This window comes from Python bivittatus, unplaced genomic scaffold (genome assembly GCF_059951505.1).
Source record: "Python bivittatus isolate LINGU-HERP-01145 unplaced genomic scaffold, Pbiv_v1 ctg000480_np1212, whole genome shotgun sequence".
Lineage (NCBI taxonomy): Eukaryota > Metazoa > Chordata > Lepidosauria > Squamata > Pythonidae > Python > Python bivittatus.
In genome coordinates, this window is record NW_028277075.1 from 11,545,830 (window position 1) to 11,603,185 (window position 57,356).

The 57,356-nt window shown below is 40.2% G+C and overlaps 1 protein-coding gene across 5 annotated transcripts; it reads left to right on the forward strand.

The window, feature by feature from the left end:
- Window positions 1–4,478: 4,478 nt before the first annotated feature.
- SYNDIG1L (synapse differentiation inducing 1 like) lies at window positions 4,479–55,474 on the forward strand. 5 transcript variants are annotated; one of them, XM_088145334.1, is made up of 8 exons: window positions 4,479–5,285; window positions 34,872–34,981; window positions 38,421–38,675; window positions 40,307–40,449; window positions 40,804–40,909; window positions 40,988–41,265; window positions 44,601–44,738; window positions 52,871–55,474. In XM_088145334.1, the coding sequence occupies exons 5-8, from the start codon at window positions 40,849–40,851 to the stop codon at window positions 53,027–53,029; spliced, it is 636 nt and encodes a 211-aa protein (XP_088001460.1). In that variant the 5' UTR covers window positions 4,479–5,285; window positions 34,872–34,981; window positions 38,421–38,675; window positions 40,307–40,449; window positions 40,804–40,848; the 3' UTR covers window positions 53,030–55,474. The 5 variants fall into 5 exon arrangements, with proteins under 5 accessions (XP_088001460.1, XP_025026588.1, XP_088001459.1 ...); XM_025170820.2 differs by having other exon boundaries at window positions 40,804–41,265; XM_088145333.1 differs by lacking the exon at window positions 38,421–38,675 and having other exon boundaries at window positions 40,804–41,265.
- The last annotated feature ends 1,882 nt before the right edge of the window (window positions 55,475–57,356 follow it).

The following is a 57,356-nucleotide window of genomic DNA, read 5'->3' on the forward strand; positions in this document are numbered from 1 at the left end:
AAACCATACTGCTGCCAAAAAAAACCTACGTGGATCTATCCATGAACTTACCAGAAGTCACTTGAGTCAACAGTGTATTTACCTTCTGTAAAATTATTTTAGCAGGATTTTTTTTGAAAGACATGGGTTAATGCCTATCTATAATAATAAAGCCATAAGCTTCTGTTCTGTAATGCTTGTGTGAAATGTTTCTCCTGCAAAAGTCTTGCACTTTTTATTGTGATTGTTAATTAGAGCTATTATATTTTAATGCCCTTGTATTGGATATTGAGAAATGTGGCATTAGGGATATGATTGTTGTGTGTAGTATCAATGGTAAAAGAGTTTGGTCTGCTGCAGTCTAAAGCAGAAATGGGCAATGTTGTACAACTACAGCTTCCACCATGCTTGATCATTGGCCATGCTGGGTAGGGGAAGCTGGAGTTTAACAAGGCAAGTAGTCCTTGTTTTGCAAGGTGGTAATGTTACAACCAATCCTCACATTTATGACCTTCGCAGGTCTGTAAAGCAAAGGAAAGCTGAAGTAAGATCATAAGCACAGTTGCAGTTTTACTTAGCAACCGCTTTGCTTAACAACCAAGTTGCCACTCCCAATTGTGGTCCCTAAATGAGGACTACCTGTAGCCAGAGGGCCATTTTTTGCCCACTTCTGCTCTAAAGACAAAGCAAAAAAACTCAGAATGCTCACTGAAGAGAAACCATATCCAAGTGATACCGTACATGTTTGCATGAACCAGAACAGTCCAGGTTCAGACTCTGCAGCTTAATAAAATTAATCAGGACTGACTGAAGAAATGTTCTGCTTTAACCCTTGAGAGCCACAGTCAGCTGCAGTAAAGTGGGCCAGTGGTCTGACTCAGTATAACAAAAAGGGAAATGAAGCCTAGCCATAGACCTAGAACAGCCTTCCCCACCTTGATGCTTTTGCTTTGCTTTGGACTAACTCCCCATGGAATTATGGCTGAACCTGGAAGGTGATCTGGAAGACAGTTGTGCCATACTAGTAAGTGATGTTTTCTAATGTTGTATATTACATCTTCCCATACTAGATTCATAATTACTGAAATTAGGTTTTTATTCTGGGTGAATTCTGTGCATTATAATGAATTTTAGAGCCCATGCTACTAAACAGTCACCTGTCTAGTTGTGCACCTCTGAACTGACTCATCAGTGATCATGTTCTTGGAAGTTGGGAGGCCCTGGAGGACCTCCCATGGTCAGAATAGAGAGTTATTTCTTGGTTCTCTTAGGCAAGATACTTCTGCTAGACCTGTGTATGAGTTATTACTTATCAAAGTCTCAGAGATCAGTGACTCTGTTCAATCTCTGAGTTGGATTTACAAGATTCTGTTATAGACTAAGACTTAGGCCCAATCCTGAAAGAACTGATAAACTTGAGGTGGGCTAATATGTGATACAATACCTTAATTTAGGGTGCTTGGGGCATCCTTGGGTCTTCTATACACACCACCCATTTGAAAATAGTTTTCCAGATAAGTGTTGGGATAGTACAACAGTAAGTAGAACTGTCTCTTCAATCATTTCACCCATTACCTGTCAGGAAAGCTTGATATTAACCCACAAAAAAATCTGGCTTCCCAATGTGCTAAACTGTGCAGTGCAAATGTTTGTACACCACTAACACTTCACACTTTTAGATATACATCTAAAATCTTTGAGGCCAAGTACACAATACATTCAGTGGATTATCTCTGGGCAGCTTTTCAGCTGATTGATTGGATTGGTTTGGGCTTTTTAAACAATGAGGAAAAGGGCACATTGATCTTCTCCACTTGTCATATTTCTAGTTTAAATTACCCCCCTCCCCAATGGTTCCCCCCAGCCAAAATTTAAATTTAAGGAAAAAGTATATACTTTGACCCAATAAGGAAAACAATGTAAGGAATTATATAAAATATAGAAATAACAAATAAAGCTTTAATCAGCCTTCTGTCTCATTTTCTTTCTCTCTCTCTCTCTCTCTTCTCCCCTAACAGACATACTGTATTTCACTACTCATTGCAAAATTTGCAAAGCTTATTTTCCTTATAAAGACTTGTATGGGATGTGTAGTTAGCCACTTAGGCAGACATCTTAAAAGTGTGATGTATAAAATAGGTATAAGACATGAGGTGCCCCAAAATTACTTGGGAATGTTGGAGAATAGGACAGGTAAGAAGCAATACTAGATCCCAGGGATAAAAAATGAGAACACTAGATTGAAAAGATAAAGTCAGTGAATGCTTTAAGGCTGCCTTCCTCAATTTGGCACTCTCCAGATTGGACTTTCAACTCCCAGAATAGCTAAGAAGGATGGAAGGGATGGGAAAGTTAGGGAAGAGTGATATATGATGTAAAAGAAGCAGATTAAATACCATCTGATGACAGCTTAAAACATTACTGCAATAAGCATTTGGGGAGGAGTAATTTGTGAGTGCATGGGAGTTATCTCATTAATGTAGGTGTACATGACTGATTTTATTGATTTCAGAGGAACTGTCATAAATAAAGTGGGCCAAGAACCTGCTGATATTTTTCTAGAAGAGCATCTGCATTAGACCAACATGGTTGTAACAGTAATAACAACAATAATAATTCAACGAATCCCTTGTCACATTATGCATTGATACCTTTGCTGTAGACCTAGACAAGCACAATGGACAAAGGCTTTCATGTATCAAGTATCTTCATAATCAAGGGGGTGCAGGAGGGTTTCAGTCTTATAAGGACTATTGGCATATCTATCTTTCCCAGAAAAACCCTACATTTCTGTTCTGGAGTGCTCTTGTGCCCAACATAGCCGAAATGCAAAGTCTCTTATATCCTTAGTGAAGTGGTTGTCCTTATTAAACATGGTACCAAAATTTGCAAGAGCCCATTACACAACAGGTTAGATAATTGTATTGTAAACTAAATCAGATTTTCATCTAAGATTACTATCCAAAATAGTTTATAAGTAAAATCCACATGAAGATGTTATTTATATAGGAAATATATTGCTGTGGAAGGGATAAATTATTTTCTTGACCCTGGCAGTTGCTGATGCAGTCCAATTCCATATTCTTCCTCCACAGGGAAAGAGCAGAAAGAACTGTTAATGGATTTTGAGGCTTGGTGGTAAAGTTAAGGAATACAGGATGGAATGGCATTTATGATTTCCTTCAAAAATACTCCCTCTGTTAAGATCTATCCAAGTGGTAAATCACCTTGCTGTATCTGAGGTCCTCTTGTTCATTCCGATGAGTGGTGCCTTTGATTGATTGATTGATCTATTTAGCTACTTTATCCTAGCATAGTCTAAGGGCAGAAGTCTTCCTCATTACTTGTTGCCTTTTAACTGTAGGTGTCAAAGACTGAACCTTGGACCTTGTCCATATAAGATATATCTGATCTTTCCCCAAACTGAATTTCCATATTCAATAGAAACATCTGATATCAGATGCTGAAGCTGAACTAATACAAAGAGCCATCACAATTATACCTTGCTTTTATCATCAGCCTCTGCTGATCAGGGATATATTGCCTCTATACATAGAGTACAAATGTCATAGCCTATGGCCATTGATGCATCTGTTCTCCATTGAAATAACTCAAGTCTTTCTGCAACTCAGTAACATCATAACTCTTGGTAGTTTCACTAAGATCTATCTAGCTGTTGGCAAAAGAATGCTAGATGATTCTTGGTTTGATCGAACAAGAGGGCCCTCATTTTCTGACAATGCAATAAATCAGCTGCAATATACATGCACATACAATTGTTCAATAACAGGAAGAATAAAAATCTACTGGGACTAAAACAGTCCAGAAGGATATAAGGATCTATAAGCCTATTTGAATTTATTTTCACTTGCACAGAATTTAGAGAGATGAGTGAGTTATCCATCCCCACCCATCCACCCCCCTGAGTTGTTGGTCTGCTCAGCATTATCACAAAGGAGATGCTCAGATGAATGTTTGGCAGGCACACCACAGTCATAAACCCACACTCTTCTCATCATCCTCTTCCCTTGACTGACCAAACAGAGGGGTTGAGGGAAGGTGGGTCCTTACAAGCAGTCTGTCACTGAATCATTAATCAAGTCTGCAGACAGACTGAATTAATTAGCCATAATATATTTTTTTTAAATCTTACTTTTTATACATTTCTTTACTATTCAGACTGCCATTGATTAAAGATTATCCTGCATCCAATCTCTACCTGTTGAATTAAGTGAAATTTACTCTCTGGTAAGTGCAATTAGGATCGCACTCAGTATAATAATGAGTTTTAGTTTATATGTTATATTTTAAGATACTGCGAGAGATCTGAGTTAACATAATTCAATTTAAAAAAAAAAATCAGTCTTGGTTACACTAGTTCAGATTGCTTCATCCACTTCCCTGAAAATATCCTCTGGCACTGAGTGGAACAGGTGAGAACATCACCTGGAGGTTACAACTTTGGTGAGACTGGACTGGTGTATCTTGCTCTGCTGCAATGTAAAACGAGATACTGAATTATTGATATAAATATACTGATATTCCTGGTAATCACTGATGTAAATTGTTTCAGGGATAAGAGACGGCTGCCTGGTTTAAAATTTGATTCGTTTATGCAGTAAATTAAGACAACGTGCCGAATGAGATGTGCCGTTAGAAGGAAGCTTCATTAGCGACAGTGAGTCTGACTTTGAAACTGGGCTGTTTAAAGAGCTTTCAGTGATATGGGGGAGTGGAAAAAAGGAGGGGGTAAAATATGGAGCAACATCTCTGGAACAGGTCTTACTCTTTCTGAACCACGGGATTCCTGTTGACTACCACAGAGCCGGAGCAGTGGGGGCCCTGAAGAAAAGGGAGGCGACGCAGGACGGAAAGCCAAAGGACTGCCTCAAGTTGGGAGAGAGGAAGCGCGCCGGGGAGCAGAAGCCCGGCTTTGGCAGCGCCCCATCGAGGCGGAGGGCGCGCCGAGTGGCGGGCTCTCTCGTCCGGAGGAGAAGCCAGGCTTTGCGGCAGCTGGAGGGGCCGTGCGGAGCAGCGCATCTCCGCCCGTGCTCTCTCAGGCGCATCCCCAGCCCAGCTCTGACTCCGCCTGTGCCGCCGCTCTGCCTCTTGGGCTCCGCGCTGCTTCCAGCCGCGGACGCTTTGCCGGCCGCTCGCCCGCTACCTGAAACTCTCCCGCCGCCGCCGCGCCGCCGCCGCCGCCCGAGAGCCAGCCGAGCGTGCCCACCTCGGGATCATGCCTGCGCCCGGCTGTCTCCGCCCCGCCTGCCTCCAGCTCGGCGGGTGAGGCAGCCTCCTCCGCTCAGGTAAGGCTCCAGGAAGCTCCTTCCCTTTCCCCTCCCTTCCGCGAGCGGGCGGCTGTTTTCTGGGACTGCGCTCGATTGCCACCGAGGCGAGCAACCCCGCAAAGTTTCCAGCTTCGTCCGTTCCCTCAAGTCTTCGCTGAGAGCCGCGCGGCTGTGGTTGGAGGGAGGACCGCGGGGGAGGCAGCCCGGGCCAAATGCGGGGGAGGGCGGGCAGAGACTTTCTTGCCCAGTCCTGGAAGGAAGTTCGGGGGGCGGCTGGGCGCTTCCCGCCTCGCCTCGCTCCCAGGAGCCTGAACCGAGCGGGAAAGGTGCCTTCAGCTCCTGACACGCCGAGGAGCGCAAGGGCGAGCCCGGGCTACCGTTGGCTAGGCCAGGCTAGTGGGCTTCTCGCTCCGACGCCGGGTTTGGGCAGGAGGGAAGCCGCGGCTCCTGCCGGGGAGCTCCCCGCCGGGGTGGCTTGCCCTAAAATGCTGTTCCTGGGCGGTTGCGCTGCATCCGGGGGAGGAGAGCCCCCTGCCGTTTCCTCGCCCGTCGCGGCTGGCGCCTTCCCTCGCACCTGGTGAAAGGGGTGGAAAGGCCGCTCTGAAACGCCGCCGCCTTCAGGGAGGCTGGTGCGCGACTTAGTACGCGCTGGGTTGTAACTGGGGGCAAGCAGACGCGTGTCTATTCGGAAGTAAGGCCGATGTGTGTCCGTCTCAGCACGCGTGCCTCGAATCGGAGCCTTAGCCTAAAAGCTGAGCCAGCCACTAGTCCCAGCTCTGGCAGTTACCTTTGCTGAGAAAAAACTCCATAAATCCAAACTCCAAGGAAAAAGCAAGACCCCTTGGATTCGGGAGACCCTGTGGAGTTCAAAGGGGTATCCAGTTTATCTACAAGTTCCCTGTGAAGTAATCAGGGAGAGGATTACCCATGACCATCCATTGTGCTCTGTGGAACAGGGTGGGATTTGAACCCAGGACTGGAAAGTTTGGGTCAAAGCATTGCCTCGGTTTAAACAATGCTCACTCTGTAGACACACCTGATATTTGGCAGAATGTCAGCTTTCCTCAAATCTGGACACTCTCCAGAAATGTCAGTTCTGCTCCCAATATTCCCAGCTGTGGCTGTGCATTCTGGGCATTGCAGTCCTGATACCTCTGGAGAGCACCAGATTGTGGAAGGCTTGTCTGCATCTAATGTAACTTAATTTATGCTATTACAGCCTAGCATTTTCTGAATGTGTTGGGACTGCAATGCCTAGAATTCTCTGCCAGTCCCAACATATCTGCAGGGCACCAGGTTACAAAAAGCTGGTTGTCAATTAAATGATTAATAAGTATCTTCAAGATATCAAAATAGTTGGTGATAGGGAAAGCCTGGCATGAAAGCACCTTGGATGAAGAAGTCACCTGAGAACAAATCCAAGTATGGTACGAAGTCCTGAGGAGCGCAGCCTGCCAAACAGGAACAGGGGCTTCTTGGATGTGAGGGCAGGCAGAGCCCCCTTCTCCCTCTCCTCTTTGGGCTCCATTAACTCTTGGAACACAGTGGCAGCATTTCAGAAGTGATGCTTAAAGCATGTACGTATGCGTGTCGTAGCCTGCATCTGTCATTGCTTTTTGCTCAAATTGGCTGGTAATTGAATACAAAATTAACATTGGCAAAAGCAAATATTCATTTAAAAAATGGATCTCTTCTGCTTTCTGCCTGGCATGAAGAACATCCACCCCTACACAAATATGAGGGGAGACAAGTTCAGGGGCACTTCTGTTGCCTGACATAATAAGCCCTGTGCTGCAGGGGTCTCTTGCCCCACAGTTCCCCTTCTCCTTCAGCCCATCCTGTGAAGCCTATGCCAGGCAAACTCTGCCCATATCCTGCTCTGCAGAAGCCTATTTGGCTTCTGGGTATGAGACTGGTTTGTAGCCCTGCCACATTTCTAGCTGTTTCCTCCACAGGTTAGTTTTATCCCGGAGGTAGTTTCTGCCTCTTTCCATAGAGGCAGCAGCTCTTTCTGGACAGCAGCTCTCCTCTTACTTCATTCTCTCTCATGACAGCAGGGGCTAGAGATGTGGCTACCGTCAGATAAACTAGCATGGAGTCCTTTGGAGTATGGGAGGGGGGATGCAGCAAGCCAGGTGTAAAACCCTGGAAGGCTTTCATTCTCTGTCCCTGGCAAAATTGGCCTTATAACAGGCGCTTCTTGCAATGGCCCTCCTGCCTCCCAGCCTGCTTTGTGCAGCTGGGGTAGAATCCTTCCTTCCTTGCAGGAAAAGTCTTTCCCAGCTATGCTTTCATCTTTCTGCCTGGGAGTGACTTCCCATGTTGGTTTACCGGATTGTTGCATGCTGATTCATTAATTAATTGCAGCTTTAAAATGTGAAGTTCAAATAGCGTTTTGTTCAAATTGCTGTTCTGAAAAAAGGGAGTTGCTTTTCATCATCTATGCGAGTCTCGTTATCTACATAATATTTCCAAATGTCTGTTTGTTTGTCTTTTAAGTAAGACATGGCTTAGTGGAAACCTTTTTTCTTTTTTCTTCCCTGCATAAAGTATACTTTAAAATGGCACCCAGTTTCCTTAACACTTAACTGGTTTGAGGAAAGGCAATTCATTAATTAAACACACACTCTTCTACACCTTGAATAAATTGGTTGCTCTAACTTTGCTGAGAGAATCCAAAATGCAGCCATTCGGAGCTTCATATTGTCAAGATGGAGGGAAATTCTAGAATTCTATTGGACAAAGACAGTTTTGCAATACCCCCATGACCAATCGCAGTTCAGAGTTGTAGGACACAAAGCTGGCTAGATGAGCTATCTTTGGATGAGTGTTGAAAGAAGGGTCGGGGTACGTAGCATCAGTGCTAGAGAAATTAGGCAGATAATTGGCAAGAATGTATGTAGGAAAGAAACTGTGGGTTGGGTAATAGAAGATGCCTAGGGATAACCCATCCTCAGGTTCCTAGGTGGTAAGTGTGGGATTATTGTTTAAATTCAAAAAACAATGGGATTATATAAAAAGGTATGGTAAGTGACATGCTATTCTTTCTACATAGAGATAGATCATGTATAGGGAAAATGGTATATTGGTCTACATAGATTTGCATAATGCCAAAATACTGATTTTTGTCATTAGTATACAATTCAGGGATCTGCAGCATGCATTAAATGCCTTGTTTGTCTTATTTGAAAAGTGACAATGCTTGTGTCATTTTCTTTTAAAACAGTATACATCAACTGTCTCCAGTCTGGCAGCCTCCAGATTGTAACACTCAGAATATGCCTGAAGTGTCAGGTTGGAGAAGGTTGGTGTATGCATGTAAAATGAATGTAGAATGAGAAACTACATGGGATATAATTCACGTTCTGTGAAAAAGCTTGTTATAAACTCTTAGTGGCCACAAGATGTGTTTTGCTTCTGGTGATAGGCAGGGTGTAGAATGTAGAACTGGACAGGGACTGCTTAACCCCTTCTCCATCTTCCTTCACCCTCTCTCCATATTATCTCCAGCTGCTCTTCCTAGAAAAGCTCCAAATGCAAGTTTGAGAGGGCAAATGTATGGAATTCTGCTAGAGAGGAAGAAGATGGGGACAGATGCTTATCTGTAACTGTTAGCTTAGCCCTAAAAAAAATAATTGCCTCTTTCTTTCTCCCTTTCTTTGCCATTTTCTAAAATTACATTACTTTGAAAAACTCTCATCTCATTTTCTCTTCCAGTCTTTTTCAAGCATATGCTTCTAATGTCCCTTCTTCCTGCAGTATGTCTTTTGAGCATCTGGGAAATTATTTCCCCGGAGAGATGTGTTATGAGCACTTTTATAAGAGAAATATATGATTGTCAGGTTTTGCTTTATTCCCTCAACTTTTTCTTTTTTTAGCTAAAGGAGGATGTCTCTGAAGATTACAGATCTGAGAGACACAGAAATTTTGTTCAGTTAATGACAAGGGCAGAGTTATCCATCTGGACTAAGCACCATGAGTCAATCCAATCTTTGTATTCCAAAGCAACAGTGTTTCAGTGTTTCAGAATAACCTGCATGCTTACAATGATATTTTTGGCGTTTCCCCATCTCAGGATTCACCATTTTCACTACCTGAATGCAGAAGAGAAGGGGGAAAAGCCAGGACAGAGTATCCATGGTACAGCAGGATCCCAAAACAAGACATTTGATATGCGCCCTTGTGCACCTGTTTCCCCTCAAACTCCATGGGCACATAGCCCTAATCATTAAAACACCGAATATACAAGGCCTTGGGAAGAAGGAAGGGAATCAAAGTTCAAACATGGAGAGGGTATGTTTGGTATTCAAAGTGATCAGATTGATCAGTACATTTCATTAAAGGCAGTAGAATTAATAAGGTAAAGTATGAGTGCCAGTGTTATTTCAGCATTTGAGTTTCCCCACACAATCCTCTTCTTGAACAATTGACCAATGGGCAGAAAATAATGACCAAAAAAAAATTGCACCGACTGACATATGATACAGTGAGGAGAAAGAGGGGAAGCAAGATTTCAAATGAACACTCACTCCTAGCTTCTCAGAGGCTCAAAAAGGCTCTGGGCACATTCTGCGCCAGAATACTGAGGGCAATAAGGGTGCTTCAAGATTATGCTTTTATTCAGGAACTAATCACACAGCTTCATTCAGGAAATTCTATAAGAGCTTCCGACAGTATTGCCTTCTCATCAGTTAACAGTTCTCACAGTAGCTTGCCTTGCTTTCCCATCTCACTTCCATGTTTCTGATTATGAAAAATCTGTTCAGCAGGGAAAGGCAGAATGACTTTTGACTGGTAGATAGCTCTAAAGGGCATCTGTTAGGAGATACCTCTGTCTCAGGAACATATTTTCCACATACCTTTCAGTTAATGTTTACTATAGTTCTAGAACAGCAGCTGCATCCACACAGCTGGCTTGTCGTGGGATCATGGGATGCGATCATGCTACCCTAAATCTTGCTGCCCCCACAGTGCACCCTTACCATGCACCTGGTATGGGTCTGCTGTGCAACTGCCCATGTAGCTTTAATGTGCGACTTCTAAAGGCTATGACTGACATGTTGCTCAGCTAAATTTCATCCGGCATATGAAAAACCTCCTCCAATTGGCATGCATAATGCTCTGGTTGCTCCAGGAGCTACAATTTCCTCTCCCCCACCCCTTTGGTCAACCAGTGACTGCTAAGTAGAGCGAAGAGTTGGGGCTTTTTGTATTTCTTGGCTGCCATCTAGTGTTCATCCACATTTGTGCAGGTGAGATGCAGCTAGTGGGTAAGTGCTACTGAGCAGCTGGGCTCTGAGAAATAGGTTTACTTGTGAGGATTGAAATGGGAGCTGTAAACTACCCTAACAGCATCCTGTGAGAAGGGGAAGCCAAGAGTCAGGTCTTCCCTGGGAGCAGCAGCCCCTGGGAAGGGAATTCCCAACCATACAGATTACAGAAACACAAGAGCTGGGTCCTTTCAATTACAATTTCAGCTGTACACATTAATCCAGGGATGGGCTAGGCAATTTCAGGGCTTCACACTCTGTAGGTCAGAGATCAACTAATCAACCAACCCATTTAAAAAAAAGAAAAAGTAGCTGTGGAAGGCTGAGTTCCAGTCTCCCTTGCAGCCACAAGAGGACTGAGGGTTAGGTAAAAAGGTCAGGAATCAGACTGAGGGGTGGTCCCACAAGAAATTGGCATGCCAATTGGAGCCACAACCTTGTCATCACGAGGCATGTCATTTCAGGCTGCCTCCACAATGCTCATTAACACACCCAACATTGCCTGTACATTGCATCTTGAAGTGGGGTAAGAGGGAAAATACCACTTCCACAGGGCAGTGCTTTAAGTGATTTTTGAGCTGTGTCAGCTGCACTGAGATATATAGAGAGATATGCAACTGTGCATGGAAAACGGGGCCAGAGCAAGGAGGTTGTGTAATTCTCAACATGTGAACTGTCCTCAGAGAACCCCTTCTCAAGCAAACAGACCAAAGTTGACTCAGTTCTTCAACCCTGCCTCCCTGCATATACCAGCTATCAGCTGGAGAGATCCCACAACATAAGTACTAACAATAGTGGCCAATGTACTGCGCAGTAAAACTGTGATCAGTCCAAAAAGCCATCCAAATAGAAAAGTGCAAATAGGTAATATGATGATGAATGTCTAAAAATGGCTAGAGATCCACTGGCCACTAGCCCCATAAGCACTCAGAGATTTCTATGAAGAACATTTTTGCCCAGAAAGTTAGTACTAAGAGTTATTAATATTGCTTCAAATGGTAAATAAATATTTTGCTTTCAATTTAATGTTCTGGTACAAAATTTAGTTTAAAAGGGCCTTTATAATTGAAAAGATGGAAAGGCATAAAGAAATGCCACCATAACCATGTAGTTCAGCAAAAAAATGTGAATGCCTGTATCCTTAAAGACAAAAATGTAGGGAGAGGTGTATTTGTTTAATTGGGTGAGCTTGCACTTTTGAAATGTTCATTCAGTAATCCATGACTGGAGAAAGATTGAGAAATCCTCTCGAGAATACTGTTAGATGTTCAGTACCTACATCTCAGTCTTTTAACTGGGGCCCAGAGTAAGTAAAAAAGCAAATAGTTTGTGAAGCAATTCTGTCTGTGGAATTTTGCACTTACCTGTTACATCTTCCAAACCTAATGGTAAAGCGTATGTTTTGCATGCAAAAAGACTTACAGGCAATTGTTGACATTTCCTGTTACAAAGCAAGTTACAGATAAAGGAAAGAAGATCTCTTCCTAAGTAGACATTACTGGCCAATATGAGGAAAGAGTCCAGCCTCTTCTATATTTCAAGAAATTGTGCTACTTTAGACAAAGATCAATGTACACGTTTGCATACTCTTAATTTTATGACAGCAGCACTCAGTTGTGGCTTAAATAGATGCTACAAATAATGTTTTCACGTGCTCTCAGATACATTGATACTAATGAAATTGTTTCACACATTCAGCTGTAAATGATATAAAATTAGTAATATACATTCCAGTGAGAACTAGCCCTTACTCTGTACAAATGTTTCCTGTGTCCTTATAATTCAAGGTAAGAGAAGCCAGAAGTTTGATAGTTTGGGTGGGTTGAAATCCCACTGTTTCATATTCTGCTAGGCATTAAATTCTACTATGGCATTTTATGGAGAGTTCCTCTTCTTGAAAGGGTGACCTCCGTCTAATACAATAGCAAAATCATAGAGTTTGGGAGACATCTACAAGGATGCCTAGCCCAACTTGAGATGATAACAAGGGTCACCAGTTACAGCATTCCTGATGTTCAGCCATTCAGTTCCTGCTTTAGAATCTCTCTTGGAGGCCTTATTTCCTAGAAAATGTCTATACTGTCATATAACCCATACCGTTACAAAGAAAGTGCCTATGATAAATATCTCCCTCTTCCATGTGTATGGAAGGGATGCATTTTTTCCTCCTTTTTCTTTAACTAGGGGAAATATGAGATCAATTAGCCCTTTGGATATGACTAATCAGTAAAGTTTTATTGTATTATTATTTTAATTATTGTTTGAAAATACAATGCTATTATGAAGTCCCATATACAGACAACAAAACAATGTAGAGGAAGCCTATCATGTTATTTAATGTTCAATAATGAGAATAAACCATTCATAAAAATAAAGGGTTCTCATTTTCCTTGAATGCTTCCATTTTCTTATATAAACTGATTAATTCTATTATCTCAACCATCCAATTGGAATATTTCTAGTTTTCTATATAATAATTAAAACAAACATTCCTGAAACTAGTGCACTTGTGTTGTAATATACAAAAAAGATGTGTGTGTAGGTTTGTTAACTGGAAGAATGAATTATTTGATGAACTAGACATGTGTATACTACAAGGTTTAATTCCTTTGTACATCAATGAGGTCCTTGAGTGTGCTTTCTTTCTTTCATCCATATTTCAGTTGGAAGTGAACTTTGTATCATTCTCAGTGTCACTTTCTTTAGTCTTAGTAGTTTACATGCATGTAAATTTATGGAAGCATGTGAATTTCTCTACTCTCACTGAAGTTTGAAAGTTATTCTGATTTAGTGTCATTTTTCAATCTCATTAGTTTCCAGTTCCAGTCTTCAGATTTCTAATGGAATTGCTACATCAAACCAATCTAGATACCTCCCACACCTCCGTTCATACAGTTTATCTGCATATCCCTTTCTTTTATTTACAGTCCCTGTCAGATTTTCAGTTTTTATCTTTGTGCCAACTGTGCCTAAATAAATGTGTTTTTCAAGTAAGATTGCAGGCAGCACAGTTTCAGATCCCTGAGCGTTTTTAACAATTATTATTTACTGATTTTCTTATACCTAAAGACCTGCTGGGTGCCTCCTAGAAATAAGCAAAATAAGCAAAAACTCTCACTCTGATAGTTTCCATCTTTCACCACAGAAGCAACAAAGCAGAGAAGAAAATAAAGAGAAAAATGCTGAGGAGGGGAAGAGGAAAGAAAATGACAAAGTTGCCTGTTTTATTACCATTGTGACCTGCTCACAGCATGGTGCTTCCAAAAAAAAAAATCCCCTCTCACCCCTATGGATGGTATGTGTCTTCCTCAATCTCAGGTCCTCTACCAGAGGCCTGTGCAGTATCTTAGCTGTTCCTAGCACTGCACTCTTCTGGACAGAGAGCTCTGATGTTGTTCCTGGGATCTGTTGAAGCCACTCCCCCAGCTTAGGAGTCACAGCCCTGAGTGCTCCTACCATCACTTGGACCACTTGGACCTTTACTTTCCATATCCTCTTTAGTTCCTCCTTCAGGCCCTGGTACTTCTCTAGCTTCTCATACTCCTTCTTCCTGATGTAGCTGTGCCAAGTGACAGCAACATCTATCACCAAGGTCTTCTGGGCCTTCTCTACTACCTCCATGTCTGGTTGATTGGCCAGTACTTGCCTGTCCATCTGGATCTTAGTCCTGTTATTCTCCATGACCTTCTGTGGAATCTCCCATCTGGACTTGGGAGGGTCTAGGCCATACACTCTACAGAGACAATGCCAGCTACTTGGTTGTGCCATTCAGTGTATGCTGTTCCTGCCTGCATCTTACACTCTGCCACTATATGTTGGATTGTCTCTGAGGCCTCTCTATACCTTGGGTCCTGTATATATACATACACATAAACACACACACACACACCCCTACTAACATTTTCAGCCATCTTTTCCCTGATACATTTTTATTTGGTAAAACTTCATTTGCCTCCTTGTAACCATGCCTTCCCCATATGTCTCATGCACTTGCCAGTATATGTTGGCATATCTTTACCCTCCCCCCTTTATTGAGAGAGAGAGAGAGAGAGAGAGAGAGGAACTATTTGCTAGCAGCTGCCTTTCCTAGAACTGGAGATGAATAAGGAAGAAAGGAGACTTTTGAGAGTGGGGAGCTCTGCCTTGTTTATCATCAACTACCACTGTTTTTACTACCACTTGAAACATGGTTTATGTTGGGGTGCTCCTAACTTCTACACAGGCTTTAGTGACAAATGTTGCTGCATCAAGCAGCAACAGTTAGCATTCAGTTGACCAGGAAAAAGCCTTGTTTGGTAAAAGTCACTGGAATTCAATGGATTACACTACATAAAAGGCTTCCCCATGGCTGTAGGTCATGGCATACCTGTATAGAAAATCTCTTTGGCTGATGTCAGTCTTTCCTGCTATCTCCAGTCTGAGAAGCCCATTTGATCATACTTGAACATCAAATCAGAAACCATGGCTTCCTCAAATTCAGTATGTGCTGCCTTTCTCGAATTAAGAATGTTTCTAAATCTCATAGATTTATATTCTGCAACATTAACAGATGAAATACTGTACATATCCCTGCAACTCCATTTCTGGCACTATTTTAAAAATCAAACAGATAGGGTTTCTTTTTTTCTTATGTGAACATTTGCTGGAGGGGGGGCGGGAAACCTTACAACAGTACAAAATTAGCTCAACCTAATATAAAATGGCAGGCTGTAAACTATATATCATCACTGTTCATGAATGTGAGTTTATAAACAAGATGCATTATTTAAAAGTTAAATTCAGAGATTCAAGTTCTAAAGACCCTGGGGAGTGATATAAGATAATGTTAAGATGAAAAATAAAGATAACAAATTAGCAGGACAGATATCAGAAAATAAGGATGTTCCCTAGTAAACAAGGACAACTGGACATCTGTAGATATAAATGGAAAGCTGAAAATATTGTGGCATTTGCTGACTGAAGGTTTGAAGAAAAGCAATAGGAGACTGTCACAGTTCCTTCTTGCGTCATCTGTGCTTCAAAAAATTCCTCTTAGGTCTTTCTGAGCAATTGTGTTTTGATTGACTAGACTGAACTGTGTTCTCACCAACACATCCTGAGAAGAAAAAAAAATGTTGAACATCTATTGTATTTTTAAAGTTAATGCCATTCATACATGTCTTAATTATTGTGATCACAGAAATACCCTTGTAAATCAGTTCACAGTCTAAAATCCTAACAATGGAAAATTAAGTCTTCGTCTTTTAAGAGTGATATTATGGTACACTAGGCTGAATTTTAGTAGGCGCTTCTTATTTGAAAGTGAGTGTTTGTAAAGTGTGAATGGAAGTTTAGGGTCATGTGAGAATGACACTAAATCATCAAAAATGGAAGCAGACCTTCCTGCAAGTCAGAAGTGTCATAGGTTCAGGCATGGTGACAAATCCAGGCAGGATACCTTCCAACTGCCATTGGAGAAAGTCCACTACAAAAATAAACTTTATTTTCAGTGAGCAGCAGTGTGCTCTCTCAGTTGGTGTAAATTTCCTATTTCTTATACCTTATTTTGTATTCCTGATAATATCTAACCTAATTTATCTAGTCTTAAGTTCATTTCTGTATCTTCTATTACTGTATAAGTTCTACACTTTGCTATAGCCTTCCAACATCAAGTTTTTTTTTAGTTCCTTGTCTTTAGTGTCCCTCTAATGCCTTAACTTTAATTTGCCCCCTATACCTAGCCAGTGTAGTATTAAAAAGTGGCTCAGCCCCATTCAAACTACTCTATTTCTTTTTAACTATATTACTGGAATTCCTAAATCTTGATACTTTCCTATTATATTGTTCCTTCTGTTCTTCCTTTTTATTCTGTAGCTAATTCTATTCCACAGGGATGACTCTTGTTCTCTGTCTTATATTCATTTTATCCATAACACACACACCCAGCTGGCCATACCCACTTTATTTCTACTTTAATTCTATACCTCTGTATTTAGTTCTCTGATGTTTTCTCTTCACTTTCTATCTCTATCTGGGCAGATGCGTCTGGCCCAGTCTGCCTCCTCCTACACCTAGGGTGGGTGATACTTCCTGGATTCCCCTATGGCTGCTGCATCTGGCCCATTTGGACTTTTCCAATGCCTTGTGTGTGTCTGGCCAGTTTTGGCTCTTCCAACACCTGTGGTGTCTTGTCCCCTCAATATGGGAGTGAGAATAACCACCCTTCCTCTCCCAGCCTCCCCTCTTGGGATTTGCCAACACTTGGGGTGGATCACTTTGCTGCTGTTACCCAGCTAGCTTACCAGTACCTGCCTTGCTTTCTGCTGCACTCCACTTTCCCATGTGGTACTCTATTCTTCCCTTCTGCCTTCAGGACTTTACTTGCCAGTGTCCGGGGCTAGTCTGGAATTTGCTTTCCTTGTGACACTGCCTTTGCTTATCAAAGGGGGGCAATCCTTTGGTGGCTGAGGACCACCATTTAGTTATTAGCAGGGTGAGGATGCAAATATCAAAGTTTTAGTTTTTGTTTTTCAGAGTGGTAGTATGATGTGTTTTTTTTCTTTTCTTTTCTTTTGTTTATGGATGAGAAAGATGCATATAAGGAAATGATTGCTGCAAAAAATAAGAATGAGAGAAATGTAGTATAACGTGTGGAAAGAAACTATGGTTGCAAAAATGTAGTCAAAGACAGCAAGAAATAGTTTAGATTAAAGGGGTTACAAAAATAAAGAGTAATTTTGATGGAAGTGATAAAAAGGGCTAAACGAGGAGCTTTCAGCAGGGTGAATGGAAGTAAAATGATTTGATATTAAATTGAAGAGAGGGAACCCTGTAATTCTAGAGATTTGAATGGGAACGACAATGATAATTTGAACTATAGAACTGAAATAAATGATAGAAAGGTTGGTGTCCAAGAAAAAAGTGGTGAAAAGGGAGGCATATATGTTGTGAGAATGTTAAAAATGCTAAGGCTGCAGGTGTAGAGGGTGTAACTGAAGAAATGTTAAAATATGGATGTGGTTGGTTATGAAGTGGCTGTCCAACTTATTTAATGGGCATCTGAAGACTACATTCTATGCAGAGAGAAAAGTAGCAAGAATGAATTTGAAATTGAAATTATATATGGAGTAGTTTGTTAAGTATGCCTGGGAAGCCTTTTGCAGAATTCTGATCAAAAGAGGACAAACAAAATTTGTGAAATGCACTGTGGCTTTATGTGAAGCAGGGGATGTGCAGCCCAGATTTTTGCTCTTCAGCATATTACTGTATACGTGTGAGGAAAAAAGGATTAGTGTATATTTGTTGATTTGTATAAAGCAAATAGGCTTCAGTTATGGAATGTTCTGCACAAATACGGAGTTGAAGGTTAGGTGCTGAATATGATGAAAGTGATACATAATGGAAGTAAAATATGTGTGATAGTAAATAAATTACATAGCAAATGGATCAACATTGTTCAAGGAATAAAACAAAGCTATGTGTTTGGTGTAAGATTTGCCCCGTTCGACAGAGAAACTCTCGTGACACGTGTGGTTCACAAAGAAGGTTTACTCATGCGTAACGTAGTAGTCACAAGCAAAGCCAGGACTGGCTTGGTACAATTGCATCACTTGTTATATTCCCCCCTTCCCGCGCTTTTTCCCGCCTCGTGATCGCGTTGCAGCTGTGGACTATTAGGCCCCCAATGTCCCCCTTGATCGTTCATGATGGCAGGGTCGGTCAGAGTCCATTGTCCTTGATTGCCAGTCCCCCTCCGGCTGGGTTGGTCCCTCCCTGCTACGTGCAGACCCGCGGGTTCTGTGCTGCGTTGCGATCTTGTTTCGCTGCCCTGCGGCCCCGTTCCTTGCATGCTCGCGCCGTTATCAGTTCATAGTTAAAAGCTTCCGCTGCGGTTTTCCTGTTTAGCTGGCCGCAGGTGGCTCGTTAATTAGCGGCGCTTTCGGTTCCTCTTTTCCCCGCTAGCTACCGCCGGTGGATTCCGCGTGGTCTGGCTGCGAGCTTCCCTGCAGCCCCGTGCTTCCCTGAAACCTCGTGCTGACCGAACCTGACATTTGGTTGCTTAATGTATTTACAGATCAATGTTATAAGGAGTGCTTATGGTGACATTAGAAGTGCATTGATTGAGAACATGAATACGCATGTACTTTTATATCAGAAAGTACTGTGCTGTTTGCTGAGAACATGAATGATTGACAGCAAGTGTTAGATGCAACAAGAAGTATAGATATAAAAATTACCATTTCAAAGACAAAGGTTTGTGGGGAAATGGAATGAACAATTGCAAGTTATATATTAATGCTGAAAAACCAGAAAAAGTAGATATATGCGTGTATTTTGGTAGAATATTTAGTACTAAAGATGAGTTAATGGTTAGAGGAATTTGAGACATTCCAAGGCTGATAGAAATTAAATGGGTAATAAATGATCTGCTGTGCGGAATGAACGTTTGTTGAAAGAAGCAAAAAATGGTTTTGAATGCAAGCGTACTTCTATCCACTTTGATATGTGGAAGTGAACATTGAGAAGCTTAAGGAGAAAATTACATAGAACTAAATTAAATTTAACAGGAATTGAGTACTTAAGAGGTGTGTTTGGTAAAACAAGAAGCAACAGAGTTAAGAATGAATGGGTTTTGAATGAATAAGGATTGATTTCAAAAGTGAGTGGCCAGTAGTATGAAGGAAGAACGTTGACATAGTTTGATCAGTTACAGAGAATGAATTAGGACTGAATCGAAAAACAAATGTATGAAGGATGAGTGGATGGGTTGAGAGAAAGGAAAGACTATGGAACTTATGGAATTAGTGATTACTTTATGGACTAGTGATTACTTTAGAGAACAAAGGGCAATGCGTGAATTCATGTATGGATGTAGTGGAAGCAAAGATGGTTTCAAGGACAACATAGTATGGACAAGAATAGTGAATGGAGTTGGTATGAATTAGATTTATCTATATTTTCTTTTCTTTTTCTTATATCCTGTCTTTAATTCATTTAGCTTACTATTTCTTACTCCTTTTCTGCATTTTGTATAGTTTTCTTTTTCTTTTTTGTGCCTTTGAGTCAATGTTGACTCCGGGCAACTGCCTGCAGTTTTCCTGGCAAGATTTTCAGAAATGGTTTGCCATTTCCTGCTTCCTAGGGTTGAGAGAGAGTGACTGGCCCAAGTTCACCCAGCTGGTTTTGTACCTAAGGCAAGACTAGAACTCAGTCTCCCAGTTTCTAGCCTACACCAAACTGGCTCACTTGTATAATACTACTCACCCCAAAGGGAATAGTGTGATGGGTATGTATGTATCTCAGTGCTATTTGAAGCCTATTTTATGACCTACACTACAATTTAAATGTGTTTCTGACTCAAAATGGCAACCAACTTTCAGCAATGACAGTTAAAAGGAACTGCAGGTCTGCAAAAGAAAGGTGGCATAGAGACCTACATGCAACCCTGTGGCCACAGATTGCTCACCCCTGGCATATATATTAGCATACATAAATGTTATGCAGATCTGCAGCCTCTTTTGTCCTCGTTCCTCTCCATAATGATGCATACGCAGTCATCCTAATTCCAATGGGTTCAGTAGGTCCTATTTCTAGGATCACAAGTACATTATTCCCCAGAACTTCTAGCAAACAAGAGAATTTCTTCCTCCTTTACTCTGAAAAAAAATATTTTATTCTCCAGCCTTTGGATTTGTGGAACATGTTTCAGAGATTCCAAGAGATACATGAAAATATGTCGATTCCAAAATAAGATGTATGTTTTTCGACTTGACAGCAGAATAAATCTAAAAATAAGTTGTAGCTGGTATGTTCCTTAAATATACAGCATTATTACTGTTACTCAGGAGCAATGCATTCTGGATATGCATAGACAATTATAGCAATAGTCCCTGTCATCTGAGGGAAGAAATAGACAGAACAATGGGTATCAAAAAAAATAGAGAATAAATTAAAAGGTAGCCGAAAAAGGAGCCTAGTTATACAAAAGGGGAAAAAAAGCTTTCCGCTTGAGTGGAATGTATATATTTCTAAAAATAAATATATGCCACCAATTTCTGACTATTCATTTGCTCATTTTTTTTTTTAAAAAAAGGTTGATGCTAAGATGCATAAAAGATTAGGCAAGTAACAAGTAAGTCAGATCAATTAATAATAATTGCTAACAATAAAAGCCTTATGCGTAAAACAATAATAGGAATAGCAAAAGCAACAAAATTACCTGCTATAAGCATTCAATCTGGTCAGAGATGGTGAAAAATATAATTTGACAGCATTGGTATCTGGAAGAAGTCATGATTATGATATAATTGTTCAAATGATGTGCTAGTCAACATGATACAAAATGACACAAGTACATCATTCACGTCTTTTGTGCAATAATATGATACACGCAACATCATTTCCCCACCTCTCCCCTGCAGATAGTGATGTTTGGCTGTTATTTCAGATTTATTAGAAGAAAAAATATATCTCCATAATCCCTTCCCAAATCACTTTTATTTGTCTTTTAATGAAGAAGGTTAGGACAGTGGTACTGGTTGTACCAGAATCTTAAGAAGTAACAGAAGTAACAAACAAGAACCCAATATTTGTGCAGATTCTTATCCTTTTTCTTTTAGATTGTACCTCTTGTATTATCACATTAATCCCTAGTTCTGTTTTAAATGACACGAATTGGACCACAGCACATAAAGTATGAGCATTTCAAGAGCACTGAAACAATTCATTATATACCAGTCAAATCATGTCCAGGGTTGGGTTCTCAAAGAGTGAAATCAGCTGGACATAACTGTCTATTAATTGCAATGGAACCTATGTGTACTATCTAATTTCCATTATACTTTGCTCAATATCTGCATAGCTTTATCATCAACAACTTCACTCATGTGTTGAAATACACAAGAATTTACTCAGATTCCTGTTAATTAAGACTGTTCAGCAGACATATATTGGATATATATGTGCTATAATAATATTAGAACAAATTGGCTCTGTGTGTCCAATGTCTTAGATTACAAAATTTGAACTTGTGAAAGATGATTTCCAGGGTCTTCCCATGAAGATACGGGAAGAGCGGTCCTAGGGAGAGAGATGTTCCATAATTCACATTTCTTTCAAGTCCAGCTGCTGTAGTATTTGGTGGCTCAGCTTAAGTTAAACCTTTGCCTGACTCACCTGGCTAGCTGTACATGCATGATTTCATCCTTACTTTTGCCAACAAAAAACAATACCAGCTAGGCACCAGCAGCTGTAGTCTCTTAGGGCAACTGCCCTTGGTTGAAACAATACATGCTTGGACAAATGGATCAGAGGCAACAGACAAAGTTTTTGATCCCTGGGACAAGTGGAATAGCAATGTGACTTGTGGGTTTTTACTGACTGCGATGATAGTATAAAATAAGTATGAAGAAACTTGGCTATGGAGACCTTTGAACCACTCAGTTTAAAGGTGCTCCAATGAATGTAGTGGAGGAGTTCTGTAGGACAAAGAAACCAGGATAATCTGCAAGCAGGCATGATGCTCTCCAAGGGATCAAACGTATGTCATGGACTTCAGAGATAAGTGGTGGCAGGAATATCTGGGGAGGTTTGCACACAATAACGAATAATGCATGCAATCAGCATACAGTTCACAAACACAAGCTGTTCCACATTTGCTAGGAGCAGCTGGCCAATCTTATTCCAACCTCAGCAACTAGCTTTTTATGAGGACAGTGCTCTTGGCAAAGTAATGCAGTGCAGTTTCAACTTAAGTTAAAGATACTTTACCAGCATGACAAATATGTGTAAATGAAGTTAACATATCCTTGTGTACCACTTCAGGAGAGTCAGGGTGTTAGGCTTAGGATGCCAAACCAGCAATATGAAGCAGGACTGAGGTGGACTTCTGGATTATACCACTTTGGTAAGGTGTGGTGGTGAAGATTGCAGAGCAAGAATGCTTGTTTAGGAAGGTCTAGAATGTTTACTTTGAGAAATAAAGGGCCTCCTATGGGAATGTTCTTTCAAGAACTGAAAATCACAGGATTCTTAGTTTCTGGAAAAGTTTTTATCCATAGGCAGGAAAAACATATGGACTTAATAGGCCACAGCAGGAAGGGTAAGCACAAATCAGGAACATGGAAATCACAGAGCAATAGACTGAGTTCACTAAGCCACAAGAAAGTCAGCATGATGTAGTGAGTAAGGTGTTAGATGAGGACCAGGAAGTGCAAATTCAAAAGCAGCAGCAGCAGCAGCCAAAACTTGATAACCCAAGTTATGATTTAGCACAAGGCTTGCATGTGCTTTCTGCCAGTGCTTGAACCATGTGACTGATGAGCATACACAATGTAAAGGAAAGCCATATTGATTTTAAAAGGAAGATATGTGCAGTTGACATCAGTTAAGACCTGTGGTGCATCTAAATTTTTGCGACTGGAAGGAGGAAAAAGCAGGAAATGGTTGCAGCTATTAAGAGTGGATCTCATAATAAAAAAATGGTAGCTTCCTCTGTTGTGGCTGTTCAGTCAGTCCAAGGCACTTTGGTAGGTACATTCATTTAATAAGTAAAAGCATACTGTATAAACAAGGCATTAGGGTCAGGATTTAGTTTGCTTTCTCTTAGCAACAATTTGTTACTGAACTAAATTGATTTCAGTTTCACACTTCAAAGATTACGCACCTGTACAGTTATTTTGTTGGCTTTATCTTGTTTGTTTTGCTAATTAGGCTCACAAACCATACAGACTAATGTTATAAATTGTGTTCCAATTTGCATCTGTAGTAAATTCCTCTTGCCTTAGTCTGGCTGCTTTTATCGAGGTAATAACATCAGATTATCAAACTGTTCTTTTATGTTAACTAGCATAAGAAACCACACTGGATCTCTTTTGAAAGCCACCCAGCAGATGTTCCTGTGCATGTAAAAGATACTATGGGTGGCTGTATGCTTCGAGTCCCTACAGGCATCTAGAATAGGAGACTCATTAAGTCCTTTGTATGCCATCATACATGGTTGGTGGGCTGCCTTCCTGCCAGCTAGCTGAGTTGCTATCAGACTGGAATTCTGGCTTTCAAACCGGTTGTATGATCTCCAGCTTGAAATTCTGAAGTGAATGGGTCTACAGTATGTTGAATAACTCTATTCTGGTTTAATATGGGCTTACTTATTACCAGTTTTTATTCAGTAAATTTGCAGCTGTTACTCTTTTGTCTGTATCATCCAGAAATCATTTGCTGAGCCTATGCTGTTGTTGTGGGAATGTGGTATTTTCTAAGTGTTCAACATACAGCATTTTGCAGTTCCAGAAGTTGTATTCTTTGTGCTAAGCAACTGCCTGGATTGCACTAGTGAGTGCTGTGTGGCATGTGATTGCACAAGTACTGTATAATAGGCACCTGTGAGTTACTATGTGTGGCACCATTAGAAACAATACATGCAACTTTCATTAAAACTGAACAGTTTTGTAACTTCTATTTTTTAAAGAAAAATTACAAGAATTTCTGTGTTCCCTTGCTGTACACCAGTTTTATTTCATGCACAGTAGAACTGTTCCTACCACTTCAGTTCAGGGACTTTCATCTTTGAATTTTTTTTTTAAACCCTAGAACTAAACCCTTTGCTGTTGTGAATTTTCCAAATGCATAAACCTGGTCCTGGAGCTCTTAATTTAATCCCATTTCATTAAAACAGCACAACAATAAGGCTTGTGAAGGGCAGCATAACTATCAGGATCCCACAGGCTGGTCCAGACGTTTTAATGTGTGAGCAGCAGCAACAGATGCCTCCCAAGTCAAGGTGCAGAGTACCAAAAGCCAGCCAAATTATATGGTGCTCCTGCCCCCACCTTGCTCTTGACCATAAAACTATAAGAATGACAAATTAACTAACTTCGGTTAATTAACTAAGAATTTGCTGTCCTTTGAAGATACTCAGAATCTGTTGCTTGAGACAACTGTCTCATTCTACCCCCTGGGTATCTCTCAACAGCAAGTCTGTTGCCTTTGTCCTAAAGGTAGAAGCCAGATATTACGGTACTAGTGCTAGATCAGGGTGGGCAAGCTAGAGTTTGTAGGCCACAGACAGCCCTGAATCTCTTTTTGGAAACTCTGATACGTCCCTCAAGACTGAATCCCTCACCCACCAATGCTCAACAAACTGGGTCTCCCATCTATTTCTATTTCTTTTTCTTTTTAAATACTGCTAAACATAACCCTGTCCCAAATGAGGAAGATGGGCCCCAAAGTCTACCCTGCTACCATGGGTGACATCAGTGCCATGTTGTCAAGTCTTCAGTCCTTAGCTATTCAAAACCTTAATTTAAAAAAATTACATTCTCTTCAGAGCTAAAAAAAAAAAACTGCCTATGTCTATAACCATTCTTGGCATGGGTTACATGTTAGGTTTTCATGGGCCAGAGACAAAATAGTTTCTTTCTCTAGCATCCATATTTATATTTGAGGAGGAAGAATTCTCGAGCCTTACCACAGACCAGTAAAATCTGGTATCCCAGAAAACCGGAAACAGAGAGAAATTTGCTGAGATTAATTTAAATCCAGATAAATGTTGAACTTGGTTTTCTTCTAAACAAACAGCTCAAAAAAATGGTAAAAAATTAAATGGAAGAGTCCACTGCACCACTTTTGACTACAGGCAGACAATGCATAAAAGGCTCTGGCACATTCCCAATGCATCAGATTGCGATTTGGAGGAACATCCAGCCAGACTCTATAAATTTCTTTTTCAAATACTGTCAAAAGCTTTAGGACTATTGACCATTAAAAGCCCCTCATAATTATACCTTGATTATGCTGTATAACACGGTATAACGCTGAGAAACTGCATTGTTAATAAGGAAGCCAGTTATTGAGAGGGTACTTACAAAGAGTTTTCCACAGACTAATGTCAATATTTGGTTGAGTCAGGCAGATCTGAATTCCAGATCTCCAAAACAAAACTATCCTTACTCAGAACTTCTTTGGAAATCAAACTAGAGGATAATATAGAGCAACAGAGACCTCTAGTGAACAAATAGAAATTGAATTGATTATCTCTCCTATAATTCAGTGTGTTGTTTGCATTCCAATTAAAGATTTGCTGTCCATGAAAATGGTTTCACTATTTTTACAGACTGAGTTCCAATAATCAATGCCATCAACCTGTTCCATGATGAACTTAATGTTACTATTATAATGCCTTTATACCAGTTGAAGTCCAGTCCACACCTAAATTACTATATATGGTTCTGAGTTCCACATCTCAAGAAAGATGCAGAAAAAGAACACCAAAATGGTCAAGTAACTCTATTATGGGAGAAAGAATACTCTTTAGAACGAAAATGAATAATGGAGGACATGATAGATGTATATCAAATTATGCAAGGAGTGGAGGAAGTAAATAGGAAGCATTTTCCTTTCTGTCTCTCAAAATATTGCAATGCAGTGAATGAAAAGGCTCAGCAATTCAGAATAATACAGAATTGCCCTTCTCTACACAACAGGGATCTGCAGCACATCAAATTCAACTTCAGAAGGTGGTTCCAAAATGCAAATAGAGTACCTGTCTACAACTCTTTAAAGCAGCTGCTTCTTTTCCTAGGATTCTGGAGCAGCTCATTGTTAACCTGTAGAATTCATTTTCAGAAGCTGCAGGTTATCAATCAACTTGGATGGTTTTAAGTTGAAATTATACAAATTCATGGAAGATAAGGCTATCAATGGTTACTAGTAATTATGGCTATTCGTTGTCTCCTAGAAAGGAGGCAAAGATCTTTCAGGTCCGACCTGATCCACCTTTATAAAGTCTTCACTGTGAGACTTTCACAATCTACTATAGTGAGATAGTAGATTTGTTTTAAAATGGAAATAGACAATAGGTTGGCTGCAGAGTTGAGGTAGAGTGAGATGAACACTTTATAACTAAGCAGATGCAGCAGCTCCAGGGAAACCCTGCAGCTACTGCTGCTATTGCCGCTTCATTGAAAGACTTCAGAAAACAGACTAGAATGAAGATTCACCTCCAATTTTTCCACATGGTTGGGTTCACACAAGACATTAAGCTATGATTTTTTTAACAATGGTTTGTTAAGATATCAGAAATGGGTTCACATATTGACTGCTTGATTATGTGCCATCAAGTCAGTGCTGACTCTTAGCAACCACATAGATTTTCTCCATTACAGTCTGTACCCAAACTGTTTCTTCAGATCTTCCAATGGTGTACCCATCTCCTTTGTAATTGAATCCACCCACCTTACCATTGGTCGTCTTCTCTTTCCTCCCACCTTTCCCAGCATTATAGACTTCTCCAGAGAGATACGTCTTTGTATAATGTGTCCAAACTGTGAGAATTTGAGACTGGTCATTTTTGCCTCAAGTGAGAACCCTAGGTTGATTTGTTCAATGATGTATTTGTTTGTTTTCTTGGCTGTGGTGAATACCATAGTCTATGGTATTCTCAGGAGTCTTCTCTAACACCAGATTTCAAAAGCATCAATACTCTTTCTATCCTGCTTCTTCAAAGTCCAATTTTTGCTCCCATAAAAGGGTCACAGGGAAAGCTGTACTTCTCTGATCTTTGTGCATATAGACACATCTTGGCATCTGAATACTTTTTCCAAGGCCTGGGTTCACATATACTAAGCCATAAATTACTGTTTACAAACCACAATGACTGGACTCACACAACCCATTAATTCAGAATTAATGAACTTCATTATGACTTTGCCCAGTCTCTTACCCATTTGTACTAATCCAGTTCCCCAAAGCATCTTCCAATAATGGACACATAATGCAACCCCTTGATGAATCCAAATTCAGACTACCATTTAGATTACAACCAGAAAATGACATCAAACCAATGGTGTAGCCATTACTAATATTGGAATAGGGGTGGAGAGATCTGGATTCTAGTTTCCACTCAGTCCTGATGATCACTGGGTGCCACTGACTGTTTAGAATCTCTGTGAAGATAATAATGGGCAGTGAAAGAATAATTATGGTTGGTTGTAGCCAGCCAGATGTTTAGACTGGATTTGGCATTTTTATCCATCTATCAAGTCCTTCCCAAGGACCTGGGATAGGCAGATGTTGTTCTTTGATGGTGTTAAAGTTATCGTCGCAGGATATAAGCTGTTCCAAGTAAAGCTGCCTTTTGCAATTGACTGATGGTGATTTTGTCAATGCCAATGGTGTTCAAGTGATGCTCTAGATGTTTTGGGATTGCACCTAAAATGCCTATAACTTTTGGTACTATCTTTGCTTTCTTTTGCCATAGTCGTTCTACTTCTATTTGCAGGTCTTTATATTTTGTGATTTTCTCCAGTTCTTTCTCTTCTATCCTGCTGTCTCCAGCTATTGCAATGTCCACTATCCAGACTTTTTTGTCTTTCTTATCAACAATTGTTAAGTGTGGAGTGTTGGGTGACAGGTGCTTGTCTGTTTGGATTCTAAAGTCCCAGAGCACTTTAGCTTCTTCATTTTCTATTACTCTGTCTGTTTTGTGGTCCCATCAGTTCTTGTTTAGAGGCAAATGGCAATTCTTGCAGATATTCCAATGCACCATTGTTGCTACTTTGTCATGCTGTTGTTGGTAGTCAGTCTGTGTGATCTTCTTGCAGCAAACTAGGTGATCCACTGTTTCTTCTGCATCTTTGCAGAGACAGCATTTGCTCTCTGTTGCTGTCTTCTCAGTTCTGGCTTTGTATGCATTTCTTCTAAAGGTTTGGTCTTGTGCAGCCAGAACTAGCCCCTCTGTCTCTTCTTCAACTTTCCTGCTCTTAGCCGTTGTCAGGTCTTGTTGTTATCTGCTTTGCCTGCTAGTCTTTTGTCTTTGCCTTGCCATGTCTCTTTTCTATTCTTCATCTGGTCTTTCTTACAAAGCACAACACCTCTTTTAGTATTCATTAGAGCAGCCTGATCTTTTTCAGGCTTCTGCATGCTGCTGTGTCAGGAATCACACTGAGCGGACCATTCTCAAAACATGCACAGCCCTAATACACTGAGCTCTGAGGAAAGAAGGTTAGAAATACAATACATATTTTTAGTAACATAGGACATGTTTCTTTCTACTGGAGTTCAACATATTGCTCTAAATTTGAACATTCTGGCTTTATAGAGGATTGTCCTATGTCAGTCTCTCCATGGCCTGTCTTGCAGCAGCAGAAGCAGGGCCCTTATTTATCCTTCATTCTACAGCATAGAAACTGGATTCCAATTTTCCTTCATTGCAGCTAGGAAAAGAGGTCAGTGAAGCAAGAAGGTACTGTATAGTAACTACATCTTTTCTCACGACTTCATAGTTTTGCAGGAATGGGCATAACTCCTCCCTCCCCTCCACCCCCAATTTTAATTGTTTTCAACTAGGTCTGAGAAAGAGCCAAGTAAGATTGCAGGGTATGTATTTTTAAAATGCAGCTGGAGAATTTATGACAGTAAAGGAAAACTTTTGACTGCTCTCCACTGAGATGCCAGCACTTTCAGGAACTTTATCTTTGGGCCTCATCAAGAATTCTGCACCTCATTTTAGTTTTTCACCATTAGCAGAGAAGTCTTGGCAGTAAGCATTTTGCCTCTGCCAAGAAACATTTTTATCAGTGAGAATAAAGATTTTATTCCCAACTGGAAATTGGCCAATTTAACTAGTGAACCTCTAAACAACAGCACATAGTATCCCAATTCTCAAAGCAATTTAGTCTCTGTCAGATCCAGAAACTCTTCACAGGGGCAGTTGACTCTATCACTATTAGTAGGCATTCTTTCCTAGCTCTGTTGAATGAGTACCTTCAGACAGATGAATTAGCCAACCTCCTCCACCATAGACTTCTCAACTCCCTAATCTTCCTGTTGGCCTGATCCTGCATTAGCAACACCTTCTTTCATATTAATGCTGCATCTGGTGTTCATTTCATCCTCTCTTCTTGCACTGTAAACAAACAAATCAGTAAAATGTAGAACAGGCCAAGTCCTGGGGCACCTCACACTGGAATATCCAAGAGGTTAATTTCTCCTCCTCCTTCACACCAGTTGGAACCACCCACAAAGGAAGAAAGAGAGCCAACTCTGGCAGGTAATCTGAAACCATCCTAGGGTCAATGATAAACAAAAGAGAACCTTCTAAAATTTGTTAAGAGAATAAATATGGACACCCAATACTGTAGCTGTTTTGTTGTTGTGGATTTAGCACTTACTTTGTACACTGTGGATAAAACTGCAAGTACTCATGATGTCTTCTATGTCTCCCTATTTAATAACGATAAAATGGTGTGGGAAGGATAATTCCTATCCCTATGATAACCAGGCACAAGGGTGTGTGGTGCAATTTTTCCCAGGACTATAAAAATAATTTTGTCTATGTAGCATCAGAGAAGCAACAAACTGTGAGAAGTCTGATTATTAAAGCAGGATGAGCAAATTTTTAGCCCCCAAAGGGTGCACTTATTTCTACTGCTGGCAGGAACCCAATAATTTTGAGCAGGGTTGCTGTGAGGAAAAATAGTGCAACACAATTTCACCTTACTCTCAACAATCCTGCTTCAGATTGTTGGGTTCCTGCAGGTTGCCGAACAGTTGTGACTGTTGGCATCACACTATCACGACTGGAGGGCATTCCCAGCAAAAAGCACCCTGTGGCAGTCTATACCATATTCAGGAGAAAATTCCTACCTTTTTTCCTACCGTTCTGATGAAAGAGAATTTGCTTTTGAAATGTCTCTCGAAGGGGAAGAGGATTTTGATAGAATTTTATGAAGGAGGTACAGTAATATGTTCTTGCATTTACTTAGTGACAAGGTGCTACGTGTGAATGTCTTCTCCTTTACTGATTTCTTGCCTTTTAAATAATTCATCTACAGATTCCTGGGCTTCTCATAATTCAGTTATATCCTCACCTCCATCAATAAAGTAAGCCTCAAATGCATCCTTATATACTCTAAGTATAGTAAATAAACAGAAGTTCCTATCTGTCGCAGGAGAACAAACTTTTGGGAAATTGCAGGGCAAATTTCAGCAGGACAGTATATGGCCCATAGGCTACAAGTTGCCCACTTATGATATATAAAGCTCTTGATAGATTGTGAATAGAACTACAGAAACCCTAATATGATAATTAATATAATTCTAATCGGAGTTCTTTCAGATAACAGTAGCAAAGATTTGCTTTGTCTTTTTCTGTACACTACTTTCAAAATTGCATCCATAGTTCTGAAGTCTTCAGTTCATATGTCATGTTGTGTTTAATTTGGTTGAAATAAGCTGCTGTTGTTCTTTCACTTTTTCCGTTTCCCATGAAGCCCACAGCATGTTCCCAGTATGAACGTCACTTCTGAAATGTACAAGATTAGCTAATTTGCATTTAATTTTCCATATTGTCCACAGATCATGAGATCATGCAGTTTCGTACTGCATACAGATCATGAGGCTAAGCAGTCTAAAATCTGATCTATACAGGTGCAAATAGTATATGAAAGTGAACATTAGATATTTACCTGACAAGAAAATTATCCTGTGATAGATTCTTAGCAAAAACCACTTGGTCCAACATTCATTTTATTATACCCCGCTATGATGAATCAAATATTAGACTGGAATACTAGACTCTCCTAAGTCTAAGATGCAACATTTACTGATGTAGCTTCCTGTACCTTCTTTGATCTAATATGAGCTTCAACACACCATCTTCAGTTTTAATAAATTGCTGGTCATAAGGGACATTGCTGGATACACTGTGATCCCCCCAAGAAATTGAAAAGTACACAATTGCAAGCTCTCATCTGATTGCAATCCATGTTTGGTATCATTCATTTTTAATAACTTTTCCCTTGGCATGTACGTTTAGCTTTTCTTGTGCTATGATCTAGTGTTAGATGCAAGCACTGAACGTTCCAGTGCTGTGGATGAGAATACCAATGCCTTCTGCTGGCTTACAGAGATGGATGGTAAATGAGAATGGATCGTGGCTGCTTTCAGCAAATTTTATCTGCTTCAAAGCAGCTTCACTTTGAATCGAGTTTGATTTTTTATATCTTGAAAGCCTGATGTTGGACAATAAAACCCAATTTAAACAAAATACATTTTAGCACAAGAAATGTCCAGTCTGCTTTGCAGATCCATGTGTGATATGCTCAGCATTATCTCTGCTCTACCATGGATTCCCTCCCCAGAGGATCCCTCTTTTTAGCATAAATCGGATCTTTCTTAGGCCAGCAGGATTGCATCTCCTACCAAAAAGAAGCTTTGTTCGTGGCAATCATATTTTGTCAAAGCAGTCAGAAGCTATCACAAATATAAGAAATGTGCCACTCCACACTCATCTTTTCCTTTCTTTTCCTCCTCCTCTCAATTAATATGCTTCTTTTGGGTGAGTAATTGAGGGATATGTTTAGAAAACTTGCTGATATTAATGCAGGAAGCACACCTGAGGCTTAAATCAGAATACAGCTGAGCACAGCACTGATGGGACATTGACATCACAATGAGTGACTCTCCTAGGTATAGCTTGCAAACACTAATTAATGAGACTAGGTTGATGTAGCTGTGCTGCATAGTTTCTTTGCATATTGTACAAGTCCTGATGGGACATGATCTCATCTTTCATTTCTTCTCCATTCATTGCATTTCATGTCCTTGGTACCCCTATTTGATGAACGTAAAACTCTCTGAGATGGGCAGACCATAGTCTGCAGGCCCTATGTGAATGGTAAGTCCCTTTGAGTGGTCCTCAGCCTTCCAAGACCACATTCCAAAATTTGACTATAAACTACTGAATAATATGGGCATGGGGACTTAATATTGTCTTTTGCTGGGACCAGGACATCACTTGATATGACCATCTAATTTGGCTTTGATTTACTGAGAATTAGCAGCTTTGTAAATATAAAAACTGCAGAGTTGACCTCTGGGTTGCTATGCACTAAAAAGGGATCAGTACGTATTGTATAAGATGGGAATAATGTGGGATTCTGGCTACTAGAGGTTGTATTTGCAAAAATGGTGGCCTCAGTTTTTTTTTTACTTGCAATTCACTTCTCTATGTCCTCCCAAAGTGCTTCTGCTGTAATTTAACACTAATTCCACAACAATAGGCTCTCCCAGATATATCTAAAATGCTTTTCGTTTTTCACCCTATTCAAGAATGCAGTTGGTACAATGCCCCCTCCCCTCACTCTCTCTCTCCTTAGATTAGCCTAATGACATGTTCTGGAGAACACAAAAGCTTGAAACTATTTTTAAAAAACCATTGGCCTAGAAAGGCATTGCTCTGTGGATAATATCAATACAATAGGTGTGTTAAACCTCTAATAGGTTTCATGTACTTACAGTGCTTAATATCCATCCCAACCGAATGGGGAAAATACAGATCAGAAATTTAAGTCTGGCCCCTTCCAGCAGTGTCCTTAGATCTTTGCCTTGCCCTGTGCTATTTTCAGTCACCAAAAAGAGGGGTAAAAGTATGGCCCTTAATAGAAAAGCTACTTGTTCCTTTTTTATCATCAACAAAAAACAGAACATTTTCCCCAAAGGCATGAAAGAGGCGCTGTGGCAACTTTTCCCCAACATCAGGTGTATTGAATTACAGTTCTCATCATTCCTGTTTGCCATGCTGGCTGGGGACTGGGGAAATAGAAGTTCATATGCCTGAAAGGCATAAGCTGAGAAAGGTTGTTCTGACATGCCAGGAACAGAGGAAGGTGCCTTATACCAAGTTAAGCCATTGCACTAACCAAGTATCACCAACAGTGATTAGCAGCAACTATCCTAAAATTTCAGACAGGATTTTTCATGCCCTTTCTGGAAATAATGATGATTGAAATTGGGATCTTTTGTATGTAATACATGTGCTACTAAATTAGATAGCTTGTCATAGGTTTTAAATGTCTGTGATCTGATGGATGAGTGCATCTAAAGCCCAAACTGAGCCCCTTGTAACCTAACTCAGAAATGTCATAAGTTGCTTTTGTCAACAACTTCACTTTTTAGAAAATGATCTTTAATAACCTGCCATTTCTGACCTTTTCTGTTGATGGTCCCATATTGATGAGAAAAACACAAGTGATAATGGCAGTCACAGGAATGCTTCTTGCAACATGGAGCCATTCCTGTCCTAAATAATTATCTAAAGAAAGACACTCTGTAGGGTTTTTTTGTGTGTCCATCTGCCGATGGAAGCATATTCTTTAGTTGATTAGGACTTCCTTTGCAAAGCTGATACGGGGTTTGCAATGATGCCACACATTTGTTCAGTCCTAAAGAATCTTCTGATCAATTTATACATTTTTACTTTTCAGACTGGTTGCTCCAGTCAAATACAAGGATCGGTCCAGAAGTCCATCTAAGTGGTAGCTCTTTAAGGATGCAGGAATCCTTTCTAGTAGTACCACTGAAACTTTTATCTGAAGGTTAAAGCATAGGCTTTATCATTAAAATTGAAATCTGCCTTGACATCCTGTTTAGCAAACAGAAGTACGTATGTATGTGATGCCTGAGCCATATTTTGCAAGAGAAATTTTAAAAAACCTTAAAGAATAAATATTTATGCTTCCACATTCTCTGCTTCTCTGTGCTATAGCAACAGGATAACAAAGTTATATTACTTTGAGGTGGGGGAGTTTCTCAATATTTTGGAAATATATTTCAAAAATAGTAACCTAAGTCATCTTTGAGTTGAGCTTGATTTGGGTGACTTTACATCAGTGACTCATGCAGTTTTCTTGACAATGATTTGCCATTGCCTTCTTTCAGGATATTTTTTCAACTTTCCAAACTAGCCTATAATCCTGGTCTTCCAAAATTAATCTCATATTCAACTATACTAATCTGGCCTGAAATTGCTGAGCTTTCTAGAACCTGCCACCCGGTGAGGAACTATTCAGTACAGGTAGTCCTTCACTTACAACCATTTGTTTAGCGACCATTCAAAGTTACAACGGCACTGAAAAAAGTGACTTAAGACCGGTCCTCACACTTACGACCATCGCAGTGACCCCCACAGTCATATGATCAGAATTCAGGCACTTGGCAACTGGCATGTATTTATGATGGTTCCAGCATCCTGGGCCATGTGATCGCCATTTGTGACCTTCCCAGGGAGCTTCTGACAAGCAAAGTCAATGGGGGAAGCCAGATGCACTTAATGACCATGTGATTTGCTTAACACCATGGCAAAAAAAAGTCGTAAAATCAGGCATGACTCACTTAACAACCACATCGCTTAGTGATGGAAGTTCTGGTCCCAATTGTGGTCGTAAGTTGAGGACTACCTGTCCACAAATATTGTTAGTGGGATCAATTAAGGACATTTTGCTTCTTGAATCTTTCTTACTACAGTACAGGCATTACGACATTACACCTTCACATATTCAACTCTGACTTATAACAGGAGGGAACAGTTGCTGGAAGAATCCTTCTAGAATCCTGGAAAATGGTAACTTGGATACAGTATTGCTGGCAAGAAACTTACATGGATGTTTCCCATGAATTCCCCAATAGGTGAGCTTGATATAAATCTAATAGTGCTACTAAATTTAACTAATAGTTGGTGGAAAAGGGATAGCTGATCAGTCTTCTTGGTTTCTGTGCTGCCTAAGGAGGATGGAAAGCGTGTCTCCCCATTCCATCCTTACTGAGCCAGCAAATTTGATAGGGTGTTTCTTGAGCTTTCTTAAGGTATACTGCCAAGAAGCTGGTATCCTGGGTGAATTTCTATTGGACATGAAGTAAGGAGCTGTTTAGAAATAACACTTTCCAGCTAGGAAAATTTCTTTTTCAGTATCAAAAGTATCACTGCTTGTTTGTATTCAAAGGCGAGCAAAAAGAACGCTACGCAAACTCACTGGCGCTGGCAGGTTTGCTGCATCATATATTTAGGAGTATACTGTGTCAAGAGGCTTCCTGTGACTACATTTGAAATATACTAGGATGATTTCCCCATCCCTGCCCCAAGTTTTAGCTCCTTTGTGTCTAATCAAAATCTTCCAATAATGTTTTAATTTTCTTCAGTTACTGGTATTGTTTTTGTGTGACAATATTCTTTCAACCAAATAATGTTCATTAATTGGTGCCTTCGTCTTTCTTCGAGGCCATTAGCAATGTCCTCCTGTAAACACCAGCAGAATGTTGAAACCTGCTGTAGCCAGCAAAACACTTCTGACAACTCCACAGAAGGCTCTTTATCAGTCCTTCAGGCAGCCGTCAGTTCATGCAACAATTTCCCATCTATCTCAATTTAAGACAATGCTGGCAGAAAATTGTCATAAACCCAGCTGTCAAGGACTTGCTAAAATATACAATTTGTTTGAACAAGAGGCATTCCTCTCAAACTTCTCATGTTCATTTTTTGATTCATATCCCACAGATAATTTAATCACTTAACAGCTGATCTAATGTTTTATTAAAATAAAATTTACATTTCTATAAAAGTTATTGTCCAAGTCCTTTTCCTTCCCTTCTTTCTGAAGCCTGTTTACAATGAGCTGACAGTCTGATATCCTTGGACATATGACAATATAATAGTAAATCATCACGGATTGTAATTCTGCTCCTGCTGAAGATAAGCACAAAGCTCTCATTGTAGCAGCTCTTGCCATTATAAATGTATATGCCCTATTTTGATGGACCTTTTTACGTGGCTATATCAAAACTGCTGTATCTAACAGATCAAATTAGTAATTGGTTAAATATCCTGAAAAATTGGTGATGAGATTTTTTAAAATCCCACTTGCCCATTACAAAAAGCAGTCCTTCCCATACTTAAAACAAAATCACAAGTTGCCAAAGCAGTTGTGGGCCACCCAACTAATAGGAATGTGTGCAAAATACTCAAAAACCTGCCCTACTGTGCAGCTGTCTATCTTTCTGTTGGCTGCATCTTGATTTTACCTTTTTTAAAAAATGGACCTGCATGGTCATGACTGCTTTTTGAAAAAAGCATACTACTATGGCTATTAGTTTTCCCAGCCCTACTTAGATATATGGGAGAATAAAGCTGGGACTTTCTGCATGTGAACCATAGCTCTGCCACTGAACTATAACTCCTAGAATGTTACAATATGCTGCGTGATATGCTGGTATCACTGAGCTCAACTAAAAGGCACCCAAAGTATATGTTTCCTGTAATTTATAGGCACTGTTATTGCAAAGGGGACATTTGTTATAAAAAATACCGGGGTACAGAAAGAAGACATTTTAACGTCGAGCAGCTTTTTATTCCCTTTTCTTTCTTGATTTCCACTCTTCCTTGCAAGCTTCAGTAAAACGCTGAAGAACTCTCTAGTAGTCCATTAGCGCTGAAGAACTCTCTAGCAGTCCTTTAGCATGCAAAATAGATCACGCTTACTGGAACCAATTGCAACTGAAAGGGCTATAATTCATTGTGTGCCTCGCTTGTTTATCATGCATAGAGGGTTTCTTCAGGGGATGCCAGACTCAGGTCTGTGCCGAGACCATCTGCCATTCACTGTAACTCTGCAGGAAGTTATGACCCAGCATAAAGAATGCACTATGCATTTACATCAACTACTGTTCTCCATCTCAAGCTGCCAAGAAGAAAGGGCAATGTTCAACACATTCTAACCATCATGATGGCTTTGACCTTCTCATCTTTTCATATGATTCATAGTCTGATTTCACTACCTGCCATAATGAGGCTGGCATAAGGACTCAAATAAAGTCAATGTTCAGGCAATATTCTGGCAGCCAGAAGAGAAGTACATGCTCTCATGCCCAATTATGTTGCCAAATACTGTCATTTTCTATCAAAACTAAGGTAAGTCCACACTTTGCTTCACTTTCTAATGACTACACTTTCCTTTTTTCTGTGTTCTCAAAGCACTATCTAACATGCAGTCCAGATCTTTAACACTTTGATAATGGATTTCAATATAGTACATTTCAGATTTGTTGTTCCCCTGCAGCATTTTCATGGCCTGTTTATCAGTTTTTTGTGCAGTATTAAATAAGGTATTTGCAAGAAATTGATGTAAAGATATTTAGGGCTTGGGCAGTCCTGGAATGACATTGGATGATCTAAAGAAATGCAAGAGAGGAAACAGAAGTAAGCTGCTCATTTTAAATGTAAGATTAAAGAAAGGGACTTATGTGCCAGGAATTCGTAATCTCCAAATGCTTTAACCACTTAGGTATCCTTCTTGAAAATTCCTCTTCAAATAAACCTTAAAGACTCTATTTCTACTACCAATGCTACTTTAAAATCACAGCATTAGTAGAAACATTTATGCCAGAATCCTCAACTATAGTTTACCACCAGGCAGACTCTAGTAACTTCCAGCATTTTTTTTTCTTGGAACCTGTCAAATGCATTATGATATGTTGTCTCCAACTGACCCTTAGAAGCCAAAGAGGTTTTCCATTCTGTTGGGTTTGTAACATACCATTGGGCCCTTACTTCAGCAAACCAGACTATAACATATGGGTCCACCTAGTTTAGTATTCTGCATAACCTAGTGCCATATGAAAAACTCACAAGCTGGATGGGTGGGCAGCCAGTATTTATTACATGACTACTCCACTCAGAAAAGGGTAAACAACCATCAATATTAGTAGCCTGATCCTCCATAAAGGTCTCCAAACTGGTTGCCATTATCACAATTCCTGACAGTGAATTCCACAATTTATATATGTGCTTTGTGAAAATAGATTTCTTTCTGTTGATTCAGTCTTCCTGTATTTACTTTCAATGAGTGACCTTGGGTTCTAACCTCGTGAGAAAGATGAAACCTCCTCTCTATATGTATTTATCTATGCTGTGACTGATTTTATTGACTTTATTATATCTCTCCTGGCCCTCTTTAATGCCACACTAAACATTTCCAGTTGCCAAGTGTTTCCTTGTAGGGTAACTGTTCCAGGACCCTAAACATTTTGGTTGGCATTTTGATACCTTTTCTAACTCTATGATATCCTTTTTAAGGTAAAAAGGACATTTTATATCAGCAGTTCTAGCTGCAATCTCATGGCAACCATCATACCCCCAAAGCATTTTCAAACAACGCAGCTTTCACAGTCTTCCTGAACAAAAGCAAAGTACCCACCAACCTCACCTTTGGGTGGAAGCTATTCCAGTGGAAAGGAGCTACCACAGAGAGCCATTGCATCTTGGCCACTCCCTTACAAACTTCACGAATAGGAGGGATCTTGAACATCATTTCCTGGGAGAAGCAAACAGGTTAGGACAGTTCTACTTGGAGCAATTCTGGGAGTCAAGCCATGTAAGCCTTAATAGGTTAAAACCAGCATTTTGAATGGACCAAGAAGCCTGTTGGAACCCAGGGCAATACTCACAAATCTCACCGTAACACTTGGCTACAGTGTCCCATTTGGAGCTCCAGCAGCAGCCACAAATCCAGGAGGACCTCCAAGTCATACACTTGCTCCTTCAAAGGGAATACCATTCCATTAGAGTCAAAATCAGAGCTGACAGAGAAGCAAATGGTTTCTAGATTAAAAACAACAACAAGAACCAGTTCCATCTTGTTCAGTTTTAGTTTGTTTCATCCTATACAGGCCTCCACATCCTCCAGACACCGGGACAAGATATCTACTAGGTTTCCAGTTTGGCTTAGAGTAGAGATGTGTAGTTAACTATCATTAGCATGTCAACGATACCTCACTCCAAATCAATGGCTGACTTCTCCAAGTGATTTCATGTGGATGTTAAAAAGCAGGGATGAGAGAGCTGAGCCCTACTTCACCCTCTCGCCACTATAGAGTTATTTAACTCTGGCCTTGAGAAGATGGGAGTGGGGAAACAGTTGCTCAGCCCTGGGAAAATAGAAGGCTGCCATACATGTGAAGACACATGCATTCCCCCAGTTGACTGAACAAGGCAAGAGGGATGTAGATCCAGCTAATATGTAATAGAACTCAAGCTGCAAAGCACCTTCCTTAAGTCCACAACCCAAAATGAGTCCCAGATACAAGATGTTGACCCAGTTACTTCGTAAGTCACCTTTCCATATCCTGCCAAGCTGAATGAATCCATCCAGATCCATAAGATACCTGTATCAGACCATCTTAATTCCCCCACCTCAAATGAGGTTATGGGATACAATGAATCTCATTTGAATCAGGCAATAATCTGGCCATAGCAAAGGACTGATGCACATCCTCCAGATCACAAGCCAACTGCTCCAAGATGAACATGAGATCCAAATATAAATACGTGTAAGGGTCAGACCAAAGATTATCTGGGATAATTCCATGGTTGCCACTGAGACCATGAATTCCTGATTCTTCCCAAATCCCATCCTCATCAAGGAGATTGACAATAAGGTTGAGGAGCTCAGGAAGGGAACTTATCAAGCAGCAGAAGGGGCAGTACATGAGCAAGATCCCTAACTTTTGCTATAATCAATTTCATATGGAGGCACCTTCATCCCATCAATTGTAGAGCAGCACCCTGGTTACAATTAAGGTGTTATGGAAGAACACCACCATGCACCCATCAAGCCTTGGAGTTGTGGCTGCTGAAGGACCCAAAACCCAGAAGGGCAAATCTTAGAGAAGGCCATATGTGGGTCCTAACCATTACCATGTTTTGGTAATACGTGCCAGGTCTGCTCATTCATGCACAAACAGCTTGTAGACAAATGTGACATTTTTACAAATAGACCTGGCGTTAAGCAATAGCAGACTGAACCCAAGGCCATCAAACTTTATATACACATTTTTTAAAAATATATAATTTATATACAAATTAAAAAGCCACAATGTTGATTTATGAGGAAACCAGCTTTACATATCTCACCTGAGAAGTGCCTGTTTATTCCTCCTTTCTGTTTTCTATTTTTTAACCAGATGCAAATCCATGATAGCACTACAGTCCCATGGCACTTGAGTTCAGTGACAGATTTGTCCAAGGCTTTCTGAAAATTCCAAGCATATAACTCTTTGATCATCCATGTCTACATGATTGTTGACACTCTCAAAAAAGCAAAAAGGTTAGTGTGATATGATTTTCCTCTGTGAAAGCCATGTTGATTTCTTTGCATCATGACTTATTCTTCTGTATTTTTGTTCTCTTTAGTAATACTTTTGAACATTATCCCAGGAACAAAAGAAAAGCTGATATTGATTTAAGAAAGAGAGCTCCATCAATTTTTTTCTAAAGAGCATTGCTCAAGTGCTGTGGATCAAGATACAACCTAGAACATATCTGATATGGTTGCAGTCCTTGGATTTCCACCAAGACAGACATATCTTTAGTATAGCACAGATGCAATCATTGCTGAATTCTTTAATTCATTTCTACAATTTATGCATTATTATCCTTTTGTTTGCTTGTTTCCCTTCAGGGCACTAATTTGTCTTAGAAGGATCTCACATTGAATTTTTGGAGAATGGAAAGTGTGAGTGAACTTCAGAATCCACTGTTGGCCAAGAGCAATGGACATCTTCATGGTAGCTATACTTATCACCAGGATTATCATGGCCATCGTTGCCATGGCAAATTATATTCCTATATCTTCCAAAATTCAGGTAATGCAAGGACTCACCAGCTGTTGGATGCCAGTTCTCTTCAGCTGGCTGTTGAAGCACTGTATGGTCCAAATTTCATCCTGGTGAAGGATGAAAGCAGTGTCAAAGTCAAGGACAACAAAGGTGACAATTGTGAGACAACCTTCATGGAAAACAAAGAGCCCTCCACCGATGCTTCTGATGAGCAAGAAACACAGGAACGATCTCTAATGGAAAATGACATCAAAATCCAAACAGTATCCTATGAAGTAGAGGAAGAGGAATTGCAGGAATATGAGGTAAATTTCTTAGGGTACACTCATAATATATACCTGGAACCTTCTGAGTGCACATTCTTAGGACTAATTTTTAAATAAATAATTTTAAATGCTTAATATATAAGCAATAACAGTAGACAAAACGGAGATATCTATCACATGATAACTGTTCCTACCCAAGAGACAGCTTCCTTTATTTCAGAGAATTAGAAATTAAAGCACAATTAGTTAAGAATAACACAGCTAAGATGAATTTTTAGTAGCTTAGGACCTTAGGACCTAAGTGAGGAATGTACTTAAAGATGAAAAATTTCTCCAGTTCACCAATACTCAGGAAAAATAATTTTCCAGTGAAATCCCAAATCCCCAACTAGTAAATTGAGAATTCAGCTTGAGAGGGAAAATGAAAATATGTTGTAATTCAAGAACTTTTATTGTTAGCATTTTGCCCCATAACTAAGGGGATGGAGAAGATATGGCTTATAGAATTGTAAAATCCATTTTTCCCCCAGTGTGAAACTACAGTATTAAGGAGATAAAAGTATGTGAAAATGCAGCTGGAAAGAAGGTCAAATGAGAGTATGGAGGAAAAAATACTGCAAAATACTTAATAAGAGGAAAACTAGGAGGGTGAAAATGCTACTTAAATGCCAAGGTAATAATAGATGTCCTAGAAATATTTTAGCAAGATAATGCAGAAGAAGCAGGTTTCAGTGGGAGAAAAGTAAAATCAATAGGATGCCAATTGCTTTACATCAAGGATGGAAGCTGATAGCAGTGAGTAGTGTTCTAACATTGTTTCTGTATTACTATTGTCACGATCATCACTATTATTATTGTAATTTTCTGTGTTACTAATTCACACTGAGTTATTTGATAACAAAAGATTGTGACTCTAAGTATCCATAATTGGAAAGCAAGTTCAGATGAAAGAAGCTGAACTTTTTACTAACCCATATATTTGACACTAAGCTATAAAGCGATAAAAAAAAAAAAACTCTAATATAGTACAACTCAAGCTGTTAACATTTTTATCTGTCTTTATTTTATTTTCCTAAAGGCCAGTCTTTTGCTCAAATCCTGGGAATTCTTACAAGAAAACCCATAAAAATTAGGATTCTTCTGAAATAAATGATTTGAAGACAGACATTTTTGGGCCTGATACAACATTAAATTCTTATTTTCCTTATTTATACACCAATATTATTATTGGATTAGTTTTGTATTCTTATTACTTTTTACATTTACAAATATATTTGCCATTTCCATCCCCCTTACACATACACATGCAGACAAATTTTATATTTTTGGTTGCTGTTATCATACAAGACCAGAAAGGGCAGCCTTTTGCTAATCATGGGGATCACAATCTTACGGGGAGGGACAAAGGTCATATTGGTGGGTTGGTGGTACGCAGCCTTGAGAAACTGGGCAAAGAACACCCCCTCTCCAAAGTAAAGTGGAAGTGGAAGATAGAGAAACCAGTCTCCCTCAGCTCCAGTGAAAATAGAGTGGGAGGAAGACTTGCCTCAAAGGTTTTTATTAATGAAAAGAATGGGGAGTGGTAAATGAGAGTGATATGGGTGCTTGTGTGAGTGGGGAAAAGCCGGTCTAAGTGGTTTTTCAAAATGTCCAGCCTGTCCAACAGAATCAAATAGATGTGGTTGGACAAATGAGGATTTGGGAGGTTGGCAGGACCAAGGGGTTGAGCCTGAAGATACTTCTCTTGGTCATGGGATGAGAGAAGCAGGCAACTGTTGATAGATTTGGCAGAAAAAGGAGCCCACATGTTAGCAGGTAAGAGCCCATACTTGCATATAACACCTTCATTGCAGATGCTGCATTGGTTGCCCTAGATTTCTGGATACAACGTATAGTTCTGGTTTGATCAATAACGCCCTACATGGCTTGGCACCAGGTATCTGCCGGACTGTCTGCTTCATGTGGATCCTAACCGCACAGGAAATTTGGGAGAGGGCAAGGAATTGGTGTTTTTCTCTACCAGCATCACAACCTGGAACAGCCTTCTTCTGAAGATCCAGACTACACTTGGATCTCCAGAGCTATGTTGGGAACTGACATTTTGTCACTGGGTATCTCTTTCTGTACTGCTGAAGTTGTGATTTTATTATTTTTATTTTATTCAGCTTATTACTTCATTGTGTTTTGGTTTTCAGATTTAATTGTGCACTTCCATGAGTCTTTGTGGAGTATGGCAGTATAAATATATAGTAAATAAAGAAACAATGGCCAAGATTTTCTGCTTTTTTCCGTTAAAAAGTTTGGGGAAGTTTGGCCCTTTTCTTGTATTATTATATTTTAATTATGGTAAACCTTGTTCAGGGTTTTCACAACAGTTTTCATGTGACTCTTTTCTCAAAATGATGTGAAACTTGCACTCATTTTTTGACAAGTGTAATCACAGGAGGGTCTGGACTGCCGACCCCATCCTTAAATAAGCTAGGATTCAGTAGATCAACACAGCATAAAATTAAAAATTACAAATAATATATTAATTGTTGAAAATCATTCGTCTACTATAGTCTCAATGAAATCCTACTGAAGTCTATAAAATATCTGTTAGACACTCAAACAAAATGAGTTACGGTCTGAAGCCAAGGGGAAACTTCTCAGTCAGCATACTAGATAGCATATCTGCTTCCCTAGCAGTGTCAAGTATTTTCATTTTTAAGAGGGAAAACAGTGGTGGAGACTGTGCCTAAATATCATCTTTTAGATCTCGTTTCTCAGTGGATTATTCACATTAATCTCAGTTATATGGCAGGTAAGGATCCCTCATCCCGGAGGCTGACTCTGTTCCTTGAGTTTGGGCTGGACTTACTGCCTTCTCTGTTGCGACACCTGCCCTCTGGAATAGTAGTATGGCTTCCACCCTTATGATGTTCCATAAAGCACTGAAAACTTGGCTATTTTCCCAGGCCTTAGGACAGGGTGGTAGGTGAGCTCCTGTAAGTTTTTGTTTGGCATGTTTTGGTTCTGTTTTATATGTTCTTTCCTGATGCATATTAGGAATTATTATTATTATTATTATTATTATTATTATTATTATTATTATTCCAGTTTTTATTATGTGCAGCAGCCAAAGCTGTCTAGAGTCTAGTATATTTAAATCCACCTAAAGAAATAAAATAAATTGAGACTGTACTACATTCCTCACTTGGGAAGTTTCCTGCCCTGTGAAAGTTATTTGCCTACCAGGTATCAGGAGAAATATGTTGTCAAGGCAGCAACATTAAACATGCATAGTGTTTGGATTTCTAGTCCTGCTGGGTGCGTTGTGGGCCAGGTTTACAGTTTGCTGTTGGTCACTGTCCTCGAATTAATTTTCTTTCCAGAGTGACTCTTCAAGTGACAGCGAGAGTGAAGATAATTTTCTGATGCTTCCTCCACGAGACCACCTAGGTTTAGCCATTTTCTCAATGCTCTGCTGTTTTTGGCCTCTGGGAATTGCTGCCTTCTATTTTTCTCAAGGGGTAAGAATTCACATCTACTAATATCTTCTTGTATGTACACTGGTCTTGGCTTACTAAATGCCTTTATATATGGGTCCTGACAGGACTAACTTCTCATTATACCACAACTATTTCACAGTAGTAAACCTAATTTAAAATTACTTGAAATTTTCCTGAGATGTAAAATGTTCCCTGTGTAGACTTTTTCTTTAAAAAAACCTAGCTAGAGTCAACTAGTGACTGAGGAAAAAAACCCATAATATTACTACTTCTGCTGGTGAATAGTATGTATATTAAATAACTGCTCTAAAGTTACCCCCCATCTGACTTGGCCCTGTGGATCATCATCTTCTTTGCATGCCTAATGAGTAATGTCTATGTCTGAACAGGAGGAAAATATTAGACTTCTCCGTTTTGCAGCAGATTTCTGCTTTGATCTGAGTTAAAGAACAGGTGAGACTCAGGATTCATCATCTGTCCTTTAAGAAGGACAGATTTTTTTTTCTGCTGTGGACTTTACTTCCCCAGGAGCATTGGCATCTGTACCTAACCTCAGTGACACCAAAAAGATGAAATGGGTATCATGACATCATGACCCAAACTCCACCCTTTCCTACTTGCTTTTTGATGTTGCACGCAAATACTTAAGAGGCAGAATTTGTGTCCCAACGTCATGATGCGTATCTGTCGTTTGTCCCTCCATAGACACCCATGCTCAGGAGTAACCTGTCTGAGTTACATGTGAGTGAGGAAGAGGGCTGAAACCAGTAGCAGACAGGCCAGGAGCCAAAGGTGGCTAAGCCTACTTTCCTCCTTCTCTCAAACACACACACGTGCATGTATCTTTCTTACTCTTTTTCCTCCCCTGCCTGGCAGGAAAGAAGGGTAGATATCTATTGCCAGAAATTGAAAGAGCTTGCAAAAAAACTTTTTAAATGAGGCTAGAACTGCATGAGCGTACGCTGAGGACTGCACATAGCCCTAAGCCACAAGCTGTCCCATCCCCACTTTAAGGTAATCTGAGGCCTTCTAGGATAGACACTACTTTGTATTAAAAGAATCCTGAACAATTCTGTATCCAAAGTGTTCAAATACAAAGACAGACCAAACAATTGGACTTTTTAATACAATACCAAAACAATGGCATTATATTAAATACCATGGGGCCACCATGATGAAGGCAAGCATTACAGAACACAGTAGTATACCATCAGAGCTAATGCTGCTTTTCATCCAATTATTCTGCTCATATTGAAGCACCACTCCTGAAAAGGTATTTGGGGCCAGAAGTAAAATATCTGCTTCTTCCATTCTTGCACAGTGATAACATTCTGTGGCAAACCTTTCATGAAAAAAAATCCATTTAAAATTAAAGGTAGGCAATGAAAAATTGCCAATTGCTTTTCAAAAAAGACCACAGGAACCTACACAGCGTATCAATATTTCTGGGTCCAAAACTATAAATAAACTTTGAAGAATTGCATACGGTAGATGTAAACATACAGCAGGTTAAAAATCAGATGGTGATCATCCATTAGTAAAACTTTTTTTCCTCTTCAGTCTCAAATAATAAAAAATACAATAACATATCTAAACTAGAAGGATGGAAAATAAATCTGTTTGAATAAGTGATAAATAAGCAATATAGGTATTCCTCGCTTAACATCCATCTCTTCAGCAACCGTTCAAAGTTACAACAGCACTTGTAACTGGTCCTTGAACTTATGACCATCGCAGTGCCCCCACAGTCATGTGATAAAAATTTGAGCCAGCCTGCATTTATGACTGCCCCCACCAGCACCCTTCCAGCTGACCTTTGTTGTCTTTGCCTGCCTCCTCTCTGCTGAGTTCACTATCCCAGCCATGCACGGGGAGGCATCGCAGCTCTAGGGCTTCTTGCCGTGCTGCGGCTCTGGAGTGCTTGCACCCTTGCACACCCTCCTCCACCCAGCAGCAGCCACCCTCAGCTCTGCTGCGCCTCATCAGCCACTTGCACACCCTCATGCACCCTCCTCCAGTCCCTCTGCACTCGCCCTGCGCCTCACCAGCCACCTGTGCATCCTTGCGCACCCTCCCCCACCCAGCAGCAGCCACTTACTGCCTGCCAGCGTGCTTGCAAGCCACCTGCAACTTGCAACTTCCTACCTGCTTCCCCACTGACTTTGGTTGTTGGAAGCTGGCAGGAAGCTGCGAGGAGGTCCTTGCTTAACGACCCACAATCCTTAATGACAGCTATGGGGACTGCAGGGATTGCCATCACTAAGTCATGTGGTCACATGACATCACATTTTACAACCGCATCGTTTAGCAATGGAAGTTCCTGTCCCAATTACCGCCATTAACCGAGAACTACTTGTAATATTGCCCCACAATGTATTATTTTATTCCATTTCATTTAATACCCAGTACAGTGGTACCTCGGGTCACGAACACTTCTGTTCATGACCAATTTGGGTCACGAACAGCACCGTCCTCAAAATTTTGCTTCCGTTCGTGAACTCCGCATTGGGTGACAAACAGGATCCGCGGCCATTTTCCCTGCTGTGACACGTGGTTGTGGCTTCCTGTAGGGAGGGGGACTCTCCCTCCAAGCAATAACCGCCTCCCCATCCACCTTCCTGTCCTCCACGCCTCAAGTAAGGTTAGTGTTCTCTCTCTTCGTACTGTACTGTACTGTACTTTGTGTCATATTTTTGTGGTTTAAAAAAAAAATACATATGGTTCAGAACCGATTAACCATATTTACATTGAACCTTATGGGAAAATTTGATTCAGGTCGCGACCAAAATCGGTTGGCGACCAAATTCGTAGGGGTCAGAACGGATTAACCGTATTTACATTGAACCTTATGGGAAAATTTGATTCGGGTCGCGACCAATTCGGGTTGTGACCAGAGTCGCGGAATGAATTAAGTTCGTGACCCAAGGTACCACTGTACTTAAAAGGCCTGGTATCATTCACAGAGTTTAGTAGCAACTTCTTGTTTCACAGTTCCTTTATTGAACAAGTGCACTTGTATCATTTTAACCAGGGAGGTAAAAATAGTTTGTCTATTTCTTTTTAACCACTACTATGCCCATCATTTTCAGTTTAAGTGGTAATTTCCTTTCTGACACTTACAAAACGCTTGACTGAGATCCACAGAGAATATACCAGTTGTCCCCAACTCTTTGGGGCTGGGCCTGAAATTTAGAGAGCATGTTTTGGGAACTCACACAATGGTTGCTTACGATCCTGGTCATGACCTGCTGATTTGGTAGAATCAGCTTCTTCGTTCCTGCAAAAAACACCCTGCTATTCCTGCTTCCTTTGCCATTGTTCGGGTCGGAATGCACACAGCTCGACAAAGCACAGGGCTGCAGTCACTAATCAGTTTTATTTTCTAAGAAAATGTAAAGGGACCTTCTGGGTCCAAAGACAATATCAGAAATGAAGATGATACTGGAAGCTGGCATACCTGTTTCCTTTTAAATATATATATACAGTATGTAAAAATAAGAGCAGCTGCTTGGTGAGCACCAAGGGAAGTATCTGTAAGTATGTTGACACTGTTGGATGCCACACTGGGGGACCCCAGGATTATACCTACTACCTTTCTGCTGTATGATAATTTTGCAGAAGGAAATAAAAGCGGTTTAAAACATTTCAATATGAAGATTGCTTTTTACATAATACCAATTGATTTCTACTGATTTATGCTGAATTATGCTGTCAGATTGACCCTGGAGAAATTAAAACCTAAGAAATAATAATATATAAATACAAAAATTAGCTGTAAGCATTATATAGTCTTTAAATATAGGCTATGTTAAGGTCCAGTTTAACTTTATTTATAGGATATTCACTATACCTTATAATGTGTAGTTTGAAAACAATTTATAATACAACATTAAAATACAACCATCATTTTAAAAAGCAATGGATTGAATGCAAATTCTTTTGCACTACTGGCACATTGTCAGGATGGGAAGTTCATTCAGAAAGGTACCAAGAACTGAAAAAAGAGAGAAAGCAAGCCATCTTTCTTAGCCCCTTTCTCTCTTTTAGCCCCCAGTACTACCTCCCTCACTATTCTAGCCCTTCAGAGAGCAGATCTGGAGACAGGAAAAGAAAATCAATCAGAATCACCTCCTCCTTTCCATCAGTAGGACCTCTAAATGAGAAACCTTCTGGGGATGGAAGGAGCCTTTCATTTGTGAGAAGCAGATTCTGGATCCAACTCACATGGATAGACATACACAGACATGCAAAAGCATTGGGGAAAGAACCAGTGAAAGAGCCCACTGGTAAAACCAATTAACATTGCAACCTAATAGCTACAGGGAAGAGAGAATCAGTAGCGAACAGCTACTTATTTCTTGAGAGCTCATGGTGGCCAAAATGAAGCATAGAAGAGGTCAGTGTTCTTCCTTTGTTTGAAGCCTAGTTGATACTTTCCCTACTTGGTTTTCCAAAACCAAGAAACAACAGAAAATCCCAGCCCTACCCATCAGTGTGACACGGATCCACCCACTCTGCATGATTATCTCCCCTGCTGTGCCCCATATTCCTCCCACCCAAAATGTCAAGTGTAATTTACAATGACCAAACAGCAAAAGGAGATATAAGACACAAATGTTAAAAGCCATTTAAACCACAATCAGGATGGGCTTTAGGCTCACCAGCATCCAGCCCAACGTTGGCTTTAGGTGTTCTGATATGGAATTAGCGCTTTCCCTCTTATCCCAGCACAAGACCTCCCATGTGGACAATTTACTAGACATGGAGGAGGAGCTTTGGGAAACTGCAGTTCAGGTCAGCAGCCTACTCCTCTCTAATTGACCCTTTTCTGTCCAGCTGCTGGTATTGTTGTTTTGCTGCAGTGGAGATTGGAACCCTGGCTTCCATGGCTACTTTATTCACTGCACTGGTCTATTGTCTTTGAGAGCCAGTTTGGTAGTAGTTAAGGCACCCAGCTAGAAACTGGGAGAGCATGAGTTCTAGTCTTGCCTTGGACATAAAGCCAGCTGGATGACTTTGTGCCAAACTCTCTCTCTCAGCCCCATGAAGAAGGTAATGGTAAGCCACTTCCAAAAATTTTGCAAGGAAAACTGCATCAACTTGTCCAAGCAATTGCCAGGAATCAAGAATGACTCAAAGGCGCACAAACACAAATTATCTTTGGAGTCGTTGCTGCCTCAGCACAAGAATCAAAATACCTTAAAGTACCCCACTGCAGCTGTACAGTAAGACTTATCCAGCAGCTGATGCAGGCCACACAGAAGGGCTGCACAGATCCAGATGACCTCTAGATGGTAGCCACGTGATACAGAAAATCTTATGAAGAGACTAAACCCTAATATTGATCAGTCAAATATAGAAAATAAAAAATAAAAATTTCTGCTCCCAACACCAATTTATTTCTTTTTTTTCCTTTCTTATCTTTTCTTTTTTTTTAGCAAGCAGCAATATTGTTATTGTTGGGAAGGGAGACAATGTGAAGAAGGTGGAAATGAAACAACATCTGTCAGAGGCACAAATCATTAAGCTCAAAGGAATAATGTAGACCTTTTGAAGGATATAACACTAGTAGGAATCTAAGCAGCAAGATACCCTCTAGAATACAAAACAAAGTCTGTGATCATGCTTACTTCAAAGGAACACTGTCTGGTTGTGTGTATGTGTTTTGGAGACAGTGAAATAACTCCTTGGGTGTTATAAAGGGCTTAATTCTGTATAATTCTAATGTTCAGATTCCAAACCTGACATTTCCCAAGGAATCAAATCAATCCTCATAGTACTTGATGAAGCAGCATTCCACCCAGTGTACTGAACCAACAGCTGAAAAGCCACTGCTGTTCACCCTATTAATGCAGCCATTATGAGCAAGTTCAGTGATGCCAACAAATGGAACAATGTGTTCCTGCCACTATGGGGCTTGTGGGGATTCCTCCGCAAGTCTCGAAGAATCATTGTGGGGAACCTAAGAGGCTTGGGAATGGGAAGACAAAGTTAGCACTCCACAGTAGCGGTGCAGCTTTTTAAAAAAGTAGAGTTAAACTCACGCTTCCTTGATCCCTGAACTATGCAAAATGGGTACTCAAGGTAGATGTGGGGGGGAAATTTCCTTTTGCTCTTGGTTCAACATTTTGGTTTGGGAGAGGCTCCGTGGAAAGGAATGGGTGCATTATGAGAAAGACCTTTGTGAGATGGCCTTCTGTTGACACAGGACCATGTGCCTAGGGATGTAATGTGCTTGGTTAGAATATCTTACTTCTGGAGAATCCTAACTGGACATGGCCTAAAAGACATTCAATTATGAAGAAAAGAAAAAAGGGTCAGCGCATACAAGAACCAACATAGTTCCAAAATGCCATATATAATATATAGGTATATACTATTTAGTATATAGGGATTAGATATAATCCCAACTCTAGGGATTAGGAAGGCATGATGTTGAAGTGGTTCTCCTTTCTCTGTGGTCAGGTCCAGCTGATACTGGTGGGGTGGGGGAGAAGAGATCAAGCTAGAGACCCCTGACAAATCTACATGAGGCTGCTGGGTCAGGTCATCCATCTGTTTGGGATCAGGTATCATCAGTATGCTGACAATGCCTAGCTGTACAACTTAACCAAGTGATGCTGTCAGGGTCTTCTCCTAGTGTCTGGAAGCTGTGCAGCTCTGGATGGGGAGCTCAACCCTGACAAGAACAAGTAGCCGTGATTATTGGACCACCCAGATCTGAAGATGTTCCATCTTTAGTCTTGAATGGGGTTACAAGACTGGTGTGTGATTTGGGGATCTTCTTGGGCTCACAGCTTCTGCCAATTGCACCAATACCTGGACTGGGAGGCTCCTAGGACTATCACTCATGCTTGGTCACTTGCATTGAACTATTGCAATGTGCCATACATGGGGCTGTTCTTGAAGGCCACTTGAAAGCTGCAGCTGGTTCAGTGCCACGGGCAGTTATGGGCATGCCACAGTATTCCCACATAATACCTCTCCTTCTTGAACTGCTCTGGTTACTAGGAGACTTCCAGATGAAATTCAAGGTGCTTTTTATCGCCTATAAATTTTTTCATGGCATAGAGCCTAGTGGTTATTTGCAGGACTGTCTTCTGTAGTTTCTGCCCACCTTTATAATATCAGGCAGTATTGGCATGCTTTGGATCCCATCAATTAAAGAGGGTCATCTGATGGAATACAGGACATGGGCCTTCTCTGTTGCAGCGTCTGCCTCTAGAGTGATGCCCCCCCAAGATTTGCATACCCCCGAAGCCCTATTGAAATGAGCCCTTAAAACCTGGTTCTTCCCCAGGCCTTGGACTAGAGTGATTGGTAGATTCCTTGTGGGCTATTTGATCTCATGGTGTTGGCATTCTTTTTCTGGATGCTTGGTTTTGTTTTATTCTGCTTTTATTGTTTCATGCTGTACACCACCCAGAGTCATGATGGAGTTGGCCTATACATTTAATAAATGTGCTGCTAGAATTATCATTAAGAAGCTGGCTGGGTTATGCCTGTTGTGTGAATATAACATGCAAGTATTTTAGTGAAATTGGATCAATTTATTTCAAAGGAAATATATATGAGAACCAATAAAATACCATAACTGAAGGAATGGATAAATGTTGGACGAGGCAGGAATGAAACATTCCATATTGTTTGCCAATACAACCAGCAAACAGCTCTCAGCGCTCCCAGATATCATAACCAGACTTTGATCTTTGTCCTTGGACAGCATTTGTGACACTGATTGACAGATAGATTGCAAAATGTTTGTTTATATTGCGATTGGTTTACAATTCGTATATCAAAATATGAGATGGGTGGAGAGAGAGAATCTTCACAGAAATCCTGTGAGTTTAGTTATATTGGTAGTGATTGACTCAAGGTAATCCAATAAACTTTATGGCTGAGTGGTTATTTGAACCTGGGTCTCTCTGGTCTACATCAGAACCATAACTTTACATTCGTTTTCAATCTAAGACTATAATAGAATTAAATTGCTTTATTCATCCCACCCAGACAGAACTAATTTTCAGTAGACATGAAGATGACTCCTTTGCTGAAAAACAGATGATATTAGCTATTAGCTAATATTAGCTATTAGAGGTTACGGTGAATAATATATTATATAGTAACCGAAGTATTGTTTTGTTTGTTTCCAGACAAGTAAGGCCATCTCCAAGGGGGACTTTCACCAGGCAAGCTCAGCTTCTCGACGAGCACTATTCCTCGCTGCACTTTCAATTACCATTGGCACAGGGGTCTATGTTGGAGTGATTGTAACACTGATTGCTTACCTATCTAAAGGTGGGCATGTATAATAAAAAATCATTGCATAAAATGCCCATCATTCTGCCCTGATGGATAAGCCTCTTGGTTTAAGTGCTTTTCTATGTCATAGAGGACACCATGCTTACAAGGACTGAAAAGGAGCTTTTTTCCCCTCACATATTCAAATAAACTGTCTGTATAGTTTTTTTTTTCAAATGAATACTGACCTACTTTACAGTATAGACTGACACGTTATAAAAAAAAAAAACGCTTACTGCAAAAATGAGTGCATGCTTGAACAGCCTGGATTTTGAGACTGCCAAGAACAAAAGGGGGAAATGGGATTTTTTTAAAGTCTGCAGCATGTTCTCAGACCAATTTTCTTGTGAGCTAGACCTGCCATTTGTGAAGTTCAGTTGCCTATTGGAGCTAAGCTCCTGTCTTATTCAGAGCACATGGTAAAGAGAAAAAAATGGGGGAATGTTTATTGAAAAACTTTCATTGGGGGTATGCAGTGATATTTGTCAAGAGGCATCTATTTTGTGCCAGAGATTCTACCTACAGGATCAATTCATCTGTGAGTACCTATCACAAGAAGCCAGCTTTCCCCAAAGCTCTCTTTCAGAGTCATTGTTATACAGCTTGCCTCTCCACCTACAGTTCTCTTCTGTGTCAGATTTTCCCTATAGTCTCATCTCATTCATCTTTGAAGAATCACATTCAGCTGTCACTTCAGTTATAAGATAGCACCTGTTTTAAAGAAGACAAGCAAAAAAAAAAGTATGTTATTAATTATAGTAATTCTAACTGAACAGCCTTGGGAAAGTCCTCTGGGCCTTCTATGTTTTAATTATATTTTAGGATGCATATTACAGTGTCAAATAGAATGAATTAATATTATTTCATATTTCATTATGACATGAAAAGCTCATCAAGAGGTAATACAGCATGATTACTTTTTATCACATCTAGAAACTCTTTTCTAGGTGTCATCATCTGGAATCAAATTCATATACAGGTAGCCATTGCTTAACTATGGTAATTGGGATGAGAAAGTCCATCACTAAACAATAGTCATAAAGCATGTTGTCTTTACCAACTTATGATGGCAGTTGTGGCAGTTCCAGTTGCCGGAGTTAAGTGAATCCCATGCAATCATTAAGCACAGTGTTACATGACCGCCATTTGCAACCTCCTGCCAGCTTCCCCATTGACTTTGTTTGTCAAAAGCCAGCAATGAATGTCACAAATGGTGATCACATGACCACAGGATGCTGTGGCCATTGTAACTGCAAGCCAGTTGCCAAGTGCCTGAATCACAATCATGTGACTGCAGGGATGCTGCAATGGCTGCAACTACAAGGACCCAGTCATAGGTCTCCTTGCTCAGCACCATCATTACTTCAAATGGTTGCTGAACAAGAGGTTGTTAAACAAGGATTACCTGTACTGAAATTTTCCACAGATCGGATAAATTATTGGGATTGCATTGTCCAGTTAAAAATGGTTCTAAAATCCCCAGTAGCATTTCTATGTAAAATGGCAACTTTATAGTGCTTATTTTAGTTCAGACCCCTACATAATTAAATTATATATGCCTTTTAGCTAATTTAGTTCTTTTAAGTCCAAATACATTATTTCTATAGTTACTGCAGACACTGAGCCTAAACCTGATCAAATATGGGGCAATGTTGCAGTGATCTCTTCACACCTAACAAAAACTCAAAGCAATGGTCAAGCATTGTTATTTCTCCACTTTGAGATTTTTAGGGTTCTGTTATATCCACCATATGGTAGGCATGCATACATGTGTTAGTGAGATAATTCAACATTGGGAAGTACAATGTACAGTATTTGAAAGCAGACTGCATCCAGTTAAATATGTTTTCCTTTCCTACCATGGCTTAAATATCCATTCTGATTCTCTCATTGGCCTTAGCTTTGGACTGAAGGAAGAGGATGCCATGGAAATTGTTTAAAAGCTGAGTTTATTGGAAAATCTGCCTGCTCACTGCTAGCCATGCTCCAGTAATATACAGCATGCTTCTGGGTACCACAGATGGTGCTAGCATTATCATATGAAACCCTATTCCCATACAAATCCATGATGCTCCTGTACTCTCATGGTGAGAAGTTGAATATGTCATAGCTAAAATATGGTCATCTATAGCAGGCAGACTGACTTTCTCTGAATCAGCTTACTGAATTTCTTTCAGTAAAAGCCCACCTATGCTTGAATCTTCAGACCTCTTGAAAATATTATAGGCCTTTTCTGTTCATGCAATCATTGGATAGCAAAGGATGTGTAGAGTACATTTTTTTAAAAAAAGTGCTGTGTGTTCTTTTTATTACTGATGATTCAACTAGTAAATGTTTTAATGTACTTAGAAGCTGCCCCAATTTCTTAGAGATGGATAGCGTAACAATTGTAATACATACAATGCATTCAGAAAGTATTCTGACCCCCTTCACTTTTTTCAATTTTGTTACGTTGCAGCCTGATACTACAATCATTCAAATTCATTTTTTTTTCTCATTAATCTGCACTCAGTACCCCATAATGACAAAGTGAAAACAGAATTTTAGAAATGTCTGTAAATTTTTAAAAAAAAACAAATATCACACTGGCATAAGTATTCAGACCCTTTATTCAGTACTCTGTTGAAGCACCTTTGGCAGCAATTACAGCCTCAAGTCTTTTTCATTATGACGCAACAAGCTTTGCAAACCTGGATTGGGGGATTTTCTGCCATTCTTCTTCGCAAATCCTCTCTGTTGGGATGGTATTGGGCAGGTGATGAGCGGTGCCTGGTTTCCTCCAGACATAACATTTAGAATTGAGGCCAAACACTTCAATCTTGGTTTCACCAGACCAGAGAATCTTGTTCCTCACAGTCTGAGAGTCCTTCAGGTGCTTTTTTGCAAACTCCAAGGAGGCTTTCATGTGTTCTGCACTGAGGATAGGCTTCTGTCTAGCCTCTCTGCCATAAAGCCCAGATCGATGGAGGGCTGCAGTGATGGGTGTCCTTCTGGAACTTTGTCCCATCTCCACACAGGATCTCTGGAGCTCAGTCAGAGTGACCATCGGGTTCTTGGTCACCTCTCTTACTAAGGCTCTTCTCCCCCAGTTGCTCAGTTTGGCTGGGCAACCAGCTTTTGGAAGAATCCTGGTTGTGCCAAACTTCTTCCATTTGAGAATTATGGAGGCCACTGTGCTCTTGGGAACCTTCAGTGCAGCAGAATTTTTTTTGTAGCCTTCCCCAGATCTGTGCCTTGCAATAACCCTGTCTCTGAGCTCTGCAGGCAGTTCCTTTGACCTCATGGCTTTTGCTCTGATACAGTATGCATTGTCAGCTGTGAGGCTTTCTATAGAGAGCTGTGTGCCTTTCCAAATCATGTCCAATCAATTTAATTTAGCACAGGTGGACTCTAATCAAGGTGTAGAAACAGCTCAGCAACAATCAAGAGAAATGGGAGGCACCTGAGCTAAATTTCAAGTGTTGTTGCAAAGTGTTGCAACAAGTGTTGCATAAGTCTTGTCTGAATACTTATTCCAATGTGATATTTCAGTTTTTCCTTTTTAATAAATTTACAGACATTTCTAAAATTCTGTTTTCACTTCATAATCATGGGGTATTGGGTGTAGATTAATGAGGGAAAAAAATGAATTTGAACGATTGTAGTATCAGGCTCCAACATAACAAAATTGAAAAAAGTGAAGGGGGTCTGAATACTTTCCGAATGCACTGTAAGTAAGCTCAAATCCTTCATCATCACAGCAGTTAGTAAAAAACAGACTGGATTCTGAACAACTGAGAAACAATGTGAGAAGATAACATGTTCCTTTAAAGGGAAACAGTTAATAATAACTCAAGCTGTGTATTTTTCCCTAGCCTATGTTGTTTCAGCATAAAGTACACATCCACGTATGTTGAGCAAATCACAAGTGTTTTAATTTTACTCATCCTTCTGGAACATTGAAACCAAGAACTCTCACTTTCCTGGGGCCAGGATTTAATTCCAGCTTTCATTGCCTGAGGGTGGGTAAGGAAGGTATTAGTTACTGAAGCATCGAAAGTAAATACTGTATTGATTTAAATTTGGGAAGATCAGTCATATAAGAAATATCCAAAGTCACTAAGAAAAGAAATGCTTTTATTTCAGGGCTGTATGTTTGATTATGCTACCTTCCAAAACTCATGTGGTGAATGTATTGCTCTGTGTTTGCTAACCCACTCAAAGGATGGCCATTAGGAACACTGAGGATTATCTTGTGCTTCACGTGAGTCTTCTCGACAATTCAGGGAAATGAACAAACTGATAAAGAAACTCTAAGCACTTAGGGCTGCCATAGAAATTTAGCCTTGGATAGTGGCT

Bases quoted from the DNA above. Each gene is read 5' to 3' on its own strand.
- SYNDIG1L (XM_025170820.2), top strand. From the start codon at position 40,849: ATGGAAAGTGTGAGTGAACTTCAGAATCCACTGTTGGCCAAGAGCAAT. The intron at 41,266-44,600 runs GTAAATTTCTTA...TTTTCTTTCCAG, and splicing joins AGGAATTGCAGGAATATGAG to AGTGACTCTTCAAGTGACAG. The intron at 44,739-52,870 runs GTAAGAATTCAC...GTTTGTTTCCAG, and splicing joins CCTTCTATTTTTCTCAAGGG to ACAAGTAAGGCCATCTCCAA.